This window comes from Lithobates pipiens, unplaced genomic scaffold (assembly GCF_037356315.1).
Source record: "Lithobates pipiens isolate NorthernLeopardFrog02 unplaced genomic scaffold, aLitPip1_a1.2 Scaffold_18, whole genome shotgun sequence".
In the NCBI taxonomy this organism is placed as follows: Eukaryota; Metazoa; Chordata; class Amphibia; order Anura; family Ranidae; genus Lithobates; species Lithobates pipiens.
This window is the reverse complement of record NW_027507758.1, coordinates 227,565-289,629: the sequence shown is the minus strand read 5'-3', so window position 1 is coordinate 289,629 and position 62,065 is coordinate 227,565. Positions and strand designations below refer to the sequence as shown.

General features: G+C 48.2%; 1 protein-coding gene across 2 annotated transcripts; it reads left to right on the top strand.

The window, feature by feature from the left end:
• Positions 1-1,742: 1,742 nt before the first annotated feature.
• Positions 1,743-42,039, top strand: LOC143986922 (peroxisomal ATPase PEX6-like; the record flags this gene model as incomplete). Of its 2 annotated transcripts, none has more annotated exon segments than XM_077485330.1 (4): positions 1,743-1,859; positions 8,243-8,320; positions 9,025-9,164; positions 38,593-42,039. In XM_077485330.1, coding segments are annotated over 4 exon segments (511 nt in total), but the record flags the coding sequence as incomplete, so codon positions are not given.
• Between the last annotated feature and the right edge of the window lie 20,026 nt (positions 42,040-62,065).

The window sequence follows — 62,065 nt, the reverse complement described above, 5'->3', positions numbered from 1 at the left end:
AGGGGGATTATGGTGGGGGGGTTGCTTTTCAGAGGTTGGGTTTCTCCCCTTAGTTCCAGTGAAGGGAACTTTTAAGGCGTCAGCATACCAAGACACTTTGGACAATTTCATGCTCCCACCTTTGTGGGAACAGTTTGGGGACGGTCTCTTCCTGTTCCAACATGACTGCCCACCAGTCCACAAAGCAAGGTCCATAAAGACATGGATGGGGGAGTTTGGAGTGGAGGAACTCATCCAAGGTGCATGCCTACCACTGTGCACGCCTGCCGCTCGTCCAAGGTGATAGGGTCCCCTATAGTCCCATATCCCCGGATAGGGGACTATGGGCCCTGGTTTTTGAAGGAGCTAATAAGCATTTAGGAAAATGTTCTGTTATGTAATACAAAAGGACATTAACTGCTTGCCGCCTGCCCACCGTAAAATGACAGCGGGACGGTGAAACTATTGTTCTGGGACGCCAGAACGGACGAACTCGCGCGCCCCCGGTTGTGCCGCGTTGCTAGGACATGGCGTGACCCTGATCTCTGTAAAGAGCCGCGTCCGCTGCTCTTTAACCATGTGATCGGCTGTGTCCAATCACAACCCATCACATGTAAACATGGAGATGCCTGTGTGTGTGTGTGTGTGTGGCAAGGAGAGTTGATCAACGGCATCCCCACGCAGAGGGATATCTAGAAATGTAATCAGTGCCCTGATACAATATAGCAATACAGTGTCAGCAATCGGTGCCCATTAGCGATGCCAGTCAGTGCTGGCAATCAGTGCCCATCACTGCTGTCGATCAATGTCCATCAGTGCCACCCATCAATGTCTGTCAGTGACCACCAGTGCCGTCTATTAGTGCCACCCATCAATGCCTGTCAGTGCCGTCTATTAGTGCCCATCAGGGCTGCCTATCAGTACCCATAAGTGCGGCATATTAGTGCCTCCTCATCAGGGCACACCAGTGAAGGCGAAAAATTACTTAGTTCCAAAGTTTACTGACAGAAAAAAAGTAAACATTTTTATTTATTTTTTTCCAAAAAAAAAAGAAGCAGCATTGACTAAATACCACCAAAAGAAAGCTCAATTTGTGTGAAGAAAATTATAAAAAAAAAGTGTTTGTGTACAGTGTAGCACAACTGCGCAATTGTCATTCAAAGTGCCACAGCGCTGAAAGCTGAAAAATGGCCTGGGCAGGAAGGGGGTGTTAGTGCCCGGTAGGCAAGTGGTTAAAAAGGCCATGAAGGTCTCTGTCAGTGTGGGACTCATAGCTGATGTTGATGTCATCAGCAAGCCACCTGTCTGGGGCCTCCTAGGTCTGCTATTGTATGAAGATGTTCTGTGTTTATACTTCTGATAATGTGGATTGTGTCTTCTGAGATAGAAGACGGCAAGTCAGGCCTCTGAGTCACCTAAGCTGGTTAAATGATTCGTTAATTAGCTCATGTTCATTTATGTTTCTGGTTAGTTTGTATTGTTAGGGTAATATGATCAGGAGGCGGGAATGTCTTTCTCAAGTGTATAAAAGCCTGTATTCTTGTTAAAACTGTTCCGGATTTGCAGCCAAACGAGTCCTGCCTAGTACTTGGTTGTAATTCGGCTATAATATCTTATATCTATATTCAGACTGGAGGAAGTGGTATATGATGGAAGCATTCAAGCGGAGTGTGGGACGTTCTGTTACACACAGGGTGGTCCCCCGATGTCATGTGGGGTGCTCAATGTTCTAGGCCCTCTGATTTATTTTTGTTCTCTTGCAGGGTGGTGTCCCAGCTGCTGGCGGAGATGGACGGATTGCACTCCTCAAATGATGTCTTTGTGATTGGAGCCACAAATCGGCCAGATCTCTTGGACTCTGCTCTGCTACGACCAGGGAGGTGAGCGATCGAATCTCAATGTTCTTGCGGATCCCGGGGCAGAATTAGGAGAATACATACAAACACTCATGTGTCAGGTCCAACCAATCGGATTTTAATCTTTCATAGTACAGAGCCCTCAGATTGGAGTCCTAGAGGAGATTGGATAAAATATGAGGACTCTGCACACAACCAATAAGACCTCCTCTGTGGGTGGAGCTGATATAGTTCAGTCCTTGTCTATCAGCTGGGACCCCAAAATATTGTATTATTGTATTCCCAGTTGTGATATATGGGATACATGTATTTCAGAATATCTGCTGTATATCTCCTGAGGGAGTAATCATTATAAAGTGGGGATGTGATAAATAAGAAGGGGGTGAGATAAATGAACTGGGGATGGATTCTAGAAGCTGGGAGGAGGGGATATATAATGGCTTGGGGTTCTTTATCTGGCTTTAGACTTCCCAATCAAAGGAGACCATTTCATTCATGCTGCGCACACCGTTCTGAAACTCAAGAATTAACCGGTGTCTCCTGCCGATGCCCATTCCAGTCCTCGGTCCATTCAGGTGCCGGTTTCCAGTCCTCGGTCCATTCAGGTGCCGGTTTCCAGTCCTCGGTCCATTCAGGTGCCGGTTTCCAGTCCTCGGTCCATTCAGGTGCCGGTTTCCAGTCCTCGCTCCATTCGGGGGGGCCGTTTCCAGTCCTCGCTCCATTCGGGGGGGCCGTTTCCAGTCCTCTCTCCATTCGGGGGGGCCGTTTCCAGTCCTCTCTCCATTCGGGGGGCCGTTTCCAGTCCTCGCTCCATTCGGGGGGCCGTTTCCAGTCCTCGCTCCATTCAGGTGCCGGTTTCCAGTCCTCGGTCCATTCAGGTGCCGGTTTCCAGTCCTCGGTCCATTCAGGTGCCGGTTTCCAGTCCTCGGTCCATTCAGGTGCCGGTTTCCAGTCCTCGGTCCATTCAGGTGCCGGTTTCCAGTCCTCGGTCCATTCAGGTGCCGGTTTCCAGTCCTCGGTCCATTCAGGTGCCGGTTTCCAGTCCTCGGTCCATTCAGGTGCCGGTTTCCAGTCCTCGCTCCATTCGGGGGGGCCGTTTCCAGTCCTCTCTCCATTCGGGGGGGCCGTTTCCAGTCCTCTCTCCATTCGGGGGGGCCGTTTCCAGTCCTCTCTCCATTCGGGGGGGCCGTTTCCAGTCCTCGCTCCATTCGGGGGGCCGTTTCCAGTCCTCGCTCCATTCAGGTGCCGGTTTCCAGTCCTCGCTCCATTCAGGTGCCGGTTTCCAGTCCTCGGTCCATTCAGGTGCCGGTTTCCAGTCCTCGGTCCATTCAGGTGCCGGTTTCCAGTCCTCGGTCCATTCAGGTGCCGGTTTCCAGTCCTCGCTCCATTCGGGGGGGCCGTTTCCAGTCCTCTCTCCATTCGGGGGGGCCGTTTCCAGTCCTCTCTCCATTCGGGGGGGCCGTTTCCAGTCCTCGCTCCATTCGGGGGGCCGTTTCCAGTCCTCGCTCCATTCGGGGGGCCGTTTCCAGTCCTCGCTCCATTCGGGGGGCCGTTTCCAGTCCTCGCTCCATTCGGGGGGCCGTTTCCAGTCCTCGCTCCATTCGGGGGGGCCGTTTCCAGTCCTCTCTCCATTCGGGGGGGCCGTTTCCAGTCCTCTCTCCATTCGGGGGGGCCGTTTCCAGTCCTCTCTCCATTCGGGGGGGCCGTTTCCAGTCCTCTCTCCATTCGGGGGGGCCGTTTCCAGTCCTCTCTCCATTCGGGGGGCCGTTTCCAGTCCTCTCTCCATTCGGGGGGCCGTTTCCAGTCCTCGCTCCATTCGGGGGGCCGTTTCCAGTCCTCGCTCCATTCGGGGGGCCGTTTCCAGTCCTCGCTCCATTCGGGGGGCCGTTTCCAGTCCTCGCTCCATTCGGGGGGCCGTTTCCAGTCCTCGCTCCATTCGGGGGGGCCGTTTCCAGTCCTCTCTCCATTCGGGGGGGCCGTTTCCAGTCCTCTCTCCATTCGGGGGGGCCGTTTCCAGTCCTCTCTCCATTCGGGGGGCCGTTTCCAGTCCTCTCTCCATTCGGGGGGCCGTTTCCAGTCCTCGCTCCATTCGGGGGGCCGTTTCCAGTCCTCGCTCCATTCGGGGGGCCGTTTCCAGTCCTCGCTCCATTCGGGGGGCCGTTTCCAGTCCTCGCTCCATTCGGGGGGCCGTTTCCAGTCCTCGCTCCATTCGGGGGGCCGTTTCCAGTCCTCGCTCCATTCGGGGGGCCGTTTCCAGTCCTCGCTCCATTCGGGGGGCCGTTTCCAGTCCTCGCTCCATTCGGGGGGCCGTTTCCAGTCCTCGCTCCATTCGGGGGGCCGTTTGCAGTCCTCGCTCCATCGGGGGGCCGTTTCCAGTCCTCGCTCCATCGGGGGGCCGTTTCCAGTCCTCGCTCCATCGGGGGGCCGTTTCCAGTCCTCGCTCCATAGTTAGTCAGGTTGAAAAAAGACACACAAGTCCATCCAGTTCAACCACAAATAAATAAATAAATAAAAACCTCAGCAGAGCCATGATCCAATTTGCTAAAGCAGGGGAAAAAATTCCTTCCTGATCCCCCGAGAGGCAATTGGATTTTCCCCGGATCAACTTTACCTATAAATGTCACCCCGTTATATTCTGTACACTTAGGAAATAATCCCGACCTTTCTTAAAGCAATCCACTGATTGGGCCAGATCCACCTCTGCAGGAAGTCTATTCCACATTTTCACAGCTCTTACTGTGAAGAAACCTTTCCGTATTTGGAGATGAAATCTCTTTTCCTGTAGATGTAAAGAGTCCCCCTTGTCCTCTTTGTTGACTGTAAAGTGAAGAACTCGACACCAAGTTCCCTATATGGACCCCTTATATATTATACATGGTGATCATATCCCCCCCTTATATATTATACATGGTGATCATATCCCCCCCTTATATATTATACATGGTGATCATATCCCCCCTTAATCTCCTCTTATCAAGAGAATAAATTCAGTTCCTCTAATCTCTCCTCATAGCTGAGCTCCTCCATGCCTCTTATCAGTTTGGTTGCCCTTCTCTGCACTTTCTCCAGTTCCCCGATATCCTTTTTGAGAACTGGAGCCCAAAACTGAACGGCATATTCCAGATGAGGTCTTACTAATGATTTGTACAGATGATATCATCCATCTGGAGTCCAGACCTCTCCTATACAGGAAAGGACTTTGCTCACTTTGGAAACCGCAGCTTGGCATTGCATGTTATTATTGAGCTTATGATCTACTAAAACCCCCAGATCCTTCTCCACTATGGATCCCCCCAGATCCTTCTCTACTATGGACCCCCCCAGATCCTTCTCCACTATGGATCCCCCCCAGATCCTTCTCACTATGAACCCCCCCAGATCCTTCTCCACTATGGATCCCCCCAGATCCTTCTCTACTATGGACCCCCAGATCCTTCTCCACTATGGATCCCCCCCAGATCCTTCTCCACTATGGATCCCCCCCAGATCCTTCTCCACTATGGATCCCCCCCAGATTCTTCTCAACTATGGATTCCCCCAGATCCTTCTCTACTATGGACCCCCCCAGATCCTTCTCCACTATGGATCCCCCCCAGATCCTTCTCCACTATGGATCCCCCCCAGATCCTTCTCCACTATGGATCCCCCCCAGATCCTTCTCCACTATGGATCCCCCCCAGATTCTTCTCAACTATGGATTCCCCCAGTTGTACTCCCCCTAGTATGTATGATGCATATTCTTAGCCCCCAAGTGCAGAACTTTACATTTTTCAACATTAAACCTCATCTACCACATAGTCGCCCAATCAGACAGAGCATTGAGGTCGGCTTGTAAATTGGAGACATCCTGTAAGGACGTTATTCCCCTGCATAGCTCGGTGTCATCTGCAAAGACGGAAATGTTACTTTTGATCCCAGACCCAATATCATTTATAAAGATATTAAAAAGTAAGGGTCTCAACACTGAACCTCGGGGTACAACACTGATAACCTTACACCATTCAGAGTAAGAATCATTAACCACGACTCTCTGAATTCTGTCTTTTAGCCAGTTTTCTATCCATCTACAAACTGATATTTCCAAACCTGTAGACTTTACCTTACACATGAGCCGTGTGTGCGGAACTGTATCCAAGTATACCACGTCCACCGCCACCCCTCTGTCCAACTATACCACGTCCACCGCCACCCCTCTGTCCAAGTATATCATGTCCACAGCCACCCCTCTGTCCAAGTATACCACGTCCACCTCCACCCCTGTGTCCAAGTATATCATGTCCACAGCCACCCCTCTGTCCAAGTATACCACGTCCACTGCCCACCCTCTGTCCAAGTATACCACGTCCACCGCCACCCCTCTGTCCAACTATACCACGTCCACCGCCACCCCTCTGTCCAAGTATATCATGTCCACAGCCACCCCTCTGTCCAAGTATACCACGTCCACCTCCACCCCTGTGTCCAAGTATATCATGTCCACAGCTACCCCTCTGTCCAAGTATACCACGTCCACCGCCAACCCTCTGTCCAAGTATACCACGTCCACCGCCACCCCTCTGTCCATGTATACCACGTCCACCGCAACCCCTCTGTCCATGTATACCACATCCACCGCCACCCCTCTGTCCATGTATACCACGTCCACCGCCACCCCTCTGTCCATGTATACCACATCCACCGCCACCCCTCTGTCCATGTATACCACGTCCACCGCCACCCCTCTGTCCATGTATACCACGTCCACCGCCACCCCTCTGTCCATGTATACCACGTCCACCGCCACCCCTCTGTCCATGTATACCACGTCCACCGCCACCCCTCTGTCCATGTATACCACGTCCACCACCACCCCTCTGTCCATGTATACCACGTCCACCGCCACCCCTCTGTCCATGTATACCACGTCCACCGCCACCCCTCTGTCCATGTATACCACGTCCACCGCCACCCCTCTGTCCATGTATACCACGTCCACCGCCACCCCTCTGTCCATGTATACCACGTCCACCGCCACCCCTCTGTCCATGTATACCACGTCCACCGCCACCCCTCTGTCCATGTATACCACGTCCACCGCCACCCCTCTGTCCAAGGTTTTACTTGCCACCTCATAAAAAGAAATCGGGTTTGTCTGACAACTTCTGTCTTTCATGAATCCATGCTGTCTGTTGCTCAAAATATTTTTTTCCTGAAAGAACTCGTCTATGTGGTCTTTTAATTAACCCCTCCAGTATCTTCTTAACTATAGAAGTTAAACTAACAGGTCTATAGTTACTTGGTAAAGACTTTGTTCCCTTTTAAATATACAGTAGGCACCACATTGGCCCTGCGCCAATCCAGTGGTACTATTCCTGTCATTAATGAGTCCCTAAAAATTAGATACAATGGCTTTGAAATTACAGAGCTCAATTCTTTTAGGATCGGTGGGTGGATGCCATCAGGGCCAGGTGCTTTATCCACCTTTATTCTGTCCAAATATTTCTAGACCAGATCACTTTTGAGCCATTGTGGATTTGGGGCTGCGGCAGTACAACTAGGACTTGCTACTATATTTACCTTGGGTTTATGTGCTTTGGTTACCCACCCACTATTGCCCCTAATATTACCCTCTGGAATATGCTCCACGCTGACTATCTCTATCTCTGAACCCCCCCCCCCCATCGCCTAGTTTAAAAACCCCTCTAACTTTTTGGCCATCCTTAATCCCAGCTGATCTGCACCCTCCTCATTTAGGTGCAGTCCGTCCCTTCTTGGTAATGAGATGGTAATGAGACTGTACCGATCCTGGGGAGAAGGCAAACGTCCACACCACAAGACACTCCGAGTCCTCCTATAACTAAGGGCAAACCATTTCCTCTAGATTTGGATGGTGGTGGGGGGTTAGAACCACTGTCAGCTCTTTATTTTGCAGTCGGTGTCCTCGGTCTCTAGAATTGTCCGGATCACCAATGTCTCCGGTAATGAAAGTGAGGGTAAGACCTTGATTTCGGGTTGCCACAAGACCAGGAATAGAGGGGAAATCTTCCAATGGGGACACCTCTTTCTGTGACAACTGAGGAAATCTCCCTCACATTGGAAATATCTCCTCCCACTTCCTGTGCAGTGGACAGGAAGTGAAGGGAAATCCTCCCCAATTAGATACAAATGGTAAAACAACTGACAGCCGATTCAGCCTTCCTCTGCTCCACCAAACCACAATGGAAGGGTTTGGCTTCAGAGTTATATGAATGAAGATCCGTTCAGAGCCCTCGTATCCTTCAATGGAGGACCAACGTTCTCTAATAAATGGCAGATTATAATGCGCCCGTTCACAGCGCGGTACATAGGTCGTTGTCTATTAAACATTGTTCTGCTGCAGAGCATTCTGGGAATCTGACACGTTCATGATTTGATGTCTTCTCTTCCAGGTTTGATAAATTAGTTTATGTCGGCATTAATGATAATCGGGAGTCCCAGCTGCGGGTCCTTGAAGCCATAACACACAAGTGAGTTCCCCTTATCATGTCTTCATATCAGCGATATCTTGGTATAGAGAGAACCTGTCCTGCTCTCTGAGTCAGAAAGGAGGATCTCCGACTCACCAGAGCAGAGAGGATGAAATGGGTAATGGCGGTCCATCGCCACTATTTTTAGGTATAGATGGCAGTGGACGTGGGATGTTCAGAATTGGTTTGTCTGCAAATGGCCGTGTGACCAGAGCTGGCAGTGGGAGGTTCCTCCTCCAGAGACGGCTTCTCACCGCATTTAGTCATGACTTCATCTCCAACCTCTCCCCATCTTCCTGACAATCCCCCCTTTCCAATGAGATTCCCTTATTGGCGGTAGAGGCATTGTCATTTGGGGGGGGGGGGGGGGGGTGAAGCAGTGATTAGCCTTTCTAGAGAAGAGGGATCCTGACACACAGCAATTATAGAGCTGACGGCTCGAAGGTAACGCGTTTCATTTCTGATAGTGGAGCCCCAGGTCCAAGTTGCCCAAGAATCCGAGGAGAAACAAGTTAGAGGATTGTAATAATGTTTTCGATGTTGAGGGGTTCCCTTCAAGAGCCATTTGATAAAAATGTGGAATCCTGTTGGGCCCCCATAATCCTCCTCTAGTGGTCACTTTTATATTATCACCTTGATGATTGATGGTTGTCCCTGGGTTTGCTGCGGGTTTGGTGATCTCATCTCCGCTTCCTTTCTTGTAGGTTCTGTTTGGACCCAGCAGTGGAGTTGTCTCTTGTATTAGAATACTGTCCACCTGCCCTGACTGGAGCAGACCTCTACGCTCTGTGTGCAGACGCCATGATGGCGGCCATAAAAGAGAAGGTTCAACGCCTTCAGGAAGGTGAGTTGAGGCCAATGCAGTCCACACCAATGAGATGGTTCATGGATAAGCTTTAGTGTTTTCTTACTGCTATCCCTATGTGTCTCCACATTTTGATCATTACCTATGGGTAGGCTTATAATAAAGGTAGGTAGAATGAATATCTCCTAAACTTGTAGGAGATATTCCAGTAAGCAGCAGCCGGTGATGTCACCAGCCCATGCGCTTTGAAGAAACTGCAAACCTTTGCCGCTTGTTCGGAGCTGTGTGCCATGGCCAAGTCTCCCGCATGTGAATGACTTCATTGCGGCTCGGCCATTCAAGGGGCCGCAGCCCGCAAATCCAGAAAGGAAGACCGGGTGAGATAGAAGCTTCTGCAACAGTGAGAGCGCCCCGCTGAAGGCCTTGGTTTCAAGGCAAGTCTTCCATAATGTGCTAGTATGCAGTGCACACATTATGATAATGCCTTGCTGGAGGAAATCCTTTTTTTTTCAAGAATCTACTACCGCTTTAAAGCTGAACTTCAGCAGATACTATAGACACAAATAATTCAGCTCTGTAATCACTAATACATCATTAATGTGTTGTTGTTTTTTTATACAATCGCTGAACTTGGTATCTGCATTTTGCAGTCCTTGTCCAGCGGGGGTGGAGTGTGAGAGGAAGAAGCCACAATAGGTTCTAATCAGTTCATGTGCTGATAGGAGGAATGGGAAGAGTGACAGAGAAATCATCTCATCACTGTGCTGCTTCTCCTTTCCCTGTCCAGTCACAATCTGGGGGCAGATCCAGAATGAGATTCAGAGGGAATATTGCAATTAAAACGGTCATCTTAAAGTGGTTGGAAACTCTTACAAACCACTTTTCACTACAGGTAAGCCTATAATGAGGCCTATAATAAGACTTATCTGTAGCTACCCTGTATATCTCCTAAACCTGCACAGTTTAGGAAATATCCCCTGTATTAGCATGTGCTGAACGTCATCGGCACAATGCGCACTGAAGCAACAGCTCGTTTGTGCCGTTTCTTCAGCTGTTTTATTTTTTTTATTTTTTGTGGGTTTACAACCATTTTAATGTTACCATGTAATGGGCCATTGATTTATCTTTTTGGCTTTAAAAGGGCGTTCTATAAAAAATGGTGGTGGATGAGGAAGATGAGGGCGAGAGGACATGGTGGATGAGGGGGAGAGGCCATGGTAGATGAGGAACATGAGGGGGAGATGCTTTGCCAAATGAGGGGGAGACGCCTTGGCAGATGAGGAAGATGAGGTGGAGTCCCCGTGGTGGATGAGGAAGATGAGGTGGAGTCCCCGTGGTGGATGAGGAAGATGAGGTGGAGTCCCCGTGGTGGATGAGGAAGATGAGGTGGAGTCCCCGTGGTGGATGAGGAAGATGAGGTGGAGTCCCCGTGGTGGATGAGGAAGATGAGGTGCAGTCCCCGTGGTGGATGAGGAAGATGAGGTGGAGTCCCCGTGGTGGATGAGGAAGATGAGGTGGAGTCCCCGTGGTGGATGAGGAAGATGAGGTGGAGTCCCCGTGGTGGATGAGGAAGATGAGGTGGAGTCCCCGTGGTGTATGAGGAAGATGAGGTGGAGTCCCCGTGGTGGATGAGGAAGATGAGGTGGAGTCCCCGTGGTGGATGAGGAAGATGAGGTGGAGTCCCCGTGGTGGATGAGGAAGATGAGGTGGAGTCCCCGTGGTGGATGAGGAAGATGAGGTGGAGTCCCCGTGGTGGATGAGGAAGATGAGGTGGAGTCCCCGTGGTGGATGAGGAAGATGAGGTGGAGTCCCCGTGGTGGATGAGGAAGATGAGGTGGAGTCCCCGTGGTGGATGAGGAAGATGAGGTGCAGTCCCCGTGGTGGATGAGGAAGATGAGGTGCAGTCCCCGTGGTGGATGAGGAAGATGAGGTGGAGTCCCCGTGGTGGATGAGGAAGATGAGGTGCAGTCCCCGTGGTGTATGAGGAAGATGAGGTGCAGTCCCCGTGGTGGATGAGGAAGATGAGGTGCAGTCCCCGTGGTGGATGAGGAAGATGAGGTGCAGTCCCCGTGGTGGATGAGGAAGATGAGGTGCAGTCCCCGTGGTGGATGAGGAAGATGAGGTGGAGTCCCCGTGGTGGATGAGGAAGATGAGGTGGAGTCCCCGTGGTGGATGAGGAAGATGAGGTGGAGTCCCCGTGGTGGATGAGGAAGATGAGGTGGAGTCCCCGTGGTGGATGAGGAAGATGAGGTGGAGTCCCCGTGGTGGATGAGGAAGATGAGGTGGAGTCCCCGTGGTGGATGAGGAAGATGAGGTGGAGTCCCCGTGGTGGATGAGGAAGATGAGGTGGAGTCCCCGTGGTGGATGAGGAAGATGAGGTGGAGTCCCCGTGGTGGATGAGGAAGATGAGGTGGAGTCCCCGTGGTGGATGAGGAAGATGAGGTGGAGTCCCCGTGGTGGATGAGGAAGATGAGGGTGAGATGAAAGAGCCCCTGAAGTTGTCAAAGTGAATGAGAGGCCTCCACCCAAAGTGACTCCCGTCACATAGGTTATTGTAAAGGTCACAGTGGAAGGGGAGAGGTCAAATGAACTTTGAAAGGACTTGTCTTGGTGAGGTCAAAGTGGATGAAGGTCATAGAAAAGGTCACAATGAATGGGAGAGAAGAATAAGGGTGAGAGGCCCATGTGGATTAGGATGATGAGGTGGAGATGGAATGGGAGATGTCAGATGAGGAGGTCATTGGGAAAGAGGGTTAAATGAAAGGACGAGTCATGGTGAGGTCAAAGTGGAAGGTCAAAGAAAAGGTCACAATGAATGGGGGAGGTCAGGTGAGGAGGTCATTGTGTGGACTGCAGTCTTTTTATGCATTATATCAGAATGGAAGGATAAAATTAACTTCTCTGGGTTTTCTGATCATTTCTAAAGACTCCAATGCCGGTTGTGATCTCTCTAGAATCGGATATTTTCTCATGCTATCTTTGACCCTCGGGATCAGGTGACAGAAGTGGGTGTTATGTTGTTACTTTCTCTTCTCATCTTGTAGGTGCCAAGGAACATTCTACAGAGCTGGTTCTACGCATGGAACATTTTCTTCAGGCCGCTGGTCGTCTTCAACCATCCGTGTCCCAGCAGGAGTTACAGCGCTATGAGAAGATCCGAGCGCAGTTCTCGGCCTCATCCCCCCCATAACTTATAGGAGACCTTTTCTCTACTGGGCTGAACTCTGTGATTCCTTATCATTACATTGTAACACTAAAATAAAAACTCCATGCAAACTATTACATACAACTATGACCTATATGACCACATATTCCCTTTCATACACTTTCCCCCCCTTTGTTGGGGGAAGTGTTCAGGTACAGGCAGGGTAAGTGTGCAGTTTGGGATTTGGTTATGATTGGGTGATGTAGTGTAGGGCAGAGGTCCCCAAACTGCAACTCTTTGCTGGCCCCTGGGGCACGATTTCTCCCACTGACACCATTATTGGGGCACAATTCCTCCTGACCAACAATGGAACACTATTTCTATTGACCAGAGGTGCTAGTTCATTCTTTTATTTCCACCAACCATCAGCCCTGGGCTGTATTTTACTCCCATTGAGCTTGGGGCTTTGTTTACTTTTACTGACCACTGATGATGGGGCATTTTCCACTCTCACTGGCCACAGTCCGGCCACCCTAAGGAGCCAGAAGGGATGTCAGCAAGCCAGTCTTTAAACAGAACCGCAGGAGATGGTTTCTTGTGATGTGACCAAGGCGAAGGCAGAGGTGAAGTGAGCTGAACAGCTTTAAGTAGGCAGGTCAGACGAGCATCATCAGGAACAGCTGGTAACTGTGGAGAGAGATGAGAGCTGGCAATTAGCCGACAGTTGAGCGGCCAGCCCAGAGAAGGCAGGGCTAAGCCAGCCCTCACAATTTGTTTAGAAAGTTTGGGACCCCTTGTATAGAGGATGAGATCGCGGCAAACTGGTTCTCTGTCAGACGCTTCGCATCAGAAGCTTCTCACACCAAACTGCCATTGCTGAGAACAGATATATGTTAGTTTTTATGTTTCCCTGGATTTTTCAATCAAAAATAAATTTCAAATATTGTAACTTACCTGTCCTTAGACGTGGTGGCTGCATTGGCTTTCTTTTTTTCAGGTGTGTTTTACCTTAATTTTCACCTGGTGGTCCCGGGTATAACACACTTCTTGTCCCATTATGTCTGCAATCTTTTCCCTGTGGAGGGCCTCCTGGTTGTCACCCAGACTGAACTTCTAATATGACCACCTTTCTTCATCTCCATTACGTGATGGATTGCTGAATGAAGGTTTTGCTATATTAAAACAAGTCATTTTCTATAGGATATGTTCTTAGCCAGAAAACCAATGCAGCCATCACATCTAAGGACTGGTAAGGTGCAGTAAAGAAATGTTTTGGATGTAGATATTCTGTATTATAATGAAATTGAATGTTTAATTTATGTCTAAATATCTATAATAATCAAATATAATATTTTGGGCTCGGCAGCCCACAGAACCTGTGTGAAATCTTTTATTTCTGATTATTTATTATGATGGATCAACACTCATCTTGAATAGCATATAAAGTACTCTGCCTTAAAAAAAAATCCAGGAACTGCCATCCCATTGTGTATAAAGTTTAATTTATATCTATCCCCAAAACTCCCAGACTCTGTGCAGATTTCTACCAAACATTCTTTTATAATATCGAATAACTAAAAATAGAGGATCCTGCGGGCATTGTTAGTCCAAACTGACAAAGATGATTACAGATTGATGTACCTCAGAACCTCCAGCACTGGAGCATCTCCGTAGACAGGCCATCATCTTATGGGAGATACCGCAGAACCTCCTACAGTGGAGCACCGCCATAGACAGGTAAACATCTTACCAGAGATATCTCAGGACCTTTCACAGTGGAGCACTGCCATAGCCAGGCCATCCTTCTTACCAGAGATATCTCAGGACCTTTCACAGTGGAGCACCACCATAGCCAGGCCATCCTTCTTACCAGAGATATCTCAGGACCTTTCACAGTGGAGCACCGCCATAGCCAGGCCATCCTTCTTACCAGAGATATCTCAGGACCTTTCACAGTGGAGCACCGCCATAGCCAGGCCATCCTTCTTACCAGAGATATCTCAGGACCTTTCACAGTGGAGCACCGCCATAGCCAGGCCATCCTTCTTACCAGAGATATCTCAGGACCTTTCACAGTGGAGCACCGCCATAGCCAGGCCATCCTTCTTACCAGAGATATCTCAGGACCTTTCACAGTGGAGCACCGCCATAGCCAGGCCATCTTTCTTACCAGAGATATCTCAGGACCTTTCACAGTGGAGCACCGCCATAGCCAGGCCATCCTTCTTACCAGAGATATCTCAGGACCTTTCACAGTGGAGCACCGCCATAGCCAGGCCATCCTTCTTACCAGAGATATCTCAGGACCTTTCACAGTGGAGCACCGCCATAGCCAGGCCATCCTTCTTACCAGAGATATCTCAGGACCTTTCACAGTGGAGCACTGCCATAGCCAGGCCATCCTTCTTACCAGAGATATCTCAGGACCTTTCACAGTGGAGCACTGCCATAGCCAGGCCATCCTTCTTACCAGAGATATCTCAGGACCTTTCACAGTGGAGCACTGCCATAGCCAGGCCATCCTTCTTACCAGAGATATCTCAGGACCTTTCACAGTGGAGCACTGCCATAGCCAGGCCATCCTTCTTACCAGAGATATCTCAGGACCTTTCACAGTGGAGCACCGCCATAGCCAGGCCATCCTTCTTACCAGAGATATCTCAGGACCTTTCACAGTGGAGCACTGCCATAGCCAGGCCATCCTTCTTACCAGAGATATCTCAAAACCTTTCTTTGTCAAATACCTCCATAGACCGGTCATCATCTTACCAGGGATACCTCAGAACCTCTCTTTGTGGAGCACCTCCATAGATGGGTCATCTTCCCACCAGCAATATCTCAGGACCTCACGCAGTGGAGCACCACCATTAGAGATGGACTAACTTCCGACTGGCCCTTTTCGCGAACTGCGAACGCGGCCGAAAGTTCACGAACCGCAAAGTTTGCGGCGGGCCCCATCGACTTCAATGGCAGGCGAACTTTAAAAACCTACAGGTCATATTTCCAGCCACAAAATAATTACTAGCTGTGCACACATAGTCCCACTACATGGCCATTGACATACATGTATGAAGTGAATCTGGGATCCACAACGACAAGCATTCTTTTTTTTATTTGTGAAATTTTGACAATTCAGGACTCGGGAGCGCATGAAGGCCAGGGAGGAGAGGAAAGGTCAGGGTAGGCTATGATGAGGGTGCAGGAGATGATCACCAGCACCATGATAGAGAGCACTGACACCAGCACCGAGATAGAGAGCACTGACACCAGCACCATTTGTGGACCAAGTAGCTAGTGATTTGCAGACTGTACCTCAGTCCCTACACTGATAAAGGACTGCTGCAGAATAGGGCAGCAGTCAAGTATAATACTCTTTCTATATTTGGAAGAAAGTATATTATACATGTACAACCCTATATACTGTTCACCTATACCAGTCCTTAAAACAGGGGTTGACAAATTTGCTTGGAATCTAGGAGCCAGCTAAAAAAGTTAGGAGCCGGGTCGGTGACGGCGATCTGGACCTGTCCCTGGCCTGACATGGAGACGAGTGAGGGGAAGATAGCGCCCCCCACCTGTTTCCAAGTCATTGCCCATAGCTCTTAGAGGGACATTTTATTTTTTTATTTTTTTCAAATGACACATTTTTTTTAAATTGCATTTTAGTGTAAATATGAGATGTGAGTCTCTCTGACCCCCCGGATCTCATATATAAGAGGACCTGTCATGCTTTTTTCTATTACAAGGGATTTTTACATTCCTTGTAATATGAATAAAAGTGACACAATTTTTTTTTAAAGAACAGTGAAAAAAATAAAAGTTAAAATAAAGAAAAAAAATTTTTTTTAAACGCGCCCTGTCCCGCCAAGCTTGCGTGCAGAAGCGAACACATATATGAAAGCGTTGTTCAAACCACACATGTGAGGTATCGCTGAGATTGGAAGAGTGAGAGCAATAATTCTACCCCCAGACCTTCTCTGTAGCTCAAAACGTGCAACCTGTAGAATTTTTTAAACGTCGCCTATGGAGATTTTAAAGGGTAAAAGTTTGTTGCCATTCCTTGAGCGGGCGCAATTTTGAAGCGTGACATGTTGGGTATCGATTTACTCGGCGTAACATTATCTTTCACAATATAAAAAAAATTGGGCTGACTTTACTGTTGTCTTATTTTTTTTATTAAATAAATTATTTTTCCCCAAAAAAAGTGCGCTTGTAAGTCCGCTGTGCAAATACGTTGTGACAGACATTATTGCAACGACCACCATTTTACTCTCTAGGGTGTTAGAAAAAAAAAAAAAAAAGTGTGTGTGTGTATATATATATATATGTGTATATATATATATATGTGTATGTATATGTATGTATGTATGTATGTATATGTATATATATGTGTATGTATATATGTGTGTGTGTGTGTGTATATGTTTAGGTGTTCTAAGTAAATGGAAGGAGATATTTCCATTAGCATTGCTGGTTGTAATTACAACGGCCACCACAAGAGGGCGCCAGATTCCAGAAGGAATAGGATCACAGAAGGCCTCAAAGCCGGGGGCTCAATTACCGGCCGCCGGCGGCGCGGCCCGACGCAATCACGCCGGGGTGGTCCACGGAGACAGGAGACCCCTAGCTGTGCTGCCCCAGGCGCCAGGTCGCTAATTCTAGTCGCCAATGCGACCTGGCACCCGGTTTTGTCGAGCCCTGCCTTAAAAGGACCTTTGTGGACCTAATAGTAATAGCTAATGATTAAACTGACTGTCCCTGCTGCACACAGCGTCCTTTCCCTACACTGACAAAAGACAAGCTGCTGCAATCACCAGCACAGCAGTGCACTCAACCCTATATACTGTAATACACCTATACCATACCAGTCTTTAAAAGGACTTTTGTGGACCTAATAGCTAGCGATTTGTGTCACTACAGTCTCTCCCTGCTCCACACAGCGTCCTGTCCCTACACTGAAATAAGACAGAATGTAAAATGGCCGCCAGACCAGGTCTATTTATAAGGTAGGGGGAATGTCCACTTGTCCATGTGCTGAAATGTCTAAATTGGCTGTCCTGTACCCCTTGATGTAAAATAAAAAATTAAATTAAATTAAAAAAATTAAATAAAGAGTTCATAGTGAGCAACCAAACGAGTATTCTCTTGTTTGTTGTTATCAGCGGTTGGCATATCTGATATCTATATGCAGACTGGGAGGAGGCGGTATATGACGAGTGAGTTTTTTTCCTAAAAGCCAGGTGATTTTCTTCCAGGCGGATGTTTATTGGTAGAGCATTCCATAGCCGAGGTGTTGGACAGCGAATCTCCGATCCCCCTTGGATTTATACCGGGCTTTGGGCACGAGGAGGAGGTTTTTGTTGGCTGATGGAAGACTGCGGTTTGGTGTGTAATGATTTATTTTCTCCATTAGGTATTGCGGAGCTTCTCTATGCACGCATTTGTGGGTGAGGCAAAGGGTCTTGAACGTGATCCGATTTTTTACGGTTAGCCAATGTAAGCTCCTCAGTGAAGGAGAAATGGATTCCCAGGGTTTTTTTCCTGTTATCAGCCTTGCCGCCGTGTTTTGGATCAGTTGTAATCACACAAGTTGATATTGTGGTAATCCTATGTAAAGCGAGTTTGCGTAGTCCAGTCGTGAATTAATGATTGTTCCAACTACCACTGCTTTGTCATTCTTTGGGATAAAAGGGATGAGTCTGCGGAGCATGCGCAGCAGATGGTGAGATCGACTGACTACAGATCCTATTTGTGCATCCATTGACATTTGTGCGTCTAAAATAACCCCGAGACTCTTGGCTTTGGTCTTTGGGGAGATAGTCTGCCCAAAGACGGTGGGTGGAGACCAGGAGGTTTTGGTTGCGGGTTTATGATTTGGGTGTAAGATAAGAAGCTCTGTCTTTGATTGGTTCAGCTGGAGGGAGTTGGTGGTCATCCAGTCCTCTATTGATTTGAGGCAGTTTTCAAGTTGTTGTTGGTGATCTTTTTTTCCATTGATCCGGAAATAAAGTTGCGTGTCGTCAGCGTAAGAGTGGAAGCAGAGATCTGAGGATCTGATGATTTGAAGGAGTGGGCGAATGTAAATGTTGAAGAGAACGGGTGACAACGGAGAGCCTTGAGGGACTCCGCAGGTGACTGCCCGAGTTTCGGAGAGGAATTTTCCTAGTTTCACTGTCTGTGACCGATTTCCTAGGAAGGACGCGAACCAATGGAGATCTATGTCTTGGACTCCGGCTACTTCTGTGAGGCGGACGAGTAGAGTATTGTGATCTACTGTATCAAACGCTGCACTTAGGTCTAGCAGTACGAGGAGACACGGCTCTCCGTCATCTGCTGCTTCGAGGGCGTCATCCCAAATCTTGAGGAGAGCTGTTTCTGTTCCATGACCCGGGCGGAAGCCTGATTGCAGCGGGTCCAGGAGTTTGTGAGTATCCAGGTGAAGTTGTAGCTGATGTACTACAGCTTTCTCCATGATCTTAGAAATGGTGTTGAGGCTTGTAATCGGCCTACGGTTGTTTGGATCCTGAGGGTCCAGGTTTGGTTTCTTGAGTAGAGGTTTGACAATGCCTTGTTTGAGGATGCTGGGAACAATCCCTTCGTGGAATGATCGGTTTATGAGGTGGGTTATGGTTGGAGCCACGATGTCGGAGCATTCTTTCAGTAGTTTTGTGGGGATGATGTCAATAGGTGAGGTACTGTCACGCAGTTTATTAATGATGTTTTTTGCGCTGTCTACGGTAATTGGGGATAGTGAAAATTTTGGCGGTTGCGGTATGTTGGTGCGGACATCCTCTTTATGTATTTGCTGGCTGAGGTTGGATGTTTTCTTCTGACAAATTGTTTCCCTGATGGTTTTGACTTTATCGATGAAAAAATCTGACAGTTTGTCACAGTAATCCTGGGATTCGCTTTCTGGGGGTTCTAGGCACACCGGATTCATTGATTGATTAACCAGTTTAAACAGTTCCCGTGGTTGGTTTGCGGCCGTTGAGATTGTATATGAGAAGTGGTCCTTTTTGGCTTTGAAGATTGCTTTCCGATAATTCTCTGTCAGACCTTTGTAGTTAAATAGGTTTTCCTCGGTGGGATTTCTTCTCCATGTTCTTTCCGCTCTTCTGCGTTCTTGCTTTAGTACGGAGAGGGAGCTATTAAACCATCCAGCATTTTTCTTCCTGATGAGAGCCCTGCGTTTTGGTGCTACCGAGTCTGCTGATTGCAGTAATGCCTTGTTCAGGGAGTTGAGTGTTTCCTCCGTAGAGTGGTTTAAGGTTATTGTAGTTATCTTGTTGGACAGAGTGGATTTGAAGGATTCGGAGTACAGTTTTTTATGCGATCTGGTCCAGTGCGTTGTTACAGGATTCCGTCTTTCGTTGGTGATGTTGGTAGCGATTTTGAATTTGATGGCGTGGTGATCCGTGCATGGCAGAGTTATGTTGTCGAGTATGTTGACGTCGATGTTCTGTTTGAAAATGAGGTACAGGGTGTGTCCTGATCCATGTGTGGGAGTCTTTATCAGTTGCTGTAGACCCAGTTCTTCTAGTTGATTGATGCAGGCAGTCGCGATGGGGTCTTTGGGCTCGTTTGCCCAAAGGTTGAAATCTCCGAGTGCCAGGAAATTTTTGAATTTTAGGGTGTGGTTGTCATGGGGTGTTGGTTGAAGATGTAGCGTCAGGGTTCCCATAAAAGGCACTGGGTTCTGAGATGATGGTTTAGTGAGATCCAGGTGACCTTTAAAGATCACTGCTAGGCCTTAAAGCCCCATACACACTATTTGATTTTCTGCAGATTTTTGTCTTCAGATTTACCAAAATCATGTAGTGCAAGGGCCTGATTGCATACAAATTGAAACTCTTAAGGTTTGACCTCATATGGTTTTCGTAAATCTGAAGACAAAAATCTGCAGAAAATCCAATAGTGTATATGGGTTCTAACAGTTCCCTTCACTTGAACTAAAGGGCCAAGCCCAACCTCTGAAAAACAACCTGACACAATAATCCCCCCTCCACCAAATGATTTGGACCAGTGTACAATGCAAGGTCCATAAAGACATGGATGAGTGAGTTTGGGGTGGAGGAAATTGACTGGCCTGCACAGAGTCCTGACCTAAACCCGATAGAACACCTTTGAGATGAATTAGAGCAGAAAACTGTGAGCCAGGTCTTCTCATCCAGCATCAATGCCCGACCTCACAAATGCACTTCTGGAAGAATGGTCAAACATTCCCATAGACGCCCTCCTAAACCTTGCGGACAACCTTCCCAGAAGAGGTGAAGCTGTTATAACTGCAAAGGGTGGACCAACTCAATATTGAACCCTCCGGACTAAGACTGGGATGCCATTAGAATTCAAGTGCGTGTAAAGGCAGGTCATTTTGGTAATTTAGTGTACCAGCCATCTAGTCTACAAAGACACCAGACACACAACGATTGTGCTGTCTTCCCCAAAGTATTAGGCATGGACTTGAATAACCAATTACTAATGACTATGGCCAGAGTCTGGAGTTGTAGCCTTATGTTCTGAGAGCACGGGGGATGTTTCCATACATTGTCCAATCTTAGGAGGTATCTAATGAGGTATCCATCTTCCAGACTTTGGAGACCTTTTATACAGCGGATGGAATGACCACCATGAAGTAAATGGAACATCCATCTTCTGATTCCGACACAACCCGCGCATTTTAGGGGATTCCTTACCATATATTTCACTCCATGTGGAAGGATTGCTGTGAAGGAGTTTATGGTCTGTGTAACCAACAGCAAATGAAATAGATTATCATCGAAATAACTATTGTAGATGATGGTTTTCATTACTACCTACAGCTTTATTGAACAGTTTTAAGATACACTTTTCCCTTTGAATAGAGCGCTTGCTATTCGGCATTATTCAGAAGGAACATTTGAACCGAGTGACTTGAAGAAGATTCCATTCAGTAACAATTAGCAGAAGTCATCATATCGGGAACTTTGAGGAAACGTTATTGTGGAATTCTCCACTTCATCCAGGATGGGGAATGGATCTGTAGACAATGAATGAGTCAATGAAAAGTGTGTATATTCTACATTTTCATATATAAAATATTTCTAAGGGGTGAAGTCTTATTTAGGTTGTCACCGCTCCAAACGACTGTGCACCACCTATCCCCTGCCATTCCTTCTCCACCAGCTGTGTCTACTCTTTACAACCCATCTCCTGCAACTACTTTATCAGCGGTGACTGCTGCCCACCAACTATCTCCAATGATTCCTTCTTCACCACCCTTGACTGCTGCCCACCAACCATCCCCCACTTGTAACTACTGTCCACCAACCAGCTCCTGTAATTCTCCTTCCACTACCTGGGACTGCTGTTCACTACCCATCTCCTGCAATTCCTTCTCTACCACTTGTAACCGCTGTCCACTATCTTCTCCAGTTCCTCCTTCACCACCTGTTCAAGCTAGCTGCCACCTATGCAGACTTGTGACTACTAGCCCTCACCCGTCTTCTGTGATTCCTCCTCCACCACCCGATACTACTGTTCATCATCCATCTTCTACAGTTCCTGTTCACTTCTTGTGGCTACTGCCTGTCACTCATCTCTTGCGGTCCTTCCTTCACCACCAATGACAACTGTCCACCACCCATTATTCTTTTTCCACAACCTGTGACAACTGTCCACTACCCATCTCCTGTGATGACTGCTGTCCACCACCCAACTTCTCCACCATCTGTGTCTTCTAATGCCCCATACACTCTATCAGATTTTCTGCTGATTTTTGTCTTCAGATTTACCAAAACCATGTAGTGAAGGGCCGGCCTGATTGCAGACACATTGAAATTCCTAAGGTTTGACCTCATATTATAAGGTTTTTGGTAAATCTAAAGGAAAAAATCAGCAGAAAATCTGATGGTGTGTATGGGGCTTAAGGCTCAGGGTTCTGTTATGGTCTGATGACCACTGCTGTGGTGCACTTGATCTTGGGTGCCACCAGGACTTCAGTGATGGATCTTCTGAAACACAGGATTACTGGACTTTAACTGGAGCTTTCTCCCAGTGATTGCAAGCTAAGGACCAATAAGTTGTCAGAGTTAAGTAGCCAAAGTCACTGCTGCAGATAACGAGAGCCGAGTATTGTTTTAGGGATGTAGTTAACAGCAAATCCAAGTTTGGGTCAAGCAAGTGATCAAATCTAGGTGTATCAGGCAAAGGTAAGTAGCAGTGTCTAGTCATACTGAGAACAGGCAGGCAGTGGCGTAACTAGAACCTTCAGGGCCCCCGATGCAAGAAACCATGAAGGGCCCCCCTGAACCCCAGCCAGGCCCTTCCCTCCAAGACCGGCGGTGGAACTACAGGGCGTAGTCACAGGTATGACCTTTGTGAGCCCTGTAGTTCCACCACTGGTATCAGTAGTTTTTTTTTATTTTTTTATTTTTATTTTTAGGTGCCCCATTGGGGGACTGTCCCTAGGCAGGATGGGGTCCCCAGAAGAGATGAGGTCCTTTTCTCCAGGGCAGATGAAGTTACTGCCCCCAGGTGAGAAGGAGTCCCTGTCCCCACGTGAGAAGGGGTCCCTGTCCCCAGGGGGAGGTGGAGGGGGTATGTAATGGTGTGTGGGGGATGGGGTCCTCTCACTCACCATGACCAAGCTGCAGGCTGTGCACTCATTCATGTTGGCCTGGGCTCCATCCAGTGTGCTGGACGGGCGATCAGCATATCTCCCAGAAAGACCTTTCATCATCTGTGTATGACGGGGGAGGAGGGGGGCTGGCAGACAAGCTTGCAGTGTCCTCCGGGGGGCTCTCATAGGGCTGCACTGCATCTGTGTGCTTCAAGTTTGTTTACCCGGGAGAAGTATGCAGTGCAGAGTGGGCCGGACTCGGGGGGGGCGGGACTCTGGCTGGGGAGAACAGACATCGGACTGAGCGGCAATGCATGGAGCAGGAGAGGGGTACTCTGTGGAGCCGGCCGAGGACACAGGTCATGCGGGGAATGCACAACTAAAGAGAAGCCAGTGCGATAGTCGAGCATGGAGCTCTGCTAGTCACCCTCCACCTCCAGACACCCGTGTGCATGGTGCATTGGTATCCCTAGCTGCCTATGCTGCTGCCGGCCATATGTAGAGGGGGCTGCATGGGCCCCCTGCATCACAGGACCCAGTTGCGGTCGCAACTGCTGCACCCCTTATAGTTACGCCCCTGCAGGCAGGTACCTGGAAGCCAAGAAGGCTCTCATAGGAATCGTATGCCAACTTCCAGTCAGGGCTGGACTGGGACAGAAATTTGGCCCTGGACTTCATCCAGACCGGCCCATTTACATTTTGAGTGTCCCATCAGCACTCCCTTACATCAGAGTGTCCCATCACCAGCCCCCTTACAACAGAGTGTCCCATGAGCAGCCCCTTACATCAGAGTGTCCCATCACCAGCCCCCTTACATCAGAGTGTCCCATCACCAGCCCCCTTACATCAGAGTGTCCCATCACCAGCCCCCTTACATCAGAGTGTCCCATCACCAGCCCCCTTACATCAGAGTGTCCCATCACCAGCCCCCTTACATCAGAGTGTCCCATCACCACCCCCTTACATCAGAGTGTCCCATCACCAGCCCCCTTACATCAGAGTGTCCCATCACCAGCCCCCTTACATCAGAGTGTCCCATTACTAGCCCCCTTACATCAGAGTGTCCCATTACTAGCCCCCTTACATCAGAGTGTCCCATCACCAACCCCTTACATCAGAGTGTCCCATTACTAGCCATCTTACATCAGAGTGTCCCATCACCAGCCCCCTTACATCAGAGTGTCCCATTACTAGCCATCTTACATCAGAGTGTCCCATCACCAGCCCCCTTACATCAGAGTGTCCCATTACCAGCCCCCTTATATCAGAGTGTCCCATCACCAGCTCCCTTACATCAGAGTGTCCCATCACCAACCCCCTTACATCAGAGTGTCCCATCACCACCCCCTTACATCAGAGTGTCCCATCACCAGCCCCCTTACATCAGAGTGTCCCATCACCAACCCCCTTACATCAGAGTGTCCCATCACCAGCCCCCTTACATCAGAGTGTCCCATCACCAGCCCCCTTACATCAGAGTGTCCCATTACCAGCCCCCTTACATCAGAGTGTCCCATCACCAGCCCCTTACATCAGAGTGTCCCATCACCACCCCCTTACATCAGAGTGTCCCATCACCCGCCCCCTTACATCAGAGTGTCCCATCACCAGCCCCCTTACATCAGAGTGTCCCATCACCAGCCCCCTTACAACAGAGTGTCCCATGAGCAGCCCCTTACATCAGAGTGTCCCATGAGCAGCCCCTTACATCAGAGTGTCCCATGAGCAGCCCCTTACATCAGAGTGGCCCATCACCAGCCCCCTTACATCAGAGTGTCCCATCATCACCCCCCTTACATCAGAGTGTCCCATCACCACCCCCCTTACATCAGAGTGTCCCATCACCACCCCCCTTACATCAGAGTGTCCCATCAGCACCCCCCTTACATCAGAGTGGCCCACTGAGCCATCGGCCCACCGGGAAACTCCTGGTAGTCCCAATGGCCAGTACAAGCCTGCTTCCAGTGCATTGATGAGGCCTCCTAGAGTTTCATGGATAATGACAGATAACTTGCTGTTACTCTATTCACATTTGTCTGTCTTCTGATTTTAGGTTTGTGAGTTTTTATTAAATAAACTTTAATACCACCACTCTATGCCACACATGTATAATTACTGAGCAAAATGAAGCAACATCCAGGAGCTAGTTGGTCAACTTACCAGTCATTGGGGCAAGATTCTCAGGACAATAGAAAAGGCCTAAACATGTCATATGGAGCTTTGCTCTGTAGGTGACCTAAAAATCCGACTCCAGAAATATTTGCAGCTCTGGATCAGAGACACTGCTGCCAGCAAATGTCCCAATTGAAGGCTTTGATAGAAACCTGTATTAGACACTAAGGCTGCACATACAGTGCCTTGCGAAAGTATTCACCCCCCTTGAACTTTTCAACCTTTTGCCACATTTCAGGCTTCAAACATAAAGATATAAAATGTTTATTTTTTGTGAAGAATCACCAACAAGTGGGACACAATTGTGAAGTGGAATGAAATCTATTGGATTTTTGAAACTTTTTTAACTAATAAAAAAATGAAAAGTGGGGCGTGCAAAATGATTGGGCCCCCTTGCATTAATACTTTGTAGAGCCGCCTTTTGCTGCGATTACAGCTGAAAGTCGCTTGGGGTATGTCTCTATCAGTTTTGCACATCGAGAGACTGAAATTCTTGCCCATTCTTCCTTGCAAAACAGCTGGAGCTCAGTGAGGTTGGATGGAGAGCGTTTGTGAACAGCAGTTTTCAGCTCTTTCCACAGATTCTCGATTGGATTCAGGTCTGGACTTTGACTTGGCCATTCTAACACCTGGATACGTTTATTTGTGAACCATTCCTTTGTAGATTTTGCTGTATGTTTGGGATCATTGTCTTGTTGGAAGATAAATCTCCGTCCCAGTTTCAGGTCTTTTGCAGACTCCAACAGGTTTTCATCCAGAATGGTCCTGTATTTGGCTGCATCCATCTTCCCCTCAATTTTAACCATCTTCCCTGTCCCTGCTGAAGAAAAGCAGGCCCAAACCATGATGCTGCCACCACCATGTGTGACAGTGGGGATGGTGTGTTGAGGGTGATGAGCTGTGTTGCTTTTACGCCAAACATATCGTTTTGTATTGTGGGCAAAAAGTTGGATTTTGGTTTCATGTGACCAGAGCACCTTCTTCCACATGTTTGGTGTGTCTCCCAGGTGGCTTGTGGCAAACTTTAGACGAGACTTTTTATGGATATCTTTTAGAAATAGCTTTCTTCTTGCCACTCTTCCATAAAGGGCAGATTTGTGCAGTGTACGACTGATTGTTGTCCTATGGACAGACTCTCCCACCTCAGCTGTAGTCCTCTGCAGTTCATCCAGAGTGATCATGGGCCTCTTGGCTGCATCTCTGATCAGTCTTCTCCTTGTCTGAGCTGAAAGTTTAGAGGGACGGCCAGGTCTTGGTAGATTTGCAGTGGTCTGATACTCCTTCCATTTCAAAATGATCGCTTGCACAGTGCTCCTTGGGATGTTTAAAGCTTGGGAAATCTTTTTGTATCCAAATCCGGCTTTAAACTTCTCCACAACAGTATTACGGACCTGCCTGGTGTGTTCCTTGGTCTTCATGATGCTCTCTGCGCTTTCAACAGAACCCTGAGACTATCACAGAGCAGGTGCATTTATACAGAGACTTGATTACACACAGGTGGATTCTATTTATCACCATCAGTCATTTAGGACAACATTGGATCATTCAGAGATCCTCGCTGAACTTCTGGAGTGAGTTTGCTGCACTGAAAGTAAAGGGGCCGAATCATTTTGCACGCACCACTTTTCAGTTTTTTATTTGCTAAAAAAATTTAAAATATCCAATAGATTTCGTTCCACTTCACAATTGTGTCCCACTTGTTGGTGATTCTTCACAAAAAATAAAAATTTTATATCTTTATGTTTGAAGCCTGAAATGTGGCAAAAGGTTGAAAAGTTCAAGGGGGCCGAATACTTTCACAAGGCACTGTATCCTGGATGAGTGGGCACACATGAATGAATGAAATACTTAGGGTTAGATAAAATCCGGGTGTGATATTTCACATGTAGAGGTGTGTTCTTTGTAGGTGGGAGACACTCATTTGTATATATTATGCTACCAAAACAAAGTGGAAACACATGTATGCGACTTGTTTTTCCTGCAGAAAGTGTTTAGCAAATTTTGGGTTTGACACCCCTACCAGACAGCATAGCAATGTCAATGACTTCTCTGTTCTCCACTGTATATAAGCAATAGAATGTGGTCACCAGTCTACAGTGGTGTGAAAAAGTGTTTGCCCCCTTCCTCATTTCCTGTTCCTTTGCATGTTTGTCACACTTAAGTGTTTCGGAACATCAAACCAATTTAAACAATAGTCAAGGACAACACAAGTAAACACAAAATGCAATTTGTAAATGATGGTGTTTATTATTAAAGGTGAAAAAAAATCCAAACCATCATGGCCCTGTGTGAAAAAGTGATTGCCCCCCTTGTTAAAACATACTATAACTGTGGTTGTCCACACCTGAGTTCAATTTCTCTAGCCACACCCAGGCCTGATTATTGCCACACCTGTTCACAATCAAGGCATCACTTAAATAGGAGCTGCTTGACACAGTAAGGTCCACCAGAAGATCCTTAAAAGCTACACATCATGCCGAGACCCAAAGAAATTCAGGAACAATTGAGAAAGAAAGTAATTGAGATCTATCAGTCTGGAAAGGGTTATAAAGCCATTTCCAAAGCTTTGGGAATCCAGCGAACCACAGTGAGAGCCATTATCCACAAATGGCGAAGACATGGAACAGTGGTGAACCTTCCCAGGAGTGGCCGGCCGCCCAAAATTACCCCAAGAGCGCAGCGACGACTCATCCAAGAGGTCACAAAAGACCCCACAACAACGTCCAAGGAACTGCAGGCCTCACTTGCCTCAGTTAAGGTCAGCGTTCATGCCTCCACCATCAGGAAAAGACTGGGCAAAAATGGCCTGCATGGCAGAGTTCCAAGGAGAAAACCACTGCTGAGCAAAAAGAACATCAAAGCTCGTCTCAATTTCTCCACAACACATCTTGATGATCCCCAAGACTTTTGGGACAACATTCTGTGGACCGATGAGACAAAAGTGGAACTCTTTGGAAGGTGGGTGTCCAAGTATATCTGGCGTAGAAGGAACACTGCATTTCATAAAAAGAACATTATACCAACAGTAAAATATGGTGGTGGTAGTGTGATGGTCTGGGGCTGTTTTGCTGCTTCAGGACCTGGAAGACTTGCCGTGATAAAAGGAACTATGAATTCTGCTGTCTACCAAGAGATCCTGAAGGAGAATGTCCGACCATCTGTTCCTGTACTCAAGCTGAAACGAACTTGGGTTCTGCAGCAGGACAATGATCCTAAACACACCAGCAAGTCCACCACCGAATGGCTGAAGAAAAACAAAATGAAGACTTTGGAGTGGCCTAGCCAAAGTCCTGACCTGAATCCTATTGAGATGTTGTGGTATGACCTTAAAAAGGCCGTTCATGCTCGAAAACCCTCTAATGTAACTGAATTAGGACAATTCTGCAAAGATGAGTGGGCCAAAATTCCTCCAGGACGCTGTAAAAGCCTCATTGCACGTTATCGCAAACGCTTGGTTGCAGTTGTTGCTGCTAAGGGTGGCCCAACCAGTTATTAGGTTTAGGGGGCAATCACTTTTTCACACAGGGCCATGATGGTTTGGATTTTTTTTCACCTTTAATAATAAACACCATCATTTACAAATTGCATTTTGTGTTTACTTGTGTTGTCCTTGACTATTGTTTAAATTGGTTTGATGTTCCGAAACACTTAAGTGTGACAAACATGCAAAGGAACAGGAAATGAGGAAGGGGGCAAACACTTTTTCACACCACTGTAGATCAGCTTACTGATTGGACGGTGAGGTGAAGCAGCAGCAATGTGGTCAGATCTTCATTCATATTCCTATTCAAGAAGGGAGGTTGACAGCACTGTGCAATGCAGTCTGATTGGCTCAGAATGTTGCCAATCAATTCCCATTGTGATGCTGTGCAGGTATTTGTAGGAGGTTGACACTGATTTATTCTCAGGCACATTTTTTTATTCAAATGACAAGGTATTCAGGCACATTGGGTTATGCTGCTGCCTTCAGGAGACAGAACACTAGCAAACAAAGCTGTAAGGAGAGCCCAGTGTAACCTCTGCCAGCCTACCTCAATTTTGTGTTTGTGTCCTAGGAGAACAAGCATCTTCTCTCTGAGAGAACACAAATCTTTTTTTTATTTTTATCAAGATTCATTTTTTTTTTTTTTTTTTAAAACATGTTTTTATTCTGAAAAATGTAGCATTTGACATACAGGCGAAATACAAGTAACATATCCAGTCATGTCAAACTTCGGCACATATTCTTGGAAAACTGAACAGTATATCTTGAACGTACAGCAGGCTCTGAGAGATACATACAGTCTCAAAACAAACAGGAAACATATACCAGTATGCATAACATCACCAGTGTTGTGAAATTAAACAAGAAAGTTTAACTGACTATTAGTCTCTCCAAGCTAGAACCCAAAAAGGCGACATATGATTGGTATAATAAAGGAGTACTTCTAGTCTGAACTTAGGAGGACGACAGGTAGTTCATATCTCCCTACACTCACCCCTACCGGGATCACGCTGTGAGGGTAGGGAGACCTGAAGCAGGATCACATACCTAGAAGAGCCCTGTCGTCTATACGCGCCTCCTCCGAGTCCACTCGATAACGTGATGCGTCCTCAGCTAAAGCCTAAGCATAGTTGTTAAGTCATAGCGTTCCAAAGCTCTGTGAAAATATTAGGATAGAGGGATATTGGGGAAGGTATAGGGGTGAGGATAAAGGGGTAAGACAGGGCAAGGGAACAGTCAGTTTAGCAACTATTTTCCTATTATTTCCCATTATGTTCAGTTAGAATCCCAGGTCAGGCTATACCTCGTTCAGCAGTGTCTTGCATTCTGTGGACGCACGAAAATTTATCCAACAAGCCCATACTGTATTAAATTTTGGCGTGGTATCATTAAGTTGGTGCACAAGTTCTTCCATTTCCATTGTCCGCCCTACCCGACGGATCCAGTCTCCTACCGTGGGGGGCGTGATTGATTTCCAGCGACCAGGCAAACACATTTTTGCTGCGTTCACAAGGTGCAAGACAAGAGATTTCCTATACTGCTTCTGTGGTATAGAGGCGTGATGAAGTAAATATTGTGCGGGTGTATATTCCAAGGTGTAGGTAGTTATTTTAGAAATTAGTTGGTGTATGGCTGTCCAGTACGGTTGTATTGCGGGGCAATCCCACCAAACATGTAATAATGTCCCCTCCATAGTCTTACATCTCCAGCAAGTGGGCGATGTGTTAGGGTAAAATTTATGCAACAAGTCAGGTGTTCTGTACCACCTGGAGTACAGTTTATACCCGTTCTCTTGAACCGATACATTTCGTGAGCCCTTGTGGATATGTAGCAAAATGTTTTCCCAGTTTTCTCGTGTGAGCTCTAAGTTCAGCTCCTCTACCCATCTGGTATTGGCAGGGTCATTTAAGCTGTTGGCAGATGGGAAGAGGAGTGCGTAGAGTTCAGAGATTAAATGCCTTTGTGGTTCCTGTCTGTTGCATAGGTCCTCGAAACTCGTAAGTTCTCTATACCATTGTGACTTGAGAGGTGTACTGGACAAGAAGTGTTTGATCTGGAGGTAATTAAAAAAGGGAATGTATCTGTCCGGAAATTTTTCGGGGAGGGAATGAAAGGGGATTAAGTTTCCTCTATCAAAGAAAGATCTGGCTCTCAATATGTCTTGCGGGGTCTGGTCTGTGAGCTGTCGCGAAGAAATGCCAGGAGGAAAGTCTGGGTTATATTCCAGTGGGGAGAGTGGGCCTGGAGTAGAGGAGAGGTTACATTTTTGGCGTATCATTCTCCAAGTATGTAGAGTCGCCCCTATCAACGGATGAGATTGAAGCGAATATGAGATAGAAGAGGGGTCCAGCCATGGAAGGAGTTTGACCGGGATGCCGGCTGTTGTTTCCTCTATGTCTACCCAGGCTTTTGCTGGCCTGTGAACATGCCAGTCCACTATTCTAGTGAGCTGGCAGGCCCAATTGTACTTTTGTAAGTCGGGGACTCCCAACCCGCCTTGCAATTTGGGTAAAGTCATCTTACCCCATCTTATGCGAGGATGCTTGTTGGCCCATATAAATTGAGAGCTGAGAGCTTTGTATGTGGCGAAAAATGCCGGTGGTAGTTTAATCGGAATGGTTTGCATGAGATACAAGACCCTGGGGAGGACGTTCATCTTCAGGATCGAGGATCTCCCAAACCAAGATATCATGCGTTTATTCCAAATTTGTAGGTCTTGCCTGATAGTATTCAACAGGGGTAAAAAATTTCGGGTGTAGAGATCAGACAGTTTCGTTGGGAGCTGTATACCCAGATAAGTTAAGGCATGTCTCTCCCACCCAAACGGGAAGTTTAATTTGCATTGAGTCAGTACGTTTTCCGGAAGAGTAATATTAAGGGCCTTCAATTTAGTGTAATTAATTTGCAAGTTAGCTATCGATTTAAAAAGTGCTAGATCCTGGAGTAGATTTGGTATCGTGATGTTCGGTTCTGTTAGGAACAGAAGCACATCATCAGCATATGCTGCCACTTTGTACTCATTGTCTTTTATCCGGACCCCTTTAATGTCACCGTTCAGTCGGAGCTTACGTAACATTGGTTCCAGTGTAAGGATAAAAATGAGGGGAGACAAGGGGCAGCCCTGTCTGGTCCCGTTGGACAGGGAGAAGGCATCCGACAGGTGGCCATTCGCTCTGATTCTGGCCGTGGGAGATGAGTATAGGGCAGTGATGAATTGCATTGTGCGTTCTTTTAAACCCATTTTGCAGAGCGTAGCCATCATGTAATCCCACGCCACCCTGTCAAATGCCTTCTCCGCGTCCAACGAGAGGAGAAAGCCTGGATTTCGGGATGTGGACAACCACTGATGTATGCTTATTGCCTTTAAGGTATTATCCCGTGCTTCCCGTCCAGGGACAAAGCCTACCTGGTCCAGGGATATCAGTGACGGGAGTAAAGGGAGCATGCGATTAGCCAGAATTTTGGCATAGAGCTTCATGTCAACGTTGATAAGTGAAATGGGTCTGTAGTTTGTCACCAGAGATAAGATTCATTTTTTTTATCTAGCAAACTTCTTCAGAAGCTGTAGGGGGTGCAGAGGGGCAAAGGCCAATGGGAGTGGCATGGGATCCTCCCCCTCTATCCCCTGATAGAGCCCTCTTGGGCACCCTGTCAGGGCCATCTGGGACTTTGCCTTACATACACTGAGCCTGTTGGTGCATACTTCCCCAACCCCGCTAAGGGGGTTCATCTGCCACATGGAGGACCTTTTGCTCAAATGTTGATCAGCAGAACATCCGTGCAAAAAAATTCTTCTTGTTAATGCTGTTTGACAGGGAATACCTCTTTGGGGAATCCCAAGATACCTTTATTAAGGAGGTCACCAGGGGACATTTTAGGCCTTTAGGTCCAAAATATTGTATCCAGAGGCTACAAGCTGGAATTCCAGTCTCTACCTTCACCCTTCTAGCATCCCAACCAGTGGCAGTGCGTCCAATAGGGGCCCCCTTTCTTCAGCCACCCCCCTCTGTGTAGTATGGCTAGATTCATTTATTGCATGAATCTATCCATGGGTGCTGTAGACACCCCCTGTTCAGGTGTCTGTCCCCGTTTCAGATCCTGGGTGCCTGAACTCCAGCAGCAGGGGGTGTTTTGGAAACACCTGATTAGCGCCATAGGCTCTAATAGTTTTAAAAAAAAGTGAACTGCGAGAGCAATTCATTGCATTCGCAGTTCACCCAGGTGTGTTAGCAGAGGAAATTAATATTTGCTTTGCTAGCACAGAACCGCTTCTCAGCCAATTTAGGAGGCATGTCAGCAAGCCAGTCTTTAAACAGATACGCAGGAGATGGTTTCTTGTGATGTGACCAAGGCGAAGGCAGAGATGAAGTGAGCTGGACAGCTTTAAGTAGGCAGGTCAGATGAGCATCATCAGGAACAGCTGGTAACTGGAGAGAGATGAGAGCTGGAAATTAGCCGACAGCTGAGAAGCCAGCCCAGAGAAGGAAGGGCTAAGCCAGACTTGACAGTACCCCCTCCTAAATGACCTCTTTCCCTCGGAGGGCCACTGGGCTTGAGGGGAAAACATCTATGCAACTCGCGGAGGAGGACAGGGGCATGTACGTCCAAGGAAGAAACCCAGGATTGTTCCTCCGGACCGTACCCCTTCCAGTGCACCGGGTACTGTATGCGCCCACAGAACCTACGGGAGTCAACAATGGATTGTACCTCATACTCCTCATGGTTCTCAACCTGAATAGGGTGAGGACATGGCACTGAGGTGGTAAATTGGTTTACAGACCAACGGTTTCAATAAGGAGACATGAAACACATTAGAGATGCGCATACTAGGAGGAAGGTCCAATGGGTAAGCCACTGCGTTAATCCTGTGAAGAATACGGGAAGGCCCAAAAACCAAGGTGCAAACTTCATTGAGGGAACACGAAGCCGGAGGTTGCGACATGACAGCCAGACCCTGTCCCCAACCTGGACAGGAACTCTTCGACCCGGGCCAGTAATCTTCGAATGATCCGCATGTACTCACGCCCCCAGTAGTGAGTGGGAACGGAATACGCACAAGCGAACCCTGCAGAGGGCTGTCTGCCAGCGCTAACGACTCCGTTGATTTGGAGTCCACCCATTGCGGTAAGAGTCAAACTTTTTAACCGGTCTGGAAGTGTTAGTGGCAAAACCAGGAAGACCCTGTCCCCAACCTGGTAGGAAGGCTTAGGCAAGCGTCTGCGGTCAGTATGGAGTCTGTACCTATAATTAGCATGACGCAAAGCCTCCTGGACTTATACCCAAGTGGAACGAAGACCATTGAGATGCTCCTCTAATGCAGGAATACTCTGCGGAACAAACGAGTCAGGCAACATGGAAAGTTGGAAACCATAATTCGCCATAAATGGAGACAATTGGGAGGCAGAATTCAAGGCACTGTTGTGAGCAAACTCTGTCCATGGTAAGAGGTCTGACCAGTTGTTATGGTGGTCAGAAATATAGCAAAGTAGGAATTGCTCCAAGGACTGATTGGCTCGTTCTGCGGCCCCATTAGACTGCAAGCTGAGAAAGCAAGCTGGATTCCCAACTGTGCACAAAAGGCTCGCCAGAACTGGGAGACAAACTGCCCCTGTCCGAGACAATCACCTTGGGTAGCCTATGTAAGCAAAAGATCTCCCGAGCAAAAATGGAAGCCAGTTCCTTCGAAGTGGGCAACTTCTTAAGTGGAATACAATGACACATATTTGAGAAGCGGTCAACCACCATAAGGATAAGGGTGTTGTCTTGGGAGTTGGGCAACTCCACAATGAAATCCATAGACAGGTGAGTCCAGGGCCTCTCTCCATTGGGTATGGGTTGTAGGAGGCCCACTGGAAGGTGTTGTGGAGTCTTACTCTGAGCACATACGGGACAGGCAGCTACGAAGGTAGTAACATCAGCCCGTAGACTAGGCCACCAGAATTGTTGGGAAATGGCCCAAATGAGTTGATTCTTCCCAGGGTGGCCAGCTGCCTTGGGAGAATGGTAAGTCTGGAGCACTGCAGTACGGAGACTCTCTGGGACAAAGCAGCGGTCACAAGGTTTCTCAGGAGGAGCATGGACCTGAGCAGCAAGAATTTTGTCACCCAAAGGAGAAGTAAGACTGGTGAGAACCGTAGCCAAGATTCGATCAGGAGGAATCACAGGAACCGGAACCGACTCCGACTTGGAAGTGGAGGAAAATTGTCGTGACAAGGCATCAGCCCTTACATTCTTAGTACCGGGTAAGAATGAGACAATGTAATTAAAGCTCGATAAGAAAAGAGCCCATCGCACCCTTCTGGGAGAGAGTCGCTTAGCCTCAGACAAGAATGTAAGATTCTTATGGTCAGTAAGAATAAGAACGGGCACAGTGGTACCTTCAAGGAGATGTCTCCATTCTTTTAAATTAAGACAGCTCTCTGTCACCAATCTCATAATTGCACTCAGCAGGTGACAATTTCTTGGAAAAGTAACCACATGGATGCATAGCGCTCTCAGAGTTAGTATTTTGAGACAGAAGGGCGCCAACTCCAGTCTCAGAAGTATCAACTTCTAGGATAAAAGACAACATAAAATAAATAAAGTAAAATTAACAATAAAAAAATATATTTTTTTAAAGTGCCCCTGTCCCCATGTGCTCGCATGCAGAAGTGAACGCATATGTAAGTCCCGCCCACATATGAAAACGGTGTTCAAACCACACATGTGATGTATCACTGCGAACATTAGAGCGAGAGCAATAATTGGCCCTGGACCTCCTCTGTAACTCAAAACATGCAACCAGTAAAAATTTTTAAAGCGTCGCCTATGGGGATTTTTAAGTAGCAAGAGTTTGGCGGCATTCCACAAGCGTGTGCAATTTTGAAGAGTGACATGTTGGGTATCTATTTACTCGGCATAACTTCATCTTTTACATTATGTAAAAACATTGGGCTAACTTTACTGTTTTGTTTATTTAAAGCACAAAACTTTTTTTTTTCAAAAAAAAAGCGTTCGAAAAATTGCTGCGCAAATCTTGTGCGAGATAAAAAGTTATACGACTGCCACTGTATTCTCTAGGGGCTTTTCTAAAAAAAATATGTTTTGGGATTCTATGTAATTTTCTAGCAAATAAATGATGATTTTTACATGTAGGAGAGAAATGTCAGAATTGTCCTGGGTGCTCCAGAACGCCTGAAGGTGCTCCCTGCATGTTGGGCCTCTGTATGTGGCCACGCTGTGTAAAAGTCTCACACATGTGGTATCGCCGTACTCGGGAGTAATAGCAGAATGTGTTTTGGGGTGTAATTTGTTGTATGCATATGCTGTGCGTGAGAAATAAACTGATAATATGACAATTTTGTGAGAAAAAAAGGAAAAAAATCTTGATTTTGCAAAGAATTGTGTTAAAAAAACTCATCATGCCTCTTACTAAATACCTTGGAATGTCTTCTTTCCAAAAAGGGGTCATTTGGGGGTTATTTGTACTTTTCTGGCATGTTAGGGTCTCAAGAATTGAAATAGGCCGTCAGTCCTGCAGGTGTGATCAATTTTCAGATATTGGCACCATAGCTTGTGGACTCTATAGCTTTCACAAATAATATCAAATAATAACTTTTACAAATTTAGTTCCTTGCTCAGAGCACAAGCACAATCCTATTGTTGTGTCACATGGTCAGAGCACAAGCACAATCCTATTGTTGTGTCACACGGTCAGAGCACAAGCACAATCCAATTGTTGTGTCACACGGTCAGAGCACAAGCACAATCCTATTGTTGTGTCACACGGTCAGAGCACAAGCACAATCCTATTGTTGTGTCACACGGTCAGAGCACAAGCACAATCCAATTGTTGTGTCACACGGTCAGAGCACAAGCACAATTCCTATTGTTGTGTCACACGGTCAGAGCACAAGCACAATCCTATTGTTGTGTCACACGGTCAGAGCACAATTTGTCAGCTCAGCCAGCGTCGTCAATTTTGGTGACGCACAAAAAGCTGTGTAAATGAAAAGCGGGTTTTTGTGTATGCGATGGGCAAACTTCACAGTTAACATTGCTAGCCATCAGATTTTTCCATAGTCTTTACAGTGCATGCTCAGGAAAAGTTATCGGATTTTACTACCGCTGGCGGGCGAAGTACCCACGGTAGTAAAATCCAATCGTTGGGCTCCTTTCACACTTGTGCGACTTGAAAGTCGTGCAATTTTTGCCCAAATTTTTACCATGATTTTGATGTGATTTTGATGCGACTTATAGCAATACCTATGTGATCTTGAGGTCTCTGTCTCAAGTCACATCAAAATCGGACCAAAGTAGTACAGTGACTACTTTAAAGTTGCTAGAACTTGAAGATGCACAGATATGAATGGTACTCGTTGGAAATCATGGGATATCACTTGTCATGCAACTTTGTAGTCCCAAGTCGCAGGACAAGTCACACAAGTGTGAAAGGGGCCTCATTATACACTGTAAAGACTATGGACAAATATGATGGCTAGCAATCTTAACTGTGAAGTTGACCCATCAGAATGCAGTTCACAATAGTGTACTGCTGCTACCTGATCATTGATTTAGTGTATTGTTCTACTGGTGGTAACTCGCGGTTCTTTCAGGACTGACGGGGACACCAGATGTAAGGAGGACTGATGGGGACATCAGATGTAAGGAGGACCGATGGGGACACCAGATGTAAGGAGGACCGATGGGGACACCAGACGTTAGGAGGACCGACGGGGACACCAGACGTTAGGAGGACCGACGGGGACACCAGACGTTAGGAGGACCGACGGGGACACCAGACGTAAGGAGGACCGACGGGGACACCAGACGTTAGGAGGACCGACGGGGACACCAGACATAAGGAGGACCGACGGGGACACCAGACGTAAGGAGGACCTACGGGGACACCAGACGTTAGGAGGACCGACGGGGACACCAGACATTAGGAGGACTGACGGGGCACCAGATGTAAGGAGTGGCTCCACTGCTGGGGACACAGATGTGAGGAAGGCTCCTCTGATGGGGCACCTGATGTAAGCAGGGACTCTGCTGGGGGCACCTGATGGCATCTGGTGGCAGGCAAGGTGGCTAGTGACACGCTCATGGCACCCATTGATTCTGCATTATGGTGAGTTGAATGATTTCATTTTATATTACAATGTAATAATAGAAACAATGCGCTTCAATCATCCTGACACCATAACAATCATGGCGCCAGGATGATTGAAGCGCCAACACCAGGTATTTGGAGTATCTTTATCTGCTGATTGTCAAACTCTGGAAAACACATATTGCTATTGTGGTGTAGGATCTGGGGCTGCTGTCCCTCCATCCCTCTCCCCCCTTTCTTGCTCCATCCCACATTCATCTCAGACTCTAAACACACCCCTTTGAGCCATGCCTATTTAAGCCACGCCCACTGTTTGCATAAACCATGCCCATTTTGTCCCCTAATTATAATACAACTCCGCCTACAGCCGAAAAGGTGTCCCGGAATTTTTTTTAATAATGTTGGCAACTATGACATCCAAATTATTGTTGTAATATCGAGGTACAGATAGAAGCCATAATATTGCTTTGAATAGTGGAGGATTTCATGGTGTTTTTGTAGTTTATCTGACAACATGTTTATAGAGCTGCCGATAATCGGTTGTAGAGCATGTAAATGTGAGGATTAGTGCGCTAGCACACCGGGAGGCCGTGTATAATAATCAGAGAAGGACGGGTACCAGTACTGTAACAATAGTCACTAGGCAGTACTGCTCCGAAAGTGAGTGTGAGCGCGCCCTGGACGCAGGGACTGCCATAAGCCATTCGAATTGTCATGGGTAATGTTGCCGACAGATGCATGAAATCGGGGGATGGGGCTAAGTGTCAGTACTAGGATCCCTTTAGGACGCAGCACAACACACCTGACACAGCCAGTGATTGGCCAGCTCACTTTTAAATCACCTGTATGAGCGTTCAGTCAGCGCTCGTGTTAGAGTTCACCTTTGTGTTTGATCCAGCTGATATCTGCTCCGTGTATTTTGTGTATGACCCGGCTTGTTTGACCCTCCTTGCTTGCTTCTGATTTGGTACCTTTTAGAAGCTGATCTACCTGTGTATGACCCAGCATGCCTGGACTATGCTTTGCCTGATTCTGCTGTAGTATCTTCATCTGCAAAGGTGAACTACAAGGTCCAGCAATCATCTTCCTTCGTCTGCAGCGAACGGCAAGTCCCGGCTGACCTGCTCATGGTATGTACCGCTCTTGTTCTTTGAACTCTTTGTATAATCAGCACATCAGAACCGTCACCTGTTATCTGCTCATAGCCTGGCACTAAGGCCATTAAACCCTTTAAAGATTGGCAGATATGGTCAGAGGGTACAGTGAGGTGTATTCCTTTCCTTTGATGTCTGGAGGTACGAAACCCCAGAATAAAAATACCTTGGAAGTAGTCCAGCTGCGGCTCCAGAAATCGGTGATGATGGGTTGATGGGTGTGTAGTACACGTTTGTGTGATTACAAATTCTCAGTCCATTCAAAGATCTTGTTCTCATGTTTCTCCCATTGTATTCTTTTCTATTGCTAAGAGCGAAGGCCGCATTCCATCAGTTTTTTTTTGTTTTTTTTGTTTTGGAAACTATGAAATATCTCCCCCACATTTGTATCTTAATATTCGTCTCATGTTCAAGGCCCCTTTCACACGTGTGGACCGGTCAGATCTGCCTGTCAGTTTTTAGGCGGATCTGACCGGTCACTCCATACAGCTCTATGGAGCGACGGATGGCAGCGGTAATATGTCCGCTAACATCCGATCCGCCCCAATCTGCTCTACAAAATCCAGACAGTCCGTAATCATCCAATCCTCCCATAGGGGAGAGCGGACTCTGACAGGTGTGCAGAGACGGACTTGTCATCTGCCGGCTCAGCGGGGATCAACAGAGCGATCCCCATCGGGCAAGCGAATGCAAAATATGGACAGCCCCATGTGAAAGGAGCCTTCGTCTTCTCATTGTATGTGGTAACAAGAAGATGAACCCACCGCGGCGGCCCTCTTACGTGTGTCGGGTGTTGTATTTCAGTAAGAATGTGAAGGTAAGGATTACAGAGGGTTTAGTTATTATCGGTTTTGAAGAATGTCGGTGACAATTTACCAATCTACACCAATGTTGTATTGTTCACCATTCGTTGCAGGTTAAATATGAAGGACGGAGTAATGACTTTTGTTTATAAGTATCTGTTCAGGTCCAAGGAGGTTCTGAAAGTGTCTGTACACAGAAAGCGGGTGTATGAGAAGGTGAAGGTATCATAGGCCATTTCATTCCATTGTTTGTTTGTTTTTCTGCACCATTCTAAACCCTGCGTGTCTTCCTTCAGTTTGTAATGAGGAGGAAAAGTGGGGATGAGAGAGGTGAGAAGGACAAATTTTCAAACCAATAATACTAACCACTGTAATTCTAGCCAAGTTTGTGACCCAGTAGGAACGTCTTTTTCCTTTGATGGAATTTAAGGCAGCAGTCTGGTGAAGGACGCTCCCATAAGAACCTTTTTTTCAATGGTTCCGGGTATTACACCCCAGATGGTAAGATGCAGGGACCACAGTTATTAAGTTCCCTCATGTCTGGCTTATTGCCATATGAGGTTTGATGGAGGTCAACCAAGACCAGAGTTGTGCTTTCCCCGGCAGCTGTCACCTACATTCTCCGCTGATGGGGTAGGTGCAATCACTGTAACATCAACTTCAAAAGGCCCCCCACAGGGTTCATAAGTCCCTCCTGGACCCGGACACAATAACCAGTTTCCATTCTAACCAGGTGACTGGGCCGTTGTAAAGAAGCTTGAGGGACAAGTCCAGGCCGGCCACTGCAAGAAGCTTCTCAACTACACCAAAGGATGAGGAGTATCTTTGTTTATTTATATTTTTAAAGTGTATTTTCCAACTAGCTAAGAAAGTGAACAGGACACATGGTGGGTCTACTCCGGGTCTCCACCGAGCTCTAGGGCCCCAGAGATGACAATGGTAGATGGTATATAGGATGTTCATATTGGTGTGAGGAGTTCTGACAAACCAGTAAAATCCACACAGACACTTGTCTATAGAATTTAATGATACATTTCTAGAGGGTAAAATGAATTATAATTTTGACAATCGCTCTGGTTCTTGCCAGCTTTGGTATCGGGATAACTAGGTGGCCCACAAGTGTGCTTCAACTTTAGCTTGTTATTAATGCGAATCTACAGCTTATAAAGGTAATTCCCCGAAGGCAAGAGGTTCATGTGTGCTGGTGAATCTCATCCCAGCATCTTATGTCATGGCCGATCGCGAGGATCTGATGGCGCGAGAGAAGGGAAGGATGGCGGGGGCAGCTGGAAGGGAATTGCTGGTACACGGTGGGGGATGAACTTATAAAATGATTGAACAATTTCTCATCCAATGAGGACGGGATGTTTTCATGTAACTGTCTAAGCTACAAAGAAGTTCCCACAATCTAAGGGGGGTCTCTGGGAATGAAAGTAAAGATTGTTATACCTGGATCCAGGATACTAGTGATAAAGTTCAGGCCCATATGGATGAGGTTTAGATACCTGCAAGGCAAAGCCAGAGCTATATCTAGTGAAGGTTGAAGTCCTTTGAAGGGTCTGGGAATCTTTGGAGAATTGTTATTTTCCATCGGATCGTGGTTGAAGGAAGTAGGGGTCTATATTCTCATGTTTTTTACTTCTATTCCTTCTGTATGTCGTGATGAGGAGCTCCTGTTACCTGATTGGATGAGTGAACGGAGCCCGAGCAGATGACATCTTTCTCACCAAAATGAGACGTCCTGAAGCCAAGCCCACGTACCAGACACGGAGGATCCCAGACCGACCGATTACTACAGATCACCATGTCGTGTCCTCCCTATAAGTCATCCCTCCTGAAGAACAGAGTCTATAAGTCAAGCCGTGTTTTCCTTTATATGGACTTTAAGAACTGATTCATTTCCAGGTGTAAGATCAAGATCCATTAAGGGACACATGGGAGAATATGACAAGAGGAGGAGCTGTTGTGGAAATTGTTATGAATGTATGTTGTCAGACGCCCCCCAGTGTCAGTTTTGCTTTAATACACTCATGTGAGGGTATTCACACATATAGACATTGGTGGAAGAACATTGGATGCGGAAACCTTCCCGTGGACACGGCGGATCTGTTTGCTCTTTTAAGGTTATTTATACCTCACCAAGGGACTGGCCACTCCATGGCGACCGCATCTAAAGTAAGCAGATCTGTGTACATGGGAACCATAGTATAACCATACAAAATGATGGCCCACTGAGCCACGATAGAGTACGGCTCCCATCATTGGTAACAGTGGGAATGATCACACAATCGTGTTCAGAGCCATGTGATTGTCACACCACCGTCTCCACACATCACTACTGCATTTCTATTTGAATATTTACATGTGTGTGATTGAATGAATACAAGTGTCTGATTGGCTGATTCTGAAGCCACCACCTTATTTTGTTATCCATGTGTTTAATATAAATAAAAGCAGCCTGGCTATTTTGTTCGGGATGTACTGAGCTTGAGGGGCTCGAGGTGATGTGATGCCGGAAACGATCCGCTTTCCTGGCATTATATGAGAGAGATGCATTTGTGCTTTCCATGATATGCTTATAGGGAGAGGCTGAGAATTTCCCTGACACCTACAAGTACTGGAATTAATATCTCCTAAACGTGCCTATGTGCCCTGTTTATGAGATATTTACTGTACATGTAGCCTGTGACATCACCTGCGCATGCGCTGTAAAGGAACGCCCAACCGGGCGGTTCCTTCCAGAAGTCCTGTGCCGCAAACGGAGGCTCCCGCGCATGCGCAGGAGTGATGTCATTGCGGATCCGGCAAGTCACACAACTGAAGTCCACAAACCCGGAAGAAGACTCGACAGCAGTGACAGCGCATCGCTGGAAGGTCTTTGTTCTAAATGTCACATAATGTGCTAGTATGGGATGCATACTAGCACACTATGGCTTTACCTTGCAGGTTAAAAAATAAATAAATCCTCTGTGCTTTACTACAACTTTAAATGCCTCCAACAAACACTGATGCAGCCCCGGTGCCAATAAATCACGGAGAGCAGGAAAGTGGACACCATTGTGTTGCTGCAAATTGTTATTAAAAAATATATACTTTGGAGGAGTTCAAGAAGGAGAACTTGAGGAGCGTTGTGAGGGTATCGGGTTCATGTAGGAGAAGAGCGTTGTGAAGGTATCGGGCTCATGTAGGAGAGGAGCGTTGTGAACGTATCGGGCTCATGTAGGAGAGGAGCGTTGTGAATGCATCAGGTTCATGTAGGAGAGGAGCGTTGTGAACGTATCGGGCTCATGTAGGAGAGGAGCGTTGTGAACGTATCGGGTTCATGTAGGAGAGGAGCGTTGTGAAGGTATCGGGCTCATGTAGGAGAGGAGCGTTGTGAACGTATCGGGTTCATGTAGGAGAGGAGCGTTGTGAACGTATCGGGCTCATGTAGGAGAGGAGCGTTGTGAACGTATCGGGTTCATGTAGGAGAGGAGCGTTGTGAAGGTATCGGGCACATGTAGGAGAGGAGCGTTGTGAACGTATCGGGTTCATGTAGGAGAGGAGCGTTGTGAACGTATCGGGTTCATGTAGGAGAGGAGCGTTGTGAACGTATCGGGTTCATGTAGGAGAGGAGCATTGTGAACGTATCGGGTTCATGTAGGAGAGGAGCGATGTGAACGTATCGGGCTCATGTATAGAGAGGAGCGTTGTGAACGTATCGGGCTCATGTAGGAGAGGAGAGTTGTGAACGTATCGGGTTCATGTAGGAGAGGAGCGTTGTGAATGTATCGGGTTCATGTAAGAGAGGAGCGCTGTGAACGTATCGGGTTCATGTAGGAGAGGAGCGTTGTGAACGTATCGGGTTCATGTAGGAGAGGAGCGTTGTGAACGTATCGGGCTCATGTAGGAGAGGAGCGTTGTGAACGTATCGGGTTCATGTAGGAGAGGAGCGTTGTGAACGTATCGGGTTCATGTAGGAGAGGAGCGTTGTGAACGTATCGGGTTCATGTAGGAGAGGAGCGTTGTGAAGGTATCGGGTTCATGTATAGAGAGGAGCGTTGTGAACGTATCGGGTTCATGTAGGAGAGGAGCGTTGTGAACGTATCGGGTTCATGTAGGAGAGGAGCGTTGTGAACGTATCGGGTTCATGTAGGAGAGGAGCATTGTGAACGTATCGGGTTCATGTAGGAGAGGAGCGTTGTGAAGGTATCGGGTTCATGTAGGAGAAGAGCATTGTGAAGGTATCGGGTTCACGTAGGAGAGGAGCGTTGTGAACGTATCGGGTTCATGTAGGAGAGGAGCATTGTGAACGTATCGGGTTCATGTAGGAGAGGAGCTTTGTGAAGGTATCGGGTTCATGTAAGAGAAGAGCATTGTGAAGGTATCGGGTTCATGTAGGAGAGGAGCGTTGTGAACGTATCGGGTTCATGTAGGAGAGGAGCGTTGTGAACATATCGGGTTCATGTAGGAGAGGAGCGTTGTGAACGTATCGGGCTCATGTAGGAGAGGAGCGTTGTGAATGCATCAGGTTCATGTAGGAGAGGAGCGTTGTGAACGTATCGGGTTCATGTAGGAGAGGAGCGCTGTGAACGTATCGGGTTCATGTAGGAGAGGAGCGTTGTGAACGTATCGGGTTCATGTAGGAGAAGAGCATTGTGAAGGTATCGGGCTCATGTAGGAGAGGAGAGTTGTGAACGTATCGGGTTCATGTAGGAGAGGAGCGATGTGAACGTATCGGGTTCATGTATAGAGAGGAGCGTTGTGAACGTATCGGGTTCATGTAGGAGAGGAGTGTTGTGAACGTATCGGGTTCATGTAGGAGAAGAGCATTGTGAAGGTATCGGGTTCATGTAGGAGAGGAGCGTTGTGAACGTATCGGGTTCATGTAGGAGAGGAGCGTTGTGAATGTATCGGGTTCATGTATAGAGAGGAGCATTGTGAACGTATCGGGTTCATGTAGGAGAGGAGCGTTGTGAACGTATCGGGTTCATGTAGGAGAGGAGCGCTGTGAACGTATCGGGTTCATGTAGGAGAGGAGCGTTGTGAACGTATCGGGTTCATGTAGGAGAAGAGCATTGTGAAGGTATCGGGCTCATGTAGGAGAGGAGAGTTGTGAACGTATCGGGTTCATGTAGGAGAGGAGCGATGTGAACGTATCGGGTTCATGTATAGAGAGGAGCGTTGTGAACGTATCGGGTTCATGTAGGAGAGGAGTGTTGTGAACGTATCGGGTTCATGTAGGAGAAGAGCATTGTGAAGGTATCGGGTTCATGTAGGAGAGGAGCCTTGTGAACGTATCGGGTTCATGTAGGAGAGGAGCGTTGTGAACGTATCGGGTTCATGTAGGAGAGGAGCGTTGTGAAGGTATCGGGCTCATGTAGGAGAGGAGCGATGTGAACATATCGGGTTCATGTAGGAGAGGAGCGTTGTGAACGTATCGGGTTCATGTAGGAGAGGAGCGTTGTGAACGTATCGGGTTCATGTAGGAGAGGAGCGTTGTGAACGTATCGGGTTCATGTAGGAGAGGAGCGTTGTGAACGTATCGGGTTCATGTAGGAGAGGAGCGTTGTGAACGTATCGGGTTCGTGTAGGAGAGGAGCGTTGTGAACGTATCGGGTTCATGTAGGAGAGGAGCGTTGTGAACGTATCGGGTTCATGTAGGAGAGGAGCGTTGTGAACGTATCGGGTTCATGTAGGAGAGGAGCGTTGTGAACGTATCGGGTTCATGTATAGAGAGGAGCGTTGTGAACGTATCGGGTTCGTGTAGGAGAGGAGCGTTGTGAACGTATCGGGTTCATGTAGGAGAGGAGCGTTGTGAACGTATCGGGTTCATGTAGGAGAGGAGCATTGTGAACATATCGGGTTCATGTAGGAGAGGAGCGTTGTGAACGTATCGGGTTCATGTAGGAGAGGAGCGATGTGAACATATCGGGTTCATGTAGGAGAGGAGCGTTGTGAACGTATCGGGTTCATGTAGGAGAGGAGCGATGTGAACATATCGGGTTCATGTAGGAGAGGAGCGCTGTGAACGTATCGGGTTCATGTAGGAGAGGAGCGTTGTGAACGTATCGGGTTCATGTAGGAGAGGAGCGTTGTGAACGTATCGGGTTCATGTAGGAGAGGAGCTTTGTGAACGTATCGGGTTCATGTAGGAGAGGAGCGTTGTGAATGTATCGGGTTCATGTATAGAGAGGAGCGTTGTGAACGTATCGGGTTCATGTAGGAGAGGAGCGTTGTGAACGTATCGGGTTCATGTAGGAGAGGAGCTTTGTGAACGTATCGGGTTCGTGTAGGAGAGGAGCGTTGTGAATGTATCGGGTTCATGTATAGAGAGGAGCGTTGTGAACGTATCGGGTTCATGTAGGAGAGGAGCGTTGTGAACGTATCGGGTTCATGTAGGAGAGGAGCTTTGTGAACGTATCGGGTTCGTGTAGGAGAGGAGCGTTGTGAACGTATCGGGTTCATGTATAGAGAGGAGCGTTGTGAACGTATCGGGTTCATGTATAGAAAGGAGGGTTGTGAACGTATCGGGTTCATGTAGGAGAGGAGCGTTGTGAACGTATCGGGTTCATGTAGGAGAGGAGCGCTGTGAACGTATCGGGTTCATGTAGGAGAGGAGCGTTGTGAACGTATCGGGTTCATGTAGGAGAAGAGCATTGTGAAGGTATCGGGCTCATGTAGGAGAGGAGCGATGTGAACGTATCGGGTTCATGTAGGAGAGGAGCATTGTGAACGTATCGGGTTCATGTAGGAGAGGAGCGTTGTGAACGTATCGGGTTCATGTAGGAGAGGAGCGTTGTGAAGGTATCGGGTTCATGTAGTAGAGGAGCGTTGTGAACTTATCGGGTTCATGTAGGAGAGGAGCGTTGTGAACGTATCGGGTTCATGTAGGAGAGGAGCGTTGTGAACGTATCGGGTTCATGTAGGAGAGGAGCGTTGTGAACGTATCGGGTTCATGTAGTAGAGGAGCGTTGTGAACGTATCGGGTTCATGTAGTAGAGGAGCGTTGTGAACTTATCGGGTTCATGTAGGAGAGGAGCGTTGTGAAGGTATCGGGCTCATGTAGGAGAGGAGCGTTGTGAACGTATCGGGTTCATGTAGGAGAGGAGCGTTGTGAACGTATCGGGTTCATGTAGGAGAGGAGCGTTGTGAACGTATCGGGTTCATGTAGGAGAGGAGCGTTGTGAACGTATCGGGTTCATGTAGGAGATGAGCGTTGTGAACGTATCGGGTTCATGTAGGAGAGGAGCGTTGTGAACGTATCGGGTTCATGTATAGAGAGGAGCGTTGTGAACGTATCGGGTTCGTGTAGGAGAGGAGCGTTGTGAACGTATCGGGTTCATGTAGGAGAGGAGCGTTGTGAACGTATCGGGTTCATGTATAGAGAGGAGCGTTGTGAACGTATCGGGTTCGTGTAGGAGAGGAGCGTTGTGAACGTATCGGGTTCATGTAGGAGAGGAGCGTTGTGAACGTATCGGGTTCATGTAGGAGAGGAGCATTGTGAACATATCGGGTTCATGTAGGAGAGGAGCGTTGTGAACGTATCGGGTTCATGTAGGAGAGGAGCGATGTGAACATATCGGGCTCATGTAGGAGAGGAGCGTTGTGAAGGTATCGGATTCATGTAGGAGAGGAGCGTTGTGAAGGTATCGGGCTCATGTAGGAGAGGAGCGATGTGAACGTATCGGGTTCATGTAGGAGAGGAGCATTGTGAACGTATCGGGTTCATGTAGGAGAGGAGCGTGGTGAACGTATCGGGTTCATGTAGGAGAGGAGCGTTGTGAACGTATCGGGTTCATGTAGGAGAGGAGCGTTGTGAACGTATCGGGTTCATGTAGGAGAGGAGTGTTGTGAACGTATCGGGTTCATGTAGGAGAGGAGCATTGTGAAGGTATCGGGTTCATGTAGGAGAGGAGCTTTGTGAACGTATCGGGTTCATGTAGTAGAGGAGCGTTGTGAACTTATCGGGTTCATGTAGGAGAGGAGCGTTGTGAACGTATCGGGTTCATGTAGGAGAGGAGCGTTGTGAACGTATCGGGTTCATGTAGGAGAGGAGCGTTGTGAAGGTATCGGGTTCATGTAGTAGAGGAGCGTTGTGAACTTATCGGGTTCATGTAGGAGAGGAGCGTTGTGAAGGTATCGGGCTCATGTAGGAGAGGAGCGTTGTGAACGTATCGGGTTCATGTAGGAGAGGAGCGTTGTGAACGTATCGGGTTCATGTAGGAGAGGAGCGTTGTGAACGTATCGGGTTCATGTAGGAGAGGAGCGTTGTGAACGTATCGGGTTCATGTATAGAGAGGAGCGTTGTGAACGTATCGGGTTCGTGTAGGAGAGGAGCGTTGTGAACGTATCGGGTTCATGTAGGAGAGGAGCGTTGTGAACGTATCGGGTTCATGTAGGAGAGGAGCATTGTGAACATATCGGGTTCATGTAGGAGAGGAGCATTGTGAAGGTATCGGGTTCATGTAGGAGAGGAGCGTTGTGAACGTATCGGGTTCATGTAGGAGAGGAGCGATGTGAACATATCGGGTTCATGTAGGAGAGGAGCGTTGTGAACGTATCGGGTTCATGTAGGAGAGGAGCGATGTGAACATATCGGGTTCATGTAGGAGAGGAGCGTTGTGAACGTATCGGGTTCATGTAGGAGAGGAGCATTGTGAACGTATCGGGTTCATGTAGGAGAGGAGCGTTGTGAATGTATCGGGTTCATGTAAGAGAGGAGCGCTGTGAACGTATCGGGTTCATGTAGGAGAGGAGCGTTGTGAACGTATCGGGTTCATGTAGGAGAGGAGCGTTGTGAACGTATCGGGCTCATGTAGGAGAGGAGCGTTGTGAACGTATCGGGTTCATGTAGGAGAGGAGCGTTGTGAACGTATCGGGTTCATGTAGGAGAGGAGCGTTGTGAACGTATCGGGTTCATGTAGGAGAGGAGCGTTGTGAAGGTATCGGGTTCATGTATAGAGAGGAGCGTTGTGAACGTATCGGGTTCATGTAGGAGAGGAGCGTTGTGAAGGTATCGGGCTCATGTAGGAGAGGAGCGTTGTGAACGTATCGGGTTCATGTAGGAGAGGAGCGTTGTGAACGTATCGGGTTCATGTAGGAGAGGAGCGTTGTGAACGTATCGGGTTCATGTAGGAGAGGAGCGATGTGAACGTATCGGGCTCATGTATAGAGAGGAGCGTTGTGAACGTATCGGGCTCATGTAGGAGAGGAGCGTTGTGAACGTATCGGGATCATGTAGGAGAGGAGCGTTGTGAAGGTATCGGGTTCATGTATAGAGAGGAGCGTTGTGAACGTATCGGGTTCATGTAGGAGAGGAGCGTTGTGAACGTATCGGGTTCATGTAGGAGAGGAGCTTTGTGAACGTATCGGGTTCGTGTAGGAGAGGAGCGTTGTGAATGTATCGGGTTCATGTATAGAGAGGAGCGTTGTGAACGTATCGGGCTCATGTAGGAGAGGAGCGTTGTGAACGTATCGGGTTCATGTAGGAGAGGAGCGTTGTGAACGTATCGGGTTCATGTAGGAGAGGAGCGTTGTGAACGTATCGGGTTCATGTAGGAGAGGAGCGTTGTGAAGGTATCGGGTTCATGTATAGAGAGGAGCGTTGTGAACGTATCGGGTTCATGTAGGAGAGGAGCGTTGTGAACGTATCGGGTTCATGTAGGAGAGGAGCGTTGTGAACGTATCGGGTTCATGTATAGAGAGGAGCGTTGTGAACGTATCGGGTTCGTGTAGGAGAGGAGCGTTGTGAACGTATCGGGTTCATGTATAGAGAGGAGCGTTGTGAACGTATCGGGTTCGTGTAGGAGAGGAGCGTTGTGAACGTATCGGGCTCATGTAGGAGAGGAGCGTTGTGAAGGTATCGGGTTCATGTAGGAGAGGAGCGTTGTGAACGTATCGGGCTCATGTAGGAGAGGAGCGTTGTGAACGTATCAGGTTCATGTATAGAGAGGAGCGTTGTGAACGTATCGGGTTCGTGTAGGAGAGGAGCGTTGTGAACGTATCGGGTTCATGTAGGAGAGGAGCGTTGTGAACGTATCGGGTTCATGTAGGAGAGGAGCATTGTGAACATATCGGGTTCATGTAGGAGAGGAGCATTGTGAACGTATCGGGTTCATGTAGGAGAGGAGCGTTGTGAACGTATCAGGTTCATGTATAGAGAGGAGCGTTGTGAACGTATCGGGTTCGTGTAGGAGAGGAGCGTTGTGAAGGTATCGGGCTCATGTAGGAGAGGAGCGTTGTGAACGTATCGGGTTCATGTAGGAGAGGAGCGATGTGAACATATCGGGTTCATGTAGGAGAGGAGCATTGTGAACGTATCGGGCTCATGTAGGAGAGGAGCATTGTGAACGTATCGGGCTCATGTAGGAGAGGAGCGTTGTGAACGTATCGGGTTCATGTATAGAGAGGAGCGATGTGAACATATCGGGTTCATGTAGGAGAGGAGCGTTGTGAACGTATCGGGTTCATGTAGGAGAGGAGCGATGTGAACATATCGGGTTCATGTAGGAGAGGAGCGTTGTGAACGTATCGGGTTCATGTAGGAGAGGAGCGTTGTGAACGTATCGGGTTCATGTAGGAGAGGAGCGATGTGAACATATCGGGTTCATGTAGGAGAGGAGGGTTGTGAAGGTATCGGGTTCATGTAGGAGAGGAGCGTTGTGAACGTATCGGGTTCATGTAGGAGAGGAGCGATGTGAACGTATCGGGTTCATGTATAGAGAGGAGCGTTGTGAACGTATCGGGTTCATGTATAGAGAGGAGCGTTGTGAAGGTATCGGGTTCATGTAGGAGAGGAGCGTTGTGAACGTATCGGGTTCATGTAGGAGAGGAGCGTTGTGAACGTATCGGGTTCATGTAGGAGAGGAGCTTTGTGAACGTATCGGGTTCGTGTAGGAGAGGAGCGTTGTGAACGTATCGGGTTCATGTATAGAGAGGAGCGTTGTGAACGTATCGGGTTCGTGTAGGAGAGGAGCGTTGTGAAGGTATCGGGTTCATGTATAGAGAGGAGCGTTGTGAACGTATCGGGTTCATGTAGGAGAGGAGCTTTGTGAACGTATCGGGTTCATGTAGGAGAGGAGCGTTGTGAACGTATCGGGTTCGTGTAGGAGAGGAGCTTTGTGAACGTATCGGGTTCATGTAGGAGAGGAGCGTTGTGAACGTATCGGGTTCATGTATAGAGAGCAGCGTTGTGAACGTATCGGGTTCATGTAGGAGAGGAGCGTTGTGAACGTATCGGGTTCATGTAGGAGAGGAGCATTGTGAACGTATCGGGTTCATGTAGGAGAGGAGCGTTGTGAAGGTATCGGGTTCATGTAGGAGAAGAGCATTGTGAAGGTATCGGGTTCACGTAGGAGAGGAGCGTTGTGAACGTATCGGGTTCATGTAGGAGAGGAGCATTGTGAACGTATCGGGTTCATGTAGGAGAGGAGCTTTGTGAAGGTATCGGGTTCATGTAAGAGAAGAGCATTGTGAAGGTATCGGGTTCATGTAGGAGAGGAGCGTTGTGAACGTATCGGGTTCATGTAGGAGAGGAGCGTTGTGAACATATCGGGTTCATGTAGGAGAGGAGCGTTGTGAACGTATCGGGCTCATGTAGGAGAGGAGCGTTGTGAATGCATCAGGTTCATGTAGGAGAGGAGCGTTGTGAACGTATCGGGTTCATGTAGGAGAGGAGCGCTGTGAACGTATCGGGTTCATGTAGGAGAGGAGCGTTGTGAACGTATCGGGTTCATGTAGGAGAAGAGCATTGTGAAGGTATCGGGCTCATGTAGGAGAGGAGAGTTGTGAACGTATCGGGTTCATGTAGGAGAGGAGCATTGTGAACGTATCGGGTTCATGTAGGAGAGGAGCGTTGTGAACGTATCGGGTTCGTGTAGGAGAGGAGCGTTGTGAACGTATCGGGTTCATGTAGGAGAGGAGCGTTGTGAACGTATCGGGTTCATGTATAGAGAGGAGCGTTGTGAACGTATCGGGTTCATGTAGGAGAGGAGCGTTGTGAACGTATCGGGTTCATGTAGGAGAGGAGCGTTGTGAAGGTATCGGGTTCATGTAGGAGAGGAGCGTTGTGAACGTATCGGGTTCATGTAGGAGAGGAGCGTTGTGAACGTATCGGGTTCATGTATAGAGAGGAGCGTTGTGAACGTATCGGGTTCATGTAGGAGAGGAGCGTTGTGAACGTATCGGGTTCATGTAGGAGAGGAGCGCTGTGAACGTATCGGGTTCATGTAGGAGAGGAGCGTTGTGAACGTATCGGATTCATGTAGGAGAAGAGCATTGTGAAGGTATCGGGCTCATGTAGGAGAGGAGAGTTGTGAACGTATCGGGTTCATGTAGGAGAGGAGCGATGTGAACGTATCGGGTTCATGTATAGAGAGGAGCGTTGTGAACGTATCGGGTTCATGTAGGAGAGGAGTGTTGTGAACGTATCGGGTTCATGTAGGAGAAGAGCATTGTGAAGGTATCGGGTTCATGTAGGAGAGGAGCGTTGTGAACGTATCGGGTTCATGTAGGAGAGGAGCGTTGTGAACGTATCGGGTTCATGTAGGAGAGGAGCGTTGTGAAGGTATCGGGCTCATGTAGGAGAGGAGCGTTGTGAACGTATTGGGTTCATGTAGGAGAGGAGCGTTGTGAACGTATCGGGTTCATGTATAGAGAGGAGCGTTGTGAACGTATCGGGTTCATGTAGGAGAGGAGCGTTGTGAACGTATCGGGTTCATGTAGGAGAGGAGCGTTGTGAAGGTATCGGGCTCATGTAGGAGAGGAGCGTTGTGAACGTATCGGGCTCATGTAGGAGAGGAGCGTTGTGAACGTATCGGGTTCATGTAGGAGAGGAGCGTTGTGAACGTATCGGGCTCATGTAGGAGAGGAGCGTTGTGAACGTATCGGGTTCATGTATAGAGAGGAGCGTTGTGAACGTATTGGGTTCGTGTAGGAGAGGAGCGTTGTGAACGTATCGGGTTCATGTAGGAGAGGAGCGTTGTGAACGTATCGGGTTCATGTAGGAGAGGAGCATTGTGAACATATCGGGTTCATGTAGGAGAGGAGCGTTGTGAACGTATCGGGTTCATGTAGGAGAGGAGCGATGTGAACATATCGGGTTCATGTAGGAGAGGAGCGTTGTGAACGTATCGGGTTCATGTAGGAGAGGAGCGATGTGAACATATCGGGTTCATGTAGGAGAGGAGCGTTGTGAACGTATCGGGTTCATGTAGGAGAGGAGCTTTGTGAACGTATCGGGTTCATGTAGGAGAGGAGCGTTGTGAATGTATCGGGTTCATGTATAGAGAGGAGCGTTGTGAACGTATCGGGTTCATGTAGGAGAGGAGCGTTGTGAACGTATCGGGTTCATGTAGGAGAGGAGCTTTGTGAACGTATCGGGTTCGTGTAGGAGAGGAGCGTTGTGAATGTATCGGGTTCATGTATAGAGAGGAGCGTTGTGAACGTATCGGGTTCATGTAGGAGAGGAGCGTTGTGAACGTATCGGGTTCATGTAGGAGAGGAGCTTTGTGAACGTATCGGGTTCGTGTAGGAGAGGAGCGTTGTGAACGTATCGGGTTCATGTATAGAGAGGAGCGTTGTGAACGTATCGGGTTCGTGTAGGAGAGGAGCGTTGTGAAGGTATCGGGTTCATGTATAGAGAGGAGCGTTGTGAAGGTATCGGGTTCATGTATAGAGAGGAGCGTTGTGAACGTATCGGGTTCATGTAGGAGAGGAGCGTTGTGAACGTATCGGGTTCATGCAGGAGAGGAGCTTTGTGAACGTATCGGGTTCGTGTAGGAGAGGAGCGTTGTGAACGTATCGGGTTCATGTATAGAGAGGAGCGTTGTGAACGTATCGGGTTCATGTAGGAGAGGAGCGTTGTGAACATATCGGGTTCATGTAGGAGAGGAGCGTTGTGAAGGTATCGGGTTAATGTATAGAGAGGAGCGTTGTGAACGTATCGGGTTCGTGTAGGAGAGGAGCTTTGTGAACGTATCGGGTTCATGTATAGAGAGGAGCGTTGTGAACGTATCGGGTTCATGTATAGAGAGGAGCGTTGTGAACGTATCGGGTTCGTGTAGGAGAGGAGCTTTGTGAACGTATCGGGTTCATGTAGGAGAGGAGCGTTGTGAACGTATCGGGTTCATGTAGGAGAGGAGCGTTGTGAACGTATCGGGTTCATGTATAGAGAGCAGCGTTGTGAACGTATCGGGTTCATGTAGGAGAGGAGCGTTGTGAACGTATCGGGTTCATGTAGGAGAGGAGCATTGTGAACGTATCGGGTTCATGTAGGAGAGGAGCGTTGTGAAGGTATCGGGTTCATGTAGGAGAAGAGCATTGTGAAGGTATCGGGTTCACGTAGGAGAGGAGCGTTGTGAACGTATCGGGTTCATGTAGGAGAGGAGCATTGTGAACGTATCGGGTTCATGTAGGAGAGGAGCTTTGTGAAGGTATCGGGTTCATGTAAGAGAAGAGCATTGTGAAGGTATCGGGTTCATGTAGGAGAGGAGCGTTGTGAACGTATCGGGTTCATGTAGGAGAGGAGCGTTGTGAACATATCGGGTTCATGTAGGAGAGGAGCGTTGTGAACGTATCGGGCTCATGTAGGAGAGGAGCGTTGTGAATGCATCAGGTTCATGTAGGAGAGGAGCGTTGTGAACGTATCGGGTTCATGTAGGAGAGGAGCGCTGTGAAGGTATCGGGTTCATGTATAGAGAGGAGCGTTGTGAACGTATCGGGTTCGTGTAGGAGAGGAGCGTTGTGAACGTATCGGGTTCATGTAGGAGAAGAGCATTGTGAAGGTATCGGGCTCATGTAGGAGAGGAGCGTTGTGAACGTATCGGGCTCATGTAGGAGAGGAGAGTTGTGAACGTATCGGGTTCATGTAGGAGAGGAGCGTTGTGAATGTATCGGGTTCATGTATAGAGAGGAGCGTTGTGAACGTATCGGGTTCATGTAGGAGAGGAGCGTTGTGAACGTATCGGGTTCATGTAGGAGAGGAGCGCTGTGAACGTATCAGGTTCATGTAGGAGAGGAGCGTTGTGAACGTATCGGGTTCATGTAGGAGAAGAGCATTGTGAAGGTATCGGGCTCATGTAGGAGAGGAGCGATGTGAACGTATCGGGTTCATGTAGGAGAGGAGCATTGTGAACGTATCGGGTTCATGTAGGAGAGGAGCATTGTGAACGTATCGGGTTCATGTAGGAGAGGAGCGTTGTGAAGGTATCGGGCACATGTAGGAGAGGAGCGTTGTGAACGTATCGGGTTCATGTAGGAGAGGAGCATTGTGAACGTATCGGGTTCATGTAGGAGAGGAGCGTTGTGAACGTATCGGGTTCATGTAGGAGAGGAGCGTTGTGAACGTATCGGGTTCATGTAGGAGAGGAGCGATGTGAACGTATCGGGTTCATGTAGGAGAGGAGCGTTGTGAACGTATCGGGTTCATGTAGGAGAGGAGCGTTGTGAACGTATCGGGTTCATGTAGGAGAAGAGCATTGTGAAGGTATCGGGCTCATGTAGGAGAGGAGCGATGTGAACGTATCGGGTTCATGTAGGAGAGGAGCATTGTGAACGTATCGGGTTCATGTAGGAGAGGAGCGTTGTGAACGTATCGGGTTCATGTAGGAGAGGAGTGTTGTGAACGTATCGGGTTCATGTAGGAGAGGAGCGTTGTGAAGGTATCGGGTTCATGTAGTAGAGGAGCGTTGTGAACTTATCGGGTTCATGTAGGAGAGGAGCGTTGTGAACGTATCGGGTTCATGTAGGAGAGGAGCGTTGTGAACGTATCGGGTTCATGTAGTAGAGGAGCGTTGTGAACGTATCGGGTTCATGTAGTAGAGGAGCGTTGTGAACGTATCGGGTTCATGTAGGAGAGGAGCGTTGTGAACGTATCGGGCTCATGTAGGAGAGGAGCGTTGTGAAGGTATCGGGCTCATGTAGGAGAGGAGCGTTGTGAACGTATCGGGTTCATGTAGGAGAGGAGCGTTGTGAACGTATCGGGTTCATGTAGGAGAGGAGCGTTGTGAACGTATCGGGTTCATGTAGGAGAGGAGCGTTGTGAACGTATCGGGTTCATGTAGGAGATGAGCGTTGTGAATGTATCGGGTTCATGTAGGAGAGGAGCGTTGTGAACGTATCGGGTTCATGTATAGAGAGGAGCGTTGTGAACGTATCGGGTTCGTGTAGGAGAGGAGCGTTGTGAACGTATCGGGTTCATGTAGGAGAGGAGCGTTGTGAACGTATCGGGTTCATGTATAGAGAGGAGCGTTGTGAACGTATCGGGTTCGTGTAGGAGAGGAGCGTTGTGAACGTATCGGGTTCATGTAGGAGAGGAGCGTTGTGAACGTATCGGGTTCATGTAGGAGAGGAGCATTGTGAACATATCGGGTTCATGTAGGAGAGGAGCATTGTGAAGGTATCGGGTTCATGTAGGAGAGGAGCGTTGTGAACGTATCGGGTTCATGTAGGAGAGGAGCGATGTGAACATATCGGGTTCATGTAGGAGAGGAGCGTTGTGAACGTATCGGGTTCATGTAGGAGAGGAGCGATGTGAACATATCGGGTTCATGTAGGAGAGGAGCGTTGTGAACGTATCGGGTTCATGTAGGAGAAGAGCATTGTGAAGGTATCGGGCTCATGTAGGAGAGGAGCGATGTGAACGTATCGGGTTCATGTAGGAGAGGAGCATTGTGAACGTATCGGGTTCATGTAGGAGAGGAGCGTTGTGAACGTATCGGGTTCATGTAGGAGAGGAGCGTTGTGAACGTATCGGGTTCATGTAGGAGAGGAGCGTTGTGAACGTATCGGGTTCATGTAGGAGAGGAGCGTTGTGAACGTATCGGGTTCATGTAGGAGAGGAGCGTTGTGAAGGTATCGGGTTCATGTAGTAGAGGAGCGTTGTGAACTTATCGGGTTCATGTAGGAGAGGAGCGTTGTGAACGTATCGGGTTCATGTAGTAGAGGAGCGTTGTGAACGTATCGGGTTCATGTAGGAGAGGAGGGTTGTGAAGGTATCGGGCTCATGTAGGAGAGGAGCGTTGTGAACGTATCGGGTTCATGTAGGAGAGGAGCGTTGTGAACGTATCGGGTTCATGTAGTAGAGGAGCGTTGTGAACGTATCGGGTTCATGTAGTAGAGGAGCGTTGTGAACTTATCGGGTTCATGTAGGAGAGGAGCGTTGTGAAGGTATCGGGCTCATGTAGGAGAGGAGCGTTGTGAACGTATCGGGTTCATGTAGGAGAGGAGCGTTGTGAACGTATCGGGTTCATGTAGGAGAGGAGCGTTGTGAACGTATCGGGTTCATGTAGGAGAGGAGCGTTGTGAACGTATCGGGTTCATGTAGGAGAGGAGCGTTGTGAACGTATCGGGTTCATGTATAGAGAGGAGCGTTGTGAACGTATCGGGTTCGTTTAGGAGAGGAGCGTTGTGAACGTATCGGGTTCATGTAGGAGAGGAGCGTTGTGAACGTATCGGGTTCGTGTAGGAGAGGAGCGTTGTGAACGTATCGGGTTCATGTATAGAGAGGAGCGTTGTGAACGTATCGGGTTCGTGTAGGAGAGGAGCTTTGTGAACGTATCGGGTTCATGTAGGAGAGGAGCGTTGTGAACGTATCGGGTTCGTTTAGGAGAGGAGCGTTGTGAACGTATCGGGTTCATGTAGGAGAGGAGCGTTGTGAACGTATCGGGTTCGTTTAGGAGAGGAGCGTTGTGAACGTATCGGGTTCATGTAGGAGAGGAGCGTTGTGAACGTATCGGGTTCGTGTAGGAGAGGAGCGTTGTGAACGTATCGGGTTCATGTATAGAGAGGAGCGTTGTGAACGTATCGGGTTCGTGTAGGAGAGGAGCTTTGTGAACGTATCGGGCTCATGTAGGAGAGGAGCGATGTGAACGTATCGGGTTCATGTAGGAGAGGAGCGTTGTGAAGGTATCGGGCTCATGTAGGAGAGGAGCGTTGTGAAGGTATCGGGTTCATGTAGGAGAGGAGCGTTGTGAACGTATCGGGTTCATGTAGGAGAGGAGCGTTGTGAACGTATCGGGTTCATGTAGGAGAGGAGCATTGTGAACGTATCGGGTTCATGTAGGAGAGGAGCGTTGTGAAGGTATCGGGTTCATGTAGGAGAAGAGCATTGTGAAGGTATCGGGTTCACGTAGGAGAGGAGCGTTGTGAACGTATCGGGTTCATGTAGGAGAGGAGCATTGTGAACGTATCGGGTTCATGTAGGAGAGGAGCGTTGTGAAGGTATCGGGTTCATGTAGGAGAAGAGCATTGTGAAGGTATCGGGTTCACGTAGGAGAGGAGCGTTGTGAACGTATCGGGTTCATGTAGGAGAGGAGCATTGTGAACGTATCGGGTTCATGTAGGAGAGGAGCTTTGTGAAGGTATCGGGTTCATGTAGGAGAGGAGCGTTGTGAACGTATCGGGTTCATGTAGGAGAGGAGCGTTGTGAACATATCGGGTTCATGTAGGAGAGGAGCGTTGTGAACGTATCGGGCTCATGTAGGAGAGGAGCGTTGTGAATGCATCAGGTTCATGTAGGAGAGGAGCGTTGTGAACGTATCGGGTTCATGTAGGAGAAGAGCATTGTGAAGGTATCGGGTTCATGTATAGAGAGGAGCGTTGTGAACGTATCGGGTTCGTGTAGGAGAGGAGCGTTGTGAACGTATCGGGTTCATGTAGGAGAAGAGCATTGTGAAGGTATCGGGCTCATGTAGGAGAGGAGCGTTGTGAACGTATCGGGCTCATGTAGGAGAGGAGAGTTGTGAACGTATCGGGTTCATGTAGGAGAGGAGCGTTGTGAATGTATCGGGTTCATGTATAGAGAGGAGCGTTGTGAACGTATCGGGTTCATGTAGGAGAGGAGCGTTGTGAACGTATCGGGTTCATGTAGGAGAGGAGCGCTGTGAACGTATCAGGTTCATGTAGGAGAGGAGCGTTGTGAACGTATCGGGTTCATGTAGGAGAAGAGCATTGTGAAGGTATCGGGCTCATGTAGGAGAGGAGCGATGTGAACGTATCGGGTTCATGTAGGAGAGGAGCATTGTGAACGTATCGGGTTCATGTAGGAGAGGAGCATTGTGAACGTATCGGGTTCATGTAGGAGAGGAGCGATGTGAACGTATCGGGTTCATGTAGGAGAGGAGCATTGTGAACGTATCGGGTTCATGTAGGAGAGGAGCGTTGTGAACGTATCGGGTTCATGTAGGAGAGGAGCGATGTGAACGTATCGGGTTCATGTAGGAGAGGAGCGTTGTGAACGTATCGGGTTCATGTAGGAGAGGAGCGCTGTGAACGTATCGGGTTCATGTAGGAGAGGAGCGTTGTGAACGTATCGGGTTCATGTAGGAGAAGAGCATTGTGAAGGTATCGGGCTCATGTAGGAGAGGAGCGATGTGAACGTATCGGGTTCATGTAGGAGAGGAGCATTGTGAACGTATCGGGTTCATGTAGGAGAGGAGCGTTGTGAACGTATCGGGTTCATGTAGGAGAGGAGCGTTGTGAAGGTATCGGGCTCATGTAGGAGAGGAGCGTTGTGAAGGTATCGGGCTCATGTAGGAGAGGAGCATTGTGAACGTATCGGGTTCATGTAGGAGAGGAGCGTTGTGAACGTATCGGGTTCATGTAGGAGAAGAGCATTGTGAAGGTATCGGGTTCATGTATAGAGAGGAGCATTGTGAACGTATCGGGTTCATGTAGGAGAGGAGCATTGTGAACGTATCGGGCTCATGTAGGAGAGGAGCGCTGTGAACGTATCGGGTTCATGTAGGAGAAGAGCATTGTGAAGGTATCGGGTTCATGTAGGAGAGGAGCGTTGTGAACGTATCGGGTTCATGTAGGAGAGGAGCGTTGTGAACGTATCGGGTTCATGTATAGAGAGGAGCGTTGTGAACGTATCGGGTTCATGTAGGAGAGGAGCGTTGTGAACGTATCGGGTTCATGTAGGAGAGGAGCGATGTGAACATATCGGGTTCATGTAGGAGAGGAGCGTTGTGAACGTATCGGGTTCATGTAGGAGAGGAGCGATGTGAACATATCGGGTTCATGTAGGAGAGGAGCGTTGTGAACGTATCGGGTTCATGTAGGAGAAGAGCATTGTGAAGGTATCGGGCTCATGTAGGAGAGGAGCGATGTGAACGTATCGGGTTCATGTAGGAGAGGAGCATTGTGAACGTATCGGGTTCATGTAGGAGAGGAGCGTTGTGAACGTATCGGGTTCATGTAGGAGAGGAGCGTTGTGAACGTATCGGGTTCATGTAGGAGAGGAGCGTTGTGAACGTATCGGGTTCATGTAGTAGAGGAGCGTTGTGAACTTATCGGGTTCATGTAGGAGAGGAGCGTTGTGAAGGTATCGGGCTCATGTAGGAGAGGAGCGTTGTGAAGGTATCGGGTTCATGTAGGAGAGGAGCGTTGTGAAGGTATCGGGTTCATGTAGTAGAGGAGCGTTGTGAACTTATCGGGTTCATGTAGGAGAGGAGCGTTGTGAAGGTATCGGGCTCATGTAGGAGAGGAGCGTTGTGAAGGTATCGGGCTCATGTAGGAGAGGAGCACTGTGAACGTATTGGGTTCATGTAGGAGAGGAGCGTTGTGAAGGTATCGGGTTCATGTAGTAGAGGAGCGTTGTGAAGGTATCGGGTTCATGTAGGAGAGGAGCGTTGTGAACGTATCGGGTTCATGTAGGAGAGGAGCGTTGTGAAGGTATCGGGTTCATGTAGTAGAGGAGCGTTGTGAACTTATCGGGTTCATGTAGGAGAGGAGCGTTGTGAACGTATCGGGTTCATGTAGGAGAGGAGCGTTGTGAACGTATCGGGTTCATGTAGTAGAGGAGCGTTGTGAACGTATCGGGTTCATGTAGTAGAGGAGCGTTGTGAACTTATCGGGTTCATGTAGGAGAGGAGCGTTGTGAAGGTATCGGGCTCATGTAGGAGAGGAGCGTTGTGAACGTATCGGGTTCATGTAGGAGAGGAGCGTTGTGAACGTATCGGGTTCATGTAGGAGAGGAGCGTTGTGAACGTATCGGGTTCATGTAGGAGAGGAGCGTTGTGAACGTATCGGGTTCATGTAGGAGAGGAGCGTTGTGAACGTATCGGGTTCATGTATAGAGAGGAGCGTTGTGAACGTATCGGGTTCGTTTAGGAGAGGAGCGTTGTGAACGTATCGGGTTCATGTAGGAGAGGAGCGTTGTGAACGTATCGGGTTCGTGTAGGAGAGGAGCGTTGTGAACGTATCGGGTTCATGTATAGAGAGGAGCGTTGTGAACGTATCGGGTTCGTGTAGGAGAGGAGCTTTGTGAACGTATCGGGTTCATGTAGGAGAGGAGCGTTGTGAACGTATCGGGTTCGTTTAGGAGAGGAGCGTTGTGAACGTATCGGGTTCATGTAGGAGAGGAGCGTTGTGAACGTATCGGGTTCGTTTAGGAGAGGAGCGTTGTGAACGTATCGGGTTCATGTAGGAGAGGAGCGTTGTGAACGTATCGGGTTCGTGTAGGAGAGGAGCGTTGTGAACGTATCGGGTTCATGTATAGAGAGGAGCGTTGTGAACGTATCGGGTTCGTGTAGGAGAGGAGCTTTGTGAACGTATCGGGCTCATGTAGGAGAGGAGCGATGTGAACGTATCGGGTTCATGTAGGAGAGGAGCGTTGTGAAGGTATCGGGCTCATGTAGGAGAGGAGCGTTGTGAAGGTATCGGGTTCATGTAGGAGAGGAGCGTTGTGAACGTATCGGGTTCATGTAGGAGAGGAGCGTTGTGAACGTATCGGGTTCATGTAGGAGAGGAGCATTGTGAACGTATCGGGTTCATGTAGGAGAGGAGCGTTGTGAAGGTATCGGGTTCATGTAGGAGAAGAGCATTGTGAAGGTATCGGGTTCACGTAGGAGAGGAGCGTTGTGAACGTATCGGGTTCATGTAGGAGAGGAGCATTGTGAACGTATCGGGTTCATGTAGGAGAGGAGCTTTGTGAAGGTATCGGGTTAATGTAAGAGAAGAGCATTGTGAAGGTATCGGGTTCATGTAGGAGAGGAGCGTTGTGAACGTATCGGGTTCATGTAGGAGAGGAGCGTTGTGAACATATCGGGTTCATGTAGGAGAGGAGCGTTGTGAACGTATCGGGCTCATGTAGGAGAGGAGCGTTGTGAATGCATCAGGTTCATGTAGGAGAGGAGCGTTGTGAACGTATCGGGTTCATGTAGGAGAAGAGCATTGTGAAGGTATCGGGTTCATGTATAGAGAGGAGCGTTGTGAACGTATCGGGTTCGTGTAGGAGAGGAGCGTTGTGAACGTATCGGGTTCATGTAGGAGAAGAGCATTGTGAAGGTATCGGGCTCATGTAGGAGAGGAGCGTTGTGAACGTATCGGGCTCATGTAGGAGAGGAGAGTTGTGAACGTATCAGGTTCATGTAGGAGAGGAGCGTTGTGAATGTATCGGGTTCATGTATAGAGAGGAGCGTTGTGAACGTATCGGGTTCATGTAGGAGAGGAGCGTTGTGAACGTATCGGGTTCATGTAGGAGAGGAGCGCTGTGAACGTATCAGGTTCATG